General features: G+C 40.6%; 7 protein-coding genes across 7 annotated transcripts; 3 read left to right on the forward strand and 4 right to left on the reverse strand.

Moving 5' to 3' along the window:
- Positions 1–5,088: 5,088 nt before the first annotated feature.
- LOC306645769 (diphthamide biosynthesis protein 3-like) lies at positions 5,089–6,175 on the reverse strand. Its single transcript, XM_079113856.1, has one exon. The coding sequence runs from the start codon at positions 6,139–6,141 to the stop codon at positions 5,893–5,895; it is 249 nt and encodes an 82-aa protein (XP_078969982.1). The 5' UTR covers positions 6,142–6,175; the 3' UTR covers positions 5,089–5,892.
- A 5,085-nt stretch (positions 6,176–11,260) lies between these two features.
- Positions 11,261–12,181, forward strand: LOC306644906 (olfactory receptor 1J21-like; the record flags this gene model as incomplete). Its single annotated transcript, XM_079112160.1, has 1 exon — positions 11,261–12,181. The coding sequence occupies one exon, from the start codon at positions 11,261–11,263 to the stop codon at positions 12,179–12,181; it is 921 nt and encodes a 306-aa protein (XP_078968286.1).
- Positions 12,182–19,255: 7,074 nt separating this feature from the next.
- LOC306645750 (olfactory receptor 1J1-like) lies at positions 19,256–20,197 on the reverse strand (the record flags this gene model as incomplete). Its single annotated transcript, XM_079113838.1, has 1 exon — positions 19,256–20,197. The coding sequence occupies one exon, from the start codon at positions 20,195–20,197 to the stop codon at positions 19,256–19,258; it is 942 nt and encodes a 313-aa protein (XP_078969964.1).
- Positions 20,198–33,794: 13,597 nt separating this feature from the next.
- On the forward strand, positions 33,795–34,736 carry LOC306645752 (olfactory receptor 1J2; the record flags this gene model as incomplete). Its single annotated transcript, XM_079113839.1, has 1 exon — positions 33,795–34,736. One exon carries the CDS (start codon positions 33,795–33,797, stop codon positions 34,734–34,736), a length of 942 nt encoding a protein of 313 aa, XP_078969965.1.
- A 5,067-nt stretch (positions 34,737–39,803) lies between these two features.
- On the forward strand, positions 39,804–40,745 carry LOC306644907 (olfactory receptor 1J4-like; the record flags this gene model as incomplete). The annotated part of the gene is made up of 1 exon (XM_079112161.1): positions 39,804–40,745. One exon carries the CDS (start codon positions 39,804–39,806, stop codon positions 40,743–40,745), a length of 942 nt encoding a protein of 313 aa, XP_078968287.1.
- Positions 40,746–44,931: 4,186 nt separating this feature from the next.
- OR1N1 (olfactory receptor family 1 subfamily N member 1) lies at positions 44,932–45,870 on the reverse strand (the record flags this gene model as incomplete). Its single annotated transcript, XM_079112162.1, has 1 exon — positions 44,932–45,870. The coding sequence occupies one exon, from the start codon at positions 45,868–45,870 to the stop codon at positions 44,932–44,934; it is 939 nt and encodes a 312-aa protein (XP_078968288.1).
- Positions 45,871–60,943: 15,073 nt separating this feature from the next.
- Positions 60,944–61,897, reverse strand: LOC306645747 (olfactory receptor 1N2; the record flags this gene model as incomplete). The annotated part of the gene is made up of 1 exon (XM_079113833.1): positions 60,944–61,897. One exon carries the CDS (start codon positions 61,895–61,897, stop codon positions 60,944–60,946), a length of 954 nt encoding a protein of 317 aa, XP_078969959.1.
- Between the last annotated feature and the right edge of the window lie 10,192 nt (positions 61,898–72,089).

The following is a 72,089-nucleotide window of genomic DNA, read 5'->3' on the forward strand; positions in this document are numbered from 1 at the left end:
TCAATTTAAAACGTTTTTGAAGAGTGTTAGCGTTAACATGGAAATTTTTATGAAATTTTTCTGCTTCTAAGAACATGGAAAAAATATGTACATCTCTAGTAGCTAACTCTGCTAAAGCATTACCCATACTGAGAGGCCCTGGTAGCCCGGTATGAGCCCTAATATGTCCAACAAAAAATGGTTCCTTATGGTCCCAAATTAACTTTTGAATTGTAGATAATGAGGAATGAATGGTAGATGCTGAGGATGTTTTTGGTACAATTTCTATGATATTTAGAGCATTGACTATATATTTGCTGTCAGAGAACAGATTAAATGGCTGATTTGGGAACATTTGGAAAATTTGACAGACAGCTAGAAGCTCTATCTTTTGGGCAGATTGTGGAGGATAAAGAAAAGTAAATGTCTGTGTTGGTGTGACTATAACAGCTATGCCATTACTGGATCCATCAGAAAAGCAAGTTATAACATTTGGTATGGGATCTTTTCTGGTGACTTTAGGAAATATGAATGGGTGTCTGATGAACATTTGGATCATCAGGGCCCCGAGGTAGTGGTTATTAAAATTTGGATTATAATTACGTATAATGGTAGCCCATATTTCTGATTCTTGTGCGAGCTCAATTATAGTTTCTGATTTATAAGGAGTGATTTTTTTTGGAATAATGCCAAAAGTTCCTATAGCATTAGTTATTGCCTTTTCTATTAACTTTCCCACTAATTCTGGATAACTCGCTAGAGTTATCTTTTGGCTATAGTGAAGATGGACCCAGAAAATAGGTCCTTGTTGCCAGAACACTCCTGTAGGACTTCCTACGGTGGCTATGATTATCAGCAATATAGGCTTAGTTATATCTACCTGATCTAAATGTGCCTTAGTAATGGCATCTTCTACCTTACATAATGCTTTTCTAGCTTCTGTGGTAATTTCCCAGGGTGAGGCGGGATCATTACTTCCCTTAAGAATATCAAATAATATTCCAAAGTCTTCAGTTGTTAATTTTAAATATGGTCTTATCCAGTTTATATCTCCCAAAAGTTTCTGGAAATCATTTAATGTTTTTAATTTATCCATCCTAAAGGTAAGCTTTTGGGGTCCTATTAAGGTTTTGTCAATAATGGCACCAAGGTAAGTAATGGAGCAAGAACTCTGTAATTTGTCCTCTGCTATTTCTAATCCAAATCAAAGAAGATTTTTGACCAGCCCATCATATACTCTGAAAAGTTTGTCTTGATCAGGATGAGCTAATAAGACATCATCCATATAATGATAGATCTTTAGGTCTTTATCAGATTTTCTAATAGGCTGTAAAGCTTTGTCTACACAGACCTGACACATAGTGGGGCTGTTGGTCATGCCTCACGGCAATACTGTCCATTCATATCTTTGATCAGGTCCTTCGTGGTTAGTAGCTGGTACAGTAAAAGCAAATCTGCAGGTATCTTCCTTATGAAGTGGTATAGAAAAGAAACAATCTTTTATATCTAAAACTATAATTCTCCAATCCTTTGGAATAGCAGACAATTGAGGGAGTCCGGATTGAGCTGCTCCCATTATTACCATTTGATTATTAATTGCTCTAAGATCTTGGAGGAGTCACCACTTTCCTGATTTCTTTTTAATTATAAAAATAGGTGTGTTGAAAGGAGACGTAGAGAGTTGTAGATGGCCTAAGGCCAGTTGTTGTCTTACTAACTCTCTGGCTGCTTGCAACTTTGGAGTATTGAGGGGCCACTGAGGTACCCAAACAGCCTTTTGTGAATTCCATGTCATTTTTATTGGCTCAGTGGCCCCCTCTGAAAACTCAGTCCCTCTTTATTACTTCTCCTCATAGCTTGGATGGGTTCAGTTATTCCCTGTGAATGTGCTCCCAGTCCTTTTCCAGGTATGAATCCCTGGTTCACCATGATATTACAAGCTATCAGGTTAATATGTGTATGTTCATTAGTCAACTTGATCTGTAATTGTCTTAATATGTCTCTCCCCCATAAATTAACGGGTAAATCTCTTAAGACATAGGGTTGGAAAGTACCATGATTTCCTTCCATATCTGTCCATTTCAATAACTGTGCACTCTGGGGTGGGTTTGAGGCAACCCCCAAACCTCGAAAGGTCTGGTCAGCCTTTTGAAGAGGCCAGTCTTTTGGCCATTGGGTCAATGTTATGATACTAAGATAAGCTCCAGTGTCTAATAACCCATTAAATTCCTTGTCATTTATTCTTATAGTATACATGGGGCAAATGTTTAGATCTAAGGCAAGCATGGTCATAGGTTCCCCCATGGATCCAAACCCCGATTTATTTATTTTATTCTTTTTTGCTAAATATTTGTCATGTTCACTGGGTATCACCAGTATTTGTGCTATTTTATCCCCCTGATTTATAACAGAAATACCTTTTGGGGAACTGACCATTATTTTTATCTCTCCCTCATAATCTGGATCAATTACTCCTGGTGTTTTATGGAGTCCTCTTAGGGCAGCAGAACTGCGCCCTAATAGTAAACCTACCGTCCCCGATTTAAGAGATCCATAGAGACCCATAGGTATTAATTGAACCCCCGTTTCTGGAGTTAGTACTGCTCTGGTGGCAGCACAGAGGTCCAATCCTGTGCTTCCCGTTGTATGTCTGATGAGGGAATTAATGGAAAATGGGTTCGAGGAATCATCTGATGGGATCCGCTGCTGGCCGTCCTTCCTTCAGGGCTCCGAATATTTGTGGGGCCCAAGCCCAAGGGCCCCTCATCTCGTTTTTTGGGAGTGGTTTTCCTTCAATGTCAGTTACAGATTTACATTCCCTTGCCCAATGTTTTCCTTTTTTACATCTTGGACATACTCCAGGCATTTTTTTGTGTGTACTATGACCTGGGTTTGGAAAATCCCTTTTAAAATGTCCACATGAAAAACAGCTTTTGGGTTTGGCCCCCATAGCTTGAGCTACTCCTTGGGTGACAGGAGCTGCTAGTACTTGACCCTGTATAGCTGACTCATTAATATCTCTGCATATTTTTAAATAGGTATTGAGATTCTTATTTTTCCATGGCCTAATTGCTTCCCTGCACCATTTATTAGCTTGTTCATATGCTAACTGTTCCCCAAACACTCTGCCTGCTGTTTGTAACAGACGGTCTACAAATTCTGCATATGGTTCATTTGAGCCCTGTATAACTTTGGATAATTGCCCTTGCAAGTCCCCATGACCTTGTAATGTTTTCCAAGTTATCTGAAGATAGACCGCTGGATCATACGTAATTTGTTGCTGTTGTTCAGTGTATAGTCCTTGTCCCAGTAACATATCTAGGTTTCGTTGATGGAAACCTGCGGCTGCATTTCTACAAGCCGTCTCTGCACAGAGCTCTTGATTGGTTACTTTCCACATTAGATATTGTCCACCATGCAAAACTGCTCGACACATACTTGCCCGATCACTAGGAGTCAGATTAAGTGTTGCGATGGATTCCACCATACTCATGGTAAACGGAGCTTGGGGCCCTAAGTAGCAACTGCCTCTTTTTTTTTTTTTGAACTGAAATTATCAGATTTTATTTAGCATGCCAATACAATTTATCCAGGTAATAAATTAATATGTACAGTTAAAAAAATGTTTGGTGCTATCTAAGAAAAATGCTCTGAATGTATAAAATATATGCAGAATCCTTTAAACAGCCAACTTAATTTTCAAACTCAGAAGTGTGGTAACATCAAGTCACTGATGAAAACTGGAGTTCCCATTTCCTGTAATTCATGATTCAGACAGTTTCGAGTTTATAAAGGTTCTAATTACCCATTCCATTCCAGTAAGCTCCCACACCTGAAATGAAAACTGACAGTTGAAAACCTTCTGACCCCATCTCCTATACCTGTACAGGTGAGGGATCCACCGGCCTGGTTGGCCTCAGACTCCAGAGCTAACCATAGACTGGGTTAAATCAGTTCACAGAGGTGCTCCACAAATGTCTGTGGGGCTAAATAAGGCACAAGCATCACTCAGAACTCCAGTCACACCTGAAAAACCTTGGTTTTACTTTCTGCTTACTATAGGATTAATTCTTGGTATGTTCTTTCTCAAACTTAATACAGTTGCTTTAAAACAAAATCATTCTATTATTGCAGTATATCAACAGTCACTGAATGCCAAAGCTGTTTATATTTCTTTTCTCCTGGGATGTTTGAACTTGGGCAACTTTCTTCCTGTTCTATGCTCACAGTAGACCTACATCAAGGTTGTCTGTTCATCGGCAGGAGAGAAAGTTTATATGTTAGCACCACCTATGATGAGCAGGGGACAGTTCATTTCTCTTTGCAGGTTGCTGCCACCAGAATCAACCTGTACCCTGCTCTGTTCATCTGAGCAGTCACTTTGCTTTTCAAAGAGTGTGGATTATTTCTGGGCTGACAGTGTTCCAAAGAGTCAATGAGATTTCTCACTGTATCACAAATACACCATATAACGTACCAATTACGTCTAGCATACAATTTTGATTTGTTATGTCTCAACCTAATGCCTGCATATAGCCAGGCTGCTGCAAGATTAAAAAAAAAAAAAAAAGGTCCACTTGTTTTAATTTAAACTTCCAAGGAGTGTATGGTTCATTTATCAATCAGTGTAGAACACTGATACTCTAGTATGCTTTTCTAATTACAGGAGCCACCCAAAACAACTTGCCAGTTATCAGTGCATTTTCATATATGCAGCAAAGTTGTGTTTATAATGGAAATTTTCCAATTTTCTCATGATTCTAATTTCTTGCTACTCTCAGCACTCTAGCAAAGGAAGACCAGTAGTCTATCTTCATATATTTCTCTTCTCCATGGCAACACTTCTCTGTAGCAGTGCATGTTTGGTTTGGTTGCATGCTATAGAGGCTTATTAGATGTGTCCATATGGATGTATTTACTCAGAACAGGCCTCCCATTTTCAAGTTCATTCTCCATTGTAAATGCTTTATTTTTTAGTAGTGACACAATACTGTGATAGGCTAAAAGCACTGGCACCAGTCACAGAGACTTGGCCTTAACCCCTCTATGAACTACAATTTCATTAACTTTATCAGAAAAAAACAAAATTCCAAATACAAAAATATTTGCTTTGATCTAGTAAAATAATTAAAGCATTCATTTGCTAACTTGGCACGTTTAACTCCTCTCATTAACAACTTTGCTTCCTTTTTTTTTTTTTAAATCTTGTCATGATTTTTAATGAACATAAGGAATCGCCACTTCTTTGACTATTTCACTTTAGACTTTTCTTCCTTATTCACTAACTTGTGTGATGGAGAAACTGTAGCCCATCTTTTCTCTTACTAGAACTCTGTGCTTGAAGTGTAACACAAATGACATGCTAAACAGAACATGAACATTCTAATGATGGCAAGACTGGAGAGACTGGCTTGGTGAGGGAATCCAAAGTGCAGTACTGATGAAGCAACGAATTTTCTTTAAGTTAGAATAATAAAGCTGATTCAAATTTCAAAGAAAGGGCTAATTTTAACCATCTTAGAAACTAATTAAAAATATAATCTCATTTTAACTAAGAAATCCTAATGACTGAGGTAGATGATGCTGTTATCAGATACAGAATTAGGTTTAAGGTATAAACATGATAACTAAGGGAAAGAAAGCACTGATTTAAAATTATCTTCCTTTAAATTCAGGTGGATAATTAAGAATGCTTCCAATTCAATGTTCTAAACATGAAATCCGGGTATGACATGTCTGGGGCTCACTTCTCTATTTGAAGATGAATTCAGCAGTTGGTGAAAAGATCCACATGAAAACAGAATGGCAAACCACAAAACAGCTGTCCCCTTGAAAAAAATCAGTTTCTCTGCATTTGATATTCCATCTGGGCTCATTCTGAACTGTTCAGGATGTGGATTCCTGAAGGTTTCTTCAGCATTTTACTAGTTCTTTGTTGGCTGAAGGGGCTGGGACTGTTTCTCCACTCATAAATTGATCTTTGTCATAAATCACTTTTATAATGAGAGAGCAGCTAGGACAGGTTGCCAGGTCTTCCCCATTCTCCAAATCTTCCTTGGTGATGGAAAAGTTATCCCCACACGGGCAGGGGTAGAAACACGTTTCGGAGTCCTCGTCATATTGGAAGTCCTCGATCTCCACCTCGTCGTGAGACACCGCCATGGTCGTCGGGCCGCAAAACACTGCCGCCCCGGCCGTCCTACAGCTCCTCTAGTTGGTCTAACTTTCTCAAGGCCGCGCAACTGCCTCTTTAAGATTTTTTACTGTTTTAAATTCTAGGGCCTGATGAAATCGCTGCCCCTGACTGTCCGCCAAGGCCGGGCAGGACAGTCTTAATGGGCCTTCCACAGGGTCCCAGAATCCCGGTCTGTTTGTCACTTGGGACTCCACCACAACATGGCCAACAAGAGTGCTTACAAAATGTCGGGTCTTTCCACCTTTCATCATAAGGGGGAGCTGAGGGGTAATTATCTCATGGTCTTTCCTGCCCTTTAGCAATTCTGCAATGTTAACTCGCTTATTTTCTAGTTCCTCCCCAGTGTCTCCTTCCTATTCAGAACTTTCTTCCTGTTTTTGGCTACTCCAGCTAACTTCCTCTTTAATCTCTTCTAGAACTTCTTCTCCTTCTTATAATATATTTTTTATGCCTCCTTTAGTTGAAGTTAGGCATCCTCTTATTAAGGTCCACTAGGAATGGTACCAGAGGGGAGGTCTACGCCCTCTGCTTCTGCTTTTCTTAAGTCATTCCCATGTTGTTCCCATTGAGGAATGTTCATTAAGCCTTCTAAAAACCAAGACTCACCCTCTGTAGGGTCCGACCATAACATTTTACAGTTTTTTGTTTTACTGGTGTGCCATTATCCTTTAATAGTTTTTGAATTATCCTTTCAGACTGATTCCGTGATATTTCCAAACCCATCTTTTGCTGCTAAATAAGTTTGATACAGGACGAACAAAGACCACACTAACAGTAGTACAGACACACAAGGAACACAAAATACACGCACACTGGAGCTCATTTACTATCCTATTTATTTTTTTATTTCACTACCTGGCCAGCGATCCTGAGCACCTAACTGTCTTAGACACAGGGGCTGCAGCTTACCTCGCTACTTACCGTTTAGGTTCTTGGGAGGGGAGACGAATGCAGAGTTCCCTTATGGGCCATCACTTGACGCCGTCCAGCGGAGTCAATTTGGCGTGGGAGACAAACGGGCAGCAAGACTCTTGAATTTGAAGCAGTTTATTGATGATTCAGGAACCCGGAACACCGGTTCTCGAGGAGAGCTGGCTTATATTCCCTCCAGGAGGCGAAGGGTAGGGCCAACGCTAGTTATGCCAAGATCAGGCGAGGAGCTAGCTGTCCAATCACAGTAAAGGTCAAACAGGCACTGGGGAATACATGCGCATGCGTTGTGTGCGTGGACTAATTTGAATACAGCCAATGATAAAGCACATGGGTGTGTCTATGTTAACTGACTTCCTCACCACCGATGTGATCAAAACAACTCTGGCTGGTTGCCAGGCATCATCTTGGCGTAGTCCGCATGGCATAGCCCCTAACAGCAAGGATGTGGGGGGAAAGGCACACTCATACATTGCTGGTAGGAGTCCAAATTGGTGCAACCACTATGAAAAGCAGTAGGAGATTCCTCAGAACACTTTCAATGGAACCACCATGTGACCCAGTTATCCCACTCCTTGGTTTATACCTAAACGACTTAAAATCAGCATACTACAGCAATGCAGCCACATCAATGTTTATAGCATCTCAATTCACAATAGCTAAACTATGGAACCAACCTAGATGCCCTTCAACAGATGAAAGGATAAAGAAAATGTGGAACCTATACACAATGGAATATTACCCAGCCTTAAAGAAGAATGAAATTATGGCATTTGCAGGTAAATGGGTGCAGCTGGAGAATATCATTCTAAGCAAAATAAGCCAATCCCCAAAAAACAAAGGCAAAAAGTGTTCTCTGATAAATGGATGCTGATCCAAATGTGTTGGGGGGTGAGTGCAAGGGAAGGATGGAGGAACTTTGGATTGGATAGAGGAGACTGAGGAGAGGGGAGGGGGTGTGGGGGTGGGAAGCATGGCGGAGTGAGTCAGACATTATTACCCTATGTACATTTATGATTGCATGACTGCTGTGACTGCATCATGTACAGGGAGAGGAATGAGAAGTTGTGCTCCATTTGCGCACAGTGTACCAAATGCATAACTAATTAGAACAAGAAAGAAAAGCAATGGGGCTGGAGATGTATGGAATGGATTTGGGCTCAGCCTGATAAGATGTTGAGCAAGAGGTATATATTGAATAGCTATTCATGGTATTGTGAGAAACTTACACCAATAGAAGTTGACACCATGGATTTGGGGCAGGAGAATGAGATTTATAGGAAGTACATTTCACCTCCCAGGTCCTGAGGTGAAAATGAGGCATAAATCCCTTCACTCCTATGCTCTGAGAGCGTTAGGGTGTTTCTGGTGTTCCTGAAATAGCGTGGGGTCCAGCAACGAGGTACTGTGATAACACACTCATCCTCCAGCTTGGTGTATTATGGATTTAGAATCACATGTTGCCCAATGTGACTGCAGAAGTCAAAACACGTTGTGAGCCACCAAGGTTCTAACAGCAGCGTTTGGGTATCATCATGATTCCTCCAAGGGCAAACTCTCTTATGGCTGCTTCAACAAGTAGTTCTTCCCCTAAGGGAGCCAAAGGCAATGAAGTCATTATACCCCGTATGTGATTTGTAGTTGGCGTGGGAGCTTAGACTCCGGGCTCCTCTCGGGGTTTGGAAGATGGGAACTGACACCCATTTCTCAGGTGGCAAGCCAACATAGACTAATATATTTTTTCACCTCTGTTTCCGAACAGATAACTCTTCAGCTTGTTGCAATGCAACTGTGAGCTCCACCTGTCTTACTGTGCATCCAGAGAGAAATGGAAGAACCTTCCCCTGTTCCATAGCTGAAGGTATCTGTGCTTATTGTCTGAGGGTCCGTGTCACAGCAGGTATGAAATTTGCCTTTAGTATTGTGATCGTATGCCTGTGTGTGTGTGTCCAAGAGTGTGCTTCTGATCCCAGACTCCACCCCGCCCCACACTAGGGAGTGTCAGATAACTCCGTGTAATTTATCTTCAACTGAGTCTCCATCCAAATTTTGAGATGAGTGAGTGAAATCACATCTCCATGAAGAATAATTTATTCCAAACTGGTTCTTCATCTACTTTTTGAGAACATGCTGGAAAAATGGACCTTCTTTTGTTAATCCTCAACACATATTAAATCTGTTCTTTTTTCCAAAATATACACCCAACCTCTGTAACTTTCTTCATCTCTGCTGCCATATCCAAGTGTAAACAGGTAGGTATTTTAATATGGCTAGACCGCTGCAATCACCTCCTTTTCAGACTCCTGCTCACTCTCTTGTCTTCCTATAATCTGATCTCTACCCAGTAGACAACAAATGGTTTAAATTGTTAGTCACTTCCTTTGTTAATTGTTTTTTGTGTGAGTGTGGTAGTGTGTCAATGAGAATGGAACTGAAACTGTCTATTACTTCAGAAAAGGCCTGGTATTTCTACTACTTCAGGAAAAGCCTCTGTCTGTGAAGAGTTCTCCAGCTGCATGTCTCTCCCACGATGGCCATGATCTTGGCTGGTCCCGCCCCTCGGGTGCTCCAGCCATGCTCTCTCCACACACTTCCCTAGAGTGCCTGCCTCCGTAATCTTCATGTGACAGCCACTCTTATTCTGGGCTAATCGAAAGATCACATGACAGTAACAGTTCTCAGCACCCTGCCTCTTGAAATCAACCATCTATCAAAATCATGAATACACATTCCCTCCAATTCTAAGCTGGAAATTTGTCCTACATGCACATACATTGCAGTTTATAAGGGACATATGGAGATTGTTATTTATTGTAATCTTAACTGAAAATAACAAAACATTAGAGGCAACCTGCATGTCCCACAGAGAGCTATTTACCATTCTCACTGTTTTAAACCGGTATTAACATAGTCATCAATCAGATAACTGAATTTATTCATCTCAAGTAACAATATCACATGAACAAAATTTTTAGCCTCGTGGGCTAAAGAATATGGTACTTTAAAATATAGTTTCAATCAATCACTTTGGGAGAGTTGGTACATTAATGTGCACTTTAAGTAATCCCCCAACGGAGTTATGAGTCTGATAGTGAAGCAACTGCTCACTTCAATTCTCAAAGATGTTTAGACTGAATAAATGTTAATGCATTTCAGATTCCATAATTCAGTGGACCATTGTATGCTCTTTCCCTATTATTTGGTGATTGCTAACAAGAGTTAGTTTAAGAACAACAGACCTGAGGACAGAGAGAGGAATAATAGCCAAGCTCAAGAAATGGAAGGAATACAACCTGACATTAGCTAAGCATTCCTGGCATAAACCCAAGGTGAGGAACCACAAAAGAGAAAAGTTAATCTTGTTTATGAGAGAAAGAAACTGAGAACTTATTCTTTTATGTGCCTAGAAAAGGCAATCATTTCCTGGTGTTCCACACATTTGCAAAAGCAAGATTTGGTTTGAGTTGAGGGAATACACAAAAATGGAATTTGGAAGAGAAACAGAACTTTCCTCCACATTCTCTGAAAACACCATGAGAAAGGTTGGTGTAAGAGTGGAAAAGGGAAGTGGGAGTATTTCTAAAGAAAACAGTGATGAATGTGTTACAAAGCACATCGCCAGACATCTGATGTTGTTGATTGGATTCATGCCCTTAAGGCCCTTGCCTTGAGCTGCTGCATATGAATTTTCCACCAGTTCTCCAGACCCAGATACCTTGCTGATCCAGAGCTCACCATGAGGTTCTCTAATCTTGATCCAAACCAAGGAAATGAAGCTTTGGACAAAGTGTGTTTCAGAGCCTGTGAAAGGTTAAGCTGCCTCAACAGACCCTTAGAGATCTTCTCCTCAGTCCCACTGACTGGATACTTACCTTGCCTTGCACCTAATTCCCTATCCTCAGATTTCCATCATGAGTTCATGGACTCCTCATGTTTGAACCTGGTCTGATCTGATGATGATTCAGATGTTTCATAGTTTCTGCAGAATATGTTGTGTTGGTTCTCAGTGGGCAAGTACTATCCTTTATCCAGTCTATGACTAGCCATTAATGTGCCAAAAGCTTAAGATATTCATTCAGTTTAAAATGCACATATTGACTAGTTTTGCTTTTCATTCTTTCCCAATTCCATCCCTTCTTCCAGCAAAAGAAGAGCATGAGGGAGAACCAGAGCAGTGTGTCTGAGTTCCTCCTCCTGGGGCTCCCCATCCAGCCAGAGGAGCAAGGCATGTACTACGCCCTGTTCCTGGCCATGTACCTGACCACACTGCTGGGGAACCTGCTCATCATCCTGCTCATCAGGCTGGACTCTCGCCTCCACACCCCCATGTACTTCTTCCTCAGCCACTTGGCCCTCACTGACATCTGCTTCTCCTCAGTCACAGCTCCAAAGATGCTCACAAACATGCTGATGCAGGATCAGTCCATCTCATATGCTGGCTGCATTTGTCAGGCATATTTTTTCCTATTTTTTGCAGATCTTGACAGCTTCCTCCTCACCTCAATGGCCTATGACAGGTACGTGGCCATCTGTCACCCCCTGCACTATACCACTGTCATGAGTCAGAGCCTCTGTTTCTTGTTTATAATTGTGTCCTGGGTCTTGTCCTCTGCCAGTGCTCTTGTGCACACCCTTCTCCTAGCCCGGTTGTCTTTCTGTGGAGACAACACCATTCACCACTTCTTCTGTGACCTCTCTGCCTTACTCAAGCTGTCCAGTTCAGATACCACCATCAATCAGCTGGTCATCCTCACCGTAGGAGTTGTGGTCATTACCGTGCCCCTCATGTGCATTCTGGTCTCTTATGGCCTCATTGGGGCCACCATCCTGAGAAGACCCTCGGTCAAGGGGATCTGTAAAGCCTTTTCCACGTGTGGCTCCCACCTCTCTGTGGTTTTCCTGTACTATGGAGCAATTATTGGACTCTACTCTGTCCCCTCATCCAATAACAATAATGACCAGGATGTCATCGTGTCTGTGCTGTACACTGTGGTCACCCCCATGCTGAATCCCTTCATCTACAGTCTGAGGAATCGGGATATGAAAGGAGCTCTGGGAAACATACTCATGGGATGAGCATTTTCAATGTAATGTGCTTTATGTTCTCAGTAATTGCATGTTAGACCTTATCCATCCCATGTATGCATCCTTTTCTCTCTGAATCTCTTTTCTTAATGAATCTTTATATGGCATTTTCTTTTCTGCCTGTGTTTAAACCTTGAATTTAGTTATTCTCTCTGTTTACATTTTTGTCAATTTGTCAGTCCTGGGATTAGTTTTACAGACATACCTGTATATATTTTTCTTATTTAATAGCATCCTTTTCCTGTACATATTTCAATTTTCACATAGTCACTGATTTTAGCCCTTTTTCATTGAATAGTCTTCCTTTTTATCAACATTTTGTCCTTTCTCAAGATAACAATTGTATTTATTTGTTCAAGTAAATTCATGTTTTTATTTTTGCTTCTAATTTTCTCATATACTTGGAATTTGTTTTTGTGAATAATCTTAATCATAAATTTAATTTATTGTTTTTCTTTTCTTTTCTGTTTATTTATATTTATTTTTATCTTTTTTATCCAATGCAATAAAATGGTACATATTCACAGGGTACCGTGAGATGTTTCCATTCATGTACACTAAGCATACTGTTCAAATTCGTTAAAAAAAAGATGTCTGATTCCTCAAATACTTATCACTTATTTTTGGTAAACACTTTCAAAGTCTCTTCCAGTTTTCTTGATATGTATAGTATATAATTATCTGTGCTATCATATTGTTCAATAAAATACCAGAACTTACCAATCTAGCTATAGCTTAGTACCTGTTAACCAATCTTCCCCCAACCGTCTCACCTTGTTCACCCCAGTGACTGTAATTTCTTACGCATTGTCGATTCTTTTTTTTTTTTACTGTGGTTGTAGTGATGGAGACTAGGCATCCACCTTTTTATTTTTCCCTCAGAATGAGGATGCCTTTCTGTAAATGAACAGAACGTGATTCAGATAGAATCAGAACAGCTACCGATTATGAACCATGACTTGACTGGGTGATCAGTCCATTCTGGTAAGGGGATTCAGCCTTTCAGGGTGTGGACACAAAATGACCAGGCAGGATGTCAGGAGGTCCACGTAACCGGCAGTGAGTTCAAGCAGGTCTTTGGTGTAGTTTAATCCAACTATATCTTATTGTTAAATGAAACAAAGGTATCCCCCGCCCAGCTACACAAATGCCATCCCATGTTTCTGTCTGAAATGGCAGTTTTGTCTTTAGTTCTGGAGAAACTGCCTGTAAACCAAACAAATGTACTTAACTTCATTAAGTCAATTGCTGTGACAGATACTTCCATAGCCATTATTTCAATGAATTATAATAACTGGTATGAAGGAGGAAGTTCAAGTTAAGGGGAATTTTATAACTAGGCCTGTTAGTTGGTGGAACTGGAACTCAATCTACTGCGGGTGTGTGGTCAAATCATAAAACTATAAGCCAATATCTTTCAAATTTCTATAAGATTTTTGTCCATTTGCTTTCATCTTTATAATAATATTGACTTTGGATATGAGCAAAATTACATATACAAGATGTTATATGCAGTTTAACTATAGTACATATATATGATGTATTTTTCATATATATATGTATATGTGTTCATGTATATAATATATATATATATATAAGATATGATCATATTTTAAGTAATAATGTTACCAAAAGCTGAGTCCTTGTCCTGTATGCCAATCAATAATGAGGATATGGTCTTCAGGAAAAAGGTTTATTGCCTTGCTAGCAAAGAAGAAGCACAAGCATTCCTGTTCCAGAGGTGGTGATTAGCCCATCAGGGAGAACGGAGGGTTTTTAAAGAAAAGATTTATTTTGGTCCTCAGCTGCATCTTCCTTGCTCTTGAAGGAACCCAGTATCTTGAGTATTTTCACAGTTCCTTACTTTTCATTAGCATTTTAACCCTTCTGCATTGATCCTTCAATTTTGTCCTCTCCTTACTGCATGCAGATAAAATTAGACTACACTTATTCTGCTGAATTTTTCTTTTGCTGCCATCTACTATTACCCCTGTGAAATTCATCTTTATATTTTCATAGGCCACTGTGACACTCTTACCTTCTCTGTTTTCAGAGGCTGCTTGTTTTCCTTTTGCTTTCAGCATTGTTCTATTATGATCTCACTGCTGCAAACATTCTTGTATATGTATCCTCTGTGTAAATTTAAGAGATTCTGTAATGTGTATACCAAGGAGAAGGATTACTGGATTGTAGAGCATGTGTATCTAATTTAACTATCACTGTTAAATTGTCCTAAAAATAATTACACTATGAAGACAGTTTGAAAAGACTTCATACTATATGAACTCAACTGTAAGACATTTTGGAAAAGGCAAGACTACAGTAATAATAAAGATATCAGCGATTGCTAAGTCTTTGGTGCTGGGAAGAGGGAGGGATAAATATGTGGACCAAAGAGCATTTTCAGGGCAGAAATTTTTTTTCTGTATAATGCTATAATTGAGTACATGTCACTGCATAACTGTTAAAAAACAAGCAAAGGAAAACCCTGTAGTGAATCCTAATATAAACTGTTCATGCTAGTCAATAATAATGTATCCATGTTGGTCCAATTTTAAGAATTGTACTACATCAATCCAAGACGTTAACAAAAGAAAACTGTGGCCAGTGGCTGGCAAAAGTACATTCGAATCCTTTCTATTCAATTTTCTATGAACCTAAATCTGCTCTGAAAGTAGTCTATTAATTATAAACTATAGTAATTTAAATCTGAATCCACAGAGTTCCTATTACTTTGCCTCTGAAACTATACTCTGTATTGACAGAAAATTTAATGTTTTCCAAGAGTAGTGAATAGCAGATTGTATCCCATTGGGCTTTTACTTTCTATTGTGCTTATTATTCATTAAGTAAAGGTTTTTAGCACATTTTTTATTGGCCGTTTGTATCCAATATGGCTATTGCTCACCCAGATTTCTGTCACTCAAAATGAGCAGTTGTATTTTCTTACTAATCTGGGCCTAGGTGACACAATGTTCCCATTGGAAAAGAACGCTTGCTGTTTCCTGGCGAGGTGTGCAGAGAAGCAGGTCTTCTTGTCTATTGGATGGAAGCAGATCACCAGCTGCCTGGGAGATCCCAGAGCCTGGTTCCTGAATTACCACATAGTGAGAAGCCTTCTGTCCACTGGAGATTCACAATGGACCATTACAACAGCTCTCAGCACCCTTCTTGCAACAGAATTCCTTTATGTAAAACCGTGGTCATGTTTTCTTCTAGCTTTTGTCTTTTATTTTTTGCCTTGTTGACAGTCTTCATATAACCTGGAAATTTATTCTTTGTCCATTTTTTATAATGCAAATGTCTTCCATTATCTAAAGATTGTTACTATTTTAAATATTATCTACGATCTACCGCTGCCTTAATTTTAATGTGCTTGAAGTTATTCATGCATCAGTTTATTATCATTTTCTTGACTTTAAAGTTGAGTTTTCAGGTAAGTCACCCTGAAAATGGCAACCTTTCTGATTTCTAAATAAGGGAGGGATGTGCCATTGGTAAATGTGCAGAGGTGGAGGGAGTTCCAGTATTTTTTTTTAATGTTTTTTTTTTAGTTGTAGATGGAAACAATACCTTTATTTTATTTATTCATATGTGCTGAGGATCTAACCCAATGCCTCACATGTGCTAGGCAAGTGCTCTACCACTAAGTCACAACCCCAGCCCTACAATATTTTTTGACATGGGACCATCTTATATTTGATGAATTCCCTGGAGGAATTCCCTCTAGCCCAATTTGCTACAGGTAATTCAGCGCTAGGGGCTCAACCCCATAATCTTGCTTTAGCATAGAGTTGTTGCAGAATAATAGCCTATAACATGGTCAATGTGTACTATTGTGTCATTCGCAGAGTAAATGCCTTTCAAACTCAGAAATATTAATACCAATTCAACACGCACACACACACACACACACACACACACACCCACACACACAAACAATACAAGTATCTGTATCTAATAGCTGATTGTGCAACACATTGTTCAGTCAGAGAAGTTTGTAACTTTGGAAAATAGAAGGCAGTTGAGAGCCCAGAGTAAGATCCATGTCCCTGGCCTAATCAATATGATGAGAAATTGAGCTACATGTCATCCGAAGTCAGAAGAGTCAAATATCAGTAGTATCTGAAAACAATTCAGCAGGATGCAGTTATTATAGCACTTGGAGATTTCCACTGCCTGGTAGGATTTTAAACTGGCACTGGCTAGGAAATCATGTTATTCAGCGTTTGGTTCTATATATGTATATCTGAATTTTTTAGTGTTTTCATTAGAGCATTATAGTTATGATAGTTCACTTTCACCCATTCAAACATGTACGGAATGTAAATTTACACCAAAGAAATCAAATAACCCAATTAAAAATTGGACATATGAATTAAACAGGCACCACTCAAAAAGAAGAAATACAAATGGCCTGCAAATGTAAGGGAAAAAAGACATTCAACATTCTTAGCATGTAAGATATAAAGCCACCTTTCTCTCCCGTGACAGGAATTTCCCACTTCCCAACGACCTGTCAATCTGCGTTTGCCCGCCTCTCACATTACAGGAATTTCCGGGTTACGTTGCTGGAATCTTCCTGCCTCCAGCATTACGTCCTAATATGTCATTGGTCCATCAGTCAATCTGTAAGAATTCTCCTCCGCGATTGGTTCCTCTCAGCCCACAAAATTCCTATGTCTGAGAGAAACCTTGTGCCATTTTCCTCCTTTTCTCTTTCCCCTTCCCCCTTGCAGACGTGAATTCATCTGCGCAAAATAAAGGGTTCCTTGTGTGAGACCTGCATCTGTGGAGCGTTTTGGGGAGCTAGCGACGAACCATAACTGCGCCCTTTTTCACCTAACATAGCAGTTAGGGAAATGCAAATCAAAACTACTCGGAGATTTTATCTCACACCAGTCAGAATGTCAGTCGTCAAAAATATAAATAATTACAAATGTTGGAGAGGATGTGGAGAAAAAGGAACACTTTTACACTGTTGGTGGGATTGTAAACTAGTCCGACTGCTGTGAGAATCAGTATGTTGCTTCCTCAAAAGACTAGGCCTGGAACCATCATATGACCCAGCTATACCACTCCTCAGTGTTTACCACTCCTCAGATGAACGTCAAAGGGGAAGCAGTAGAGGAAAGGGACCAGAGGGTGGGAGGGAGGAAGTGCTGGTGAGTTATATTGGCCAAATTATATTCTTACACCGTAGGCATATATGAATATGTAACAACAAATCCAATCAGTATGCACAACTGTAATGCACCAATAAAAAAAGGGGGTAAAAAATAATTGGAGGTCGAGGAGGGAGTCATAATGATGTTTTACCTGCTAGTCACGTTTTTCTGATGTCGGATGCAGCGACTGAGCCTATCCTCCTGAAATGGAGTGGCGATCAGAACAAGGGGTTGTAGAATGTGTTTCCTTGACAGCCACTGTATTGAAGAGGTTTCACCTTCTCTTGGGTGAAAGAGACTAGTTCTCCTGTCCCTTCCAGGGACAGGGTTTAGAGACCTCCAGTCTGCCTTCTCATGCATCCACTGTGATGTGGCTATAGAACTTTTTCACCCTGTGGACACTCCCCCACAGAGCCCCTCATTTTATAATGCTGTACTTTATGCAGTTATCTGTCTCCGAGTCTCTTTGGCTTTCTGAAAGCTCTTCTTGGGAAGAATCGAATGGCTTATACCATGTCTGTCTTTATCATACAACCTACCTGTGGTGTATAGGAAATCTTTGTTTAGTTTTGGTTTATTGCCTACTATGGAAAGAAGTGAAAATAGTTTCTGAACATGATTCTATTGTTTTCTCACCCACCTTCTCCTCTCATTTCTTCTTCACAATCCCTCTTCCTTTCATAAAAGCCAGGGCTATACATACCAAACTCTTCAAAAGGCTCTAGTGGAACCTGTCCTGTTAAGCATGAAATAAGGAGGAAAGTACCTTCCTCCCTATTGGGAGGATGTGGAGTTCACTACACAGCTTTATCCCAAAGAACCCTATTAAAAAGACCCTTTCTTATTTCCAACTTATAAATATTTTTAGATCCACATTAGATTGAGAAGCTTAAGAGTTATAATATTGAGTGCTTGGAATATTCTATGAATATCTTCATTTTTAATCATATGAGAAAATTCTATCTATTATATTTTGTGTCTATCAAATCTTGGTGTCTCCATGGAAACCCCGACACAGGATGCCCCCCTTTCCTGATCACTGGGACAAGATGGAATTTTGTGTGTTTGTTAAGACTCAGGTGAAGCAACACATGCTCTGGGAAGTCTTAGTATCCTCTTCCACCAGGCTGTGCTACTTTTTCTTCCTTAGATTTATACATCTTCCATATAAACTATTACAGTCCTCACTGCACTGAATCACTTTGGAGTCAGACAACCAAGACTCAAATCTTCCTTTCACTAACTGTATGACCTTGGGATGTTCTTCATCTCTTTGCATCTGAGCTTTCCCAAACTATGTCTTAGGGTTGTTGTCAGCATAAAATTAGATGATTTTGTGGCATATGATGCCTTTAGATCAGTACCTGAGAGATCCAAGGTGACTTTTACTTTGTCACTGAATATCTGTATGTGTTTGGGATAAAGGAAGCATGCACTGTATTCCTGAAGGACAAGAAAGCAGTATGTTAAGTATAGGTAAGTGGTGTGAAACCTTCTTTGAAGGTTCCAGAAGGTTTCAGAGTTCCTGGATGTCTGAGTACCTTGGTGAAGGGGTAGCCATATCTTTATTAAAAAATGGAAGATTTCTTAGAAATGAAAGTGTGAAAAGTCAGACACATTTTGTAATAAGTTTAAAATCTGCAGAAGGACCAGCCCTGATGCCTTCTGCTTAGTGATACCAGCCAAAATATTTTCCAATCCCAATATCACCAAAAAAGATCAAATAAAGTCCTACAAAACTTATTCTGCTCTAGTTTTCTCCCTAACAGGTACAGGAATATTATCAGCAAAGCATTTTGAAAGAGAAATGTAGAAAGAAGACAAATGAGTTTATTTTCAATAATTTGTATTTATGTCATAGAGGATACAAGGTCATACAAATGTAAAAAGAAAAGTATCAATTGGAGGAATATGTCTTCTTGCTCAGGAGTTTGAGGAAAGCCCCTTTCATGTCTTTATTTCTAAGGCTATAAATGAAGGGGTTCAACATGGGAGTGACCACCGTGTACATCACTGAAGCAATTATGTTATTATCACTGGTGTTGCTGGATGAGGGAAGAAAATAAAGACCAATAATTGCCCCATAATAGAGAATCACCACTGAGAGATGGGAACCACAAGTGGACAGGGCTTTGTAGAGGCCCGTGGTAGAGGGTGCCTGGAGGATAGTGAACCCAATACGGCCATACGAAGTCAGGATGCACAGGAATGGAAGCATAATGGCTGTTAACCCTGCAGTAAAGATTACCAACTGGTTGAGGGAGGTGTCTGAGCAGGACAGCTTGAGCAGGGCATCAAGGTCACAGAAGAAGTGGGGGACAATATGGTCAGCACAGAAGGAAAGCCGGGCCAGGAGGAGGGTATGCAAAAGAGCACAAGCACCAGCAATGACCCAAGACACAGCTACCAACGTGACACAGAGGCTCTGACTCATGATGCTGGTATAACGGAGAGGGTGACAGATAGCCACGTACCTGTCGTAGGCCATTGAAGTGATAAGGAAACTGTCCAGGTCAGCAAAAAATATGAAAAAATATGTCTGTGAAATGCACCCCTCATAGGTGATGGATAGGTGCTGGGTCTGCAAGTTCATCAGCATCTTTGGGACAGTGACAGAGGAGAAAGAGGTGTCAGTGAGGGCCAAGTGGCTGAGGAAGAAGTACATGGGGGTGTGGAGGCGAGAGTCCAGCCTGATGAGCAGGATGATGAGCAGGTTCCCCAGCAGCGTGGTCAGGTACATAGCCAGGAATAGGGTGTAGTACATGCCTTGCTCCTCTGGCTGGATGGGGAGCCCCAGGAGGAGGAACTCAGACACACTGCTCTGGTTCTCAGACCTCATACTTATGAATCGATGTGGGGGTGGGGTGCTGGTGAAGAAAGTGGAAGAGAGAAAGTGTAATGTCTTGGAGTGAGAAATGATGTTTGTGGCATAGAATGATAGAGATGTTCTTTGGACTCAGGGACGTCTTCCATATTTTCTTACATTTGTCACACTTTTCACTGCAAACGTGATAGAAAATACTTAGGTTTAGGATGTATAGCCACTTTCTTTCTCCGTTTGGTCCCAATCTCTGAAAATGATAATAGTAACAGTTAATATTTACTTAACAATTTTCTTTTTCCACTATTCTAACAACTTAAGCTTAGGGCTGATGCAGTAGTCTTAAATATATGAGCTAGGTAGGTACTGTCAGTATTTATACAATCAAATTGCCAAAATTAATTTTTAATAGGAAGTATAATCTTCCAGTGTCTCTAAAGTACCCTGTAAGAGATTTATTTCCCAACCCAAATCAATATGAAAATCTTTCTATTATTTAAAAAAAAAGGCAGGGAATTCACTATAATATATCAAAGCTTATTTTAAAACTACTACAATTATAGTAAATAATGTATTTTTACAGAGAAAAACCAATAAAGCAGTGGAGGGAAATATAGGGCCTAGAAATGGATAGGTTTATAATGAAGATTGACAGTTGACAGACTTGGCATTATAAGTCAGAGAAAAAAACAGAAAAGAATGAATTCTTCAATTCAGCAGCAGTTCGTTGTCCAGGACAAAATAACATTATACCCCTATCTCACACCATACACACACACAAAAAAAATCCCAGATGGATTAAAAGATTAAACATGAGAAACAAAATTGCAGAACCAATAGAACACACCATACCTTATATTTATGATCTTAGGATAGAAATACATTTCTTTTCTTTGAGGGGGTAGGGTACTAGGATTTGAACCCAGTGGCACTTAATCACTGAGCCACATCCACAAACCATTTTATTTATTTATTTATTTTTATTTTGAGACAGGATCTTACTAAGTTGCTTAGGGCCTCACTAAGTTCCTGAGGCTGTCCTCAAACTTGTGATCCTTCTGCCTCAGTCTACCAAATTGCCACCCAGAAATACAGTTCTTGATAATCAAGACCCCAAAGCAGACTAAATAAATCCAAATAAGACATTAAGATAAAATTTCTGAACTATAATGACCATGACCACAAGTTCATAAAGTTAAGAGACAATCTACACATTGGAGAATGTGTAAGGCCCCAAATCAGCAAAAGGTTAGTATTCAGAATGCACACAAAATTCCTAAGAATCAATAAAGGAAAGACAAAAATCACAATAAAATATAGCAAAAAGACCAGTGCAATGGTGAACACCTGTAATTCCAGAAACTCTGGAGACTGAGGCAGGAGGATTCAGAATTCAAAACCAGCCTTAGGAACAACAAGGCGTTAAGTAACTCAGTGAGATCCAGTCTCTAAATAAAATACAAAACGAGGCTGGGTTGTGACTCAGTGGTTGAGGCCCCTGAGTTCAATCCCTGGTATTAAAATAAAAGCAAACATATGAGCTAGAAATTTATATAAAATGAAGTTCAAATGACCAATAAACATTTTAAAGGGTTTAAATGTAAGTGATAAAGGAAGTGCAATTTAAAACAATGAAATGACATTAATAAAAATTGTAACTATTGACAAGCATGTGAAGACAAGAAACTCATATGTTACTACTAAATATTTAAATTTGTTCCTCCACCACTTCAAATATAGTTTTAAAAAAAGTTTAAGATTTATTTTCTCTTCGATGTAGTAATTTTTCCACACAAGCCCTAGAAAACAATACTCATTCTTCTTCATAAGGAAGTAGACTACAATGTCCTTTGCAGCTTTGTAAGAGTGAAGTATGGAAACAACTAATTAACTGGCCCTCAAGAAGTGAGTAAGCAGATGTCAGCTTATCATATAATGCTATTCATTAGTAAAATTAGTGAACTCCGTGCCCCATGTGTTCACATGGGTAGATCTTTAAAATTAAATTTGAGATAAAACAGATGCAAAATTCTTGCTCACAGGGAAAGGAAGGGAGTAATTATGAACCATCTCAATCCAATAGGTGAAAATTCATGTCCAATGGTAACTTTCAGGAATTATAGCAAAGCAGCCAATAGCTCCATATGCTGCTGTTTGGAAACAGAACCAGAATATTTATGAACACTTTATTATTAGGTCTCCCAGAGTCAGGTGGAAAATAATCTGCTACTTAGCCATAGTGAGCAAAGGTTTGGGACACAGACCAAAACCTGACTCTAGAATTTTCACTAATTTAAGAAAATGAGTGATGGAAATCTGTCTCTACATTTCTTGAGATTCCTCAAATTATCTGAGTCAATTTTTTTCTCAGCTTTACTGGAAAACTACATTTGCATAGTGTGGGATTCCTGTACAACATTATCTCTAGTTGGAATTTTTTTAATTCATTTTTATTGTAAACGAATGGGATACATCTTGTTTCTCTGTTTCTAGTTGGAATTTTAAATTTTCATCCTCTTGATGAAAAGATTTCAGATACCTGGGAGAGAGAGACAGCCCTATGACCAACACCGTCATTGAAATGATATGGCTGAGAGCAATTCGTGGGGGGACCAGGGTTGAATGGCAGAATATGGTTACCAGCTTCCTCAAAGTGAGCAGAGAGAGGGTTAATATCACAGGCAGAAAGAAAGCAGAGGCTGCAGACACTGAGTGCAAATATACTCTCTTCCCCACTGGAGAGACTGCAATAGACTAGGCTCTGGAAACAGTTGCGTTGCTAATAAAATCTGATACAGCAGTTTACACAAGGTACCGCTCAAAGGCTTTTCACTTGTCCCAGAACCTTTCAACTTAGGTGTTATGATCCTCATTTTAGAGAGGAGAACACTGGGATTCAGTGATGAAACTCACCCAGTGTTATAGCACTAGTCTGTGGTAAGCCTGGGATTGAGCCCACATCTATCCAACCTCAAAGACTATATTCTTCCAACTATATTAAATGTTTTTATTAAAAATATGCTCAAGTAAGACAGCACTCGAGAATTTCAAGAAGTAAATCAGAGTTTAAGAATGAATCAAAATCTATGATTTCAACTTTGTGCCTAGATGGTAATATCAATCAATAATATTGATAATAAAATTAGTATTATGAGTAATATTGGTGATAATATTATTAGTACTATAAAAATTAGGATACCAATCACTCATTAATCACATATTTATTGTGTGAACAATTTAGGTCTTCTGCTGTGACATCTTAACTATATCTTATTAACCTAATGGGGCCACTAAAAAGGCATCATTCTCATTTGACCAATTGGAAATTTGGGCTTAGAGTGTGTAAGTAATACGCCTAAAATCATACACCGTGAAAATGATGGGAAGGATATTCAGTCCCAGATTTGTCTGATTTCAAACCCATGCTCCTAATCGCTGTGCTCTATTATTGCCTCCAGCAGAGTACTCTTTTTTTTTTTATATCCCCAGACCTTTTTCTTTTTTCTTTTTTAATTTTATTTGTTCTAATTAGTTGCACATAACAGTAGAATAGATCACACATAAATAGAGTTGTAAGCTCCCATTTTTCTGATTATACTTATTGCTGGATCACATCAGTCATGCGGTCATACACAAACACAAGGTGATCGTGTCTGTTTCACTCTACTCTCCTCCCTTCATAGAAAGGAGACACCTGTGTATACAGTTCCTCACTAAGGATACGGTGGGATCTGCAATTTCCCTAAAGTCTTTGTATAGAAGGCTTGATCGGATGATTAGGGGTAAATAGAGAAACTAGGATATCAGCTACTCCATGTAAAGACAGGTGAACATAAAGTGGGATTTTCAGGGCTCCAAGACAAAAACAGAAGAGTCTGGCCAATGCTTGTGCTGGGCTCCTGGTTTCCGTCAAGAGGGAGAAGTTACAGCGATGGTGAGATCCTTCCACTGGAAGTAATATTTTGTTTCAAAATAACATGAATTCATGAAAAATTTATGAAGTTTTGGAAAGTTAGATTGTAGAAAATTATACATGGGCATATTTATAACTATTTGTAAAAATGCAGATTATTATTATTGTTGTTATTTTTTAACTTGAAAGGATAAGCTCACAGCTGAAATACAGGTCAAATATTCAGCAATATGTGACATGAAAAAAGATGACCTCCTGGAAAGTGCAAACCCCAAAGAATTATGAGTATTATGTCCCCTAAGTTATTTGAGATGGTACAAAGAAATTATCTTAAGTATACCTGCCACAAGCATACTCATCTGTAAGAGTTTGTAGCAGACCATTCACACACACACACACACACACACACACACACACACACACACACATTGCTGAGTGGAGTCTATAAGCATTGCCCTTACCTACCTCAGTGAGAGATGAATTCAAATACTGTCAGTGCCAGGGTATGAACTAATTTTTCACTTTCTCTCCAAGAGACTTAGATCTGGGATAGGGAGATAAGTCTCAAGCTCAGCCTGGACATGGGGAAGAGGTACAGTCTTTCTTTTTTGCCATCTGTAAGGCAATGAGAAGGGGACCCCTCTTTAGGAGGATCAGGAACTCAGGGGACCAATACCACAAGTTTCTGGTGAAAGACAATTAGGGAGTGATTGCTGTATTTCCCTAACTATTCCCAGTGGACATGTGCATTTGCCAGATAATAAAAACAGTCAACTCCTTTGAGAATATAAATGTAAATAATTTTTATTATTTACAGATTACTTTATTTATAAAGAATTTTCCCGGCATCCTCACCAACATCTATTAGTTTGTGTTCTTGATAATAGCCATTCCAATTGGAGTAAGATGCATGGATTTGGGGAAAAGGCACACTCATACATTGCTGATGTAGTTGAAAATTGGTGCAGTCACTCTGGAAAGCAGTGTGGAGACTCCTTAGAAAACTTGAAATGAACCCACCTTTTGACCCAGCTATCCCACTGCTCGGTTTTTACCCAAAGGACTTAAAATCAGCATTCTACAGTAACACAGTCACATCAATGTTTATAGCAGCTCAGTTCACAATAGCTAGATTGTGGAACCAACCTAGATGCCCATCAACAGATGAATGGATAAAGAAACTGTGGTATATATACACAGTGGAATATTATTCAGCCATAAAGAAGAATAATATGGCATTTGCAGATGAATGGATGGAATTGGAGAATATCAGGCTAAGTGAAATAAGCCAATCCCAAAAAACAAAGGCAGATTCTTTTCCCTGATAAGTAAATGATGATATATAATAGGGGAGTGGGGGAGTGGGGTGAGACAATGGAGGAACTTTAGATTATGTAGAGGGAAATGAGAGGGAGGGAGTTATGAAAAATGGTGAAATGAGACAGACATCATTACCCTATGTACGTGTATGATTACATGAATGGCATGAATCTACATCGTGCGCAGCCATAGAAACATAAAGTTGTTCCCCATTTGTGTACAATGAATCAAAATGCAGCCTGTAAAACAAATAAACAAAAGAATTTTCATGTCTATGAATTACTTAACAATAACAAATATTCTTGATGTAGATACTATTTTTCCTGTTTTATTGACTTTGAGAATGGCTCTAAAGAAAATGACCATATGAGTTTTCACACCCAAATGCACTAATTTAAGCCTAAAGCCTAGTTCTTTGGTGCCATGATACCTCTTACAACAGTGGACTCTCTAGCATATGGATTCTTCCTTCCCACATTCAATTTGGAACCATGAAAAAAGTTGCTTCTAGGCCCTGGGGAATAAGAGCACCTATCAAGGAGCAGAGAATTTTTCTTTCTACAGAAGCACTTGAATACATGCAAGAATTTTTTCTGATTAGTTAGACACTTGTAATGGCTGGTACATAAACCAGGTCATGAAATACTCTTTGACCATATAAGAAAACTTCAGAAACCTAATCCATTCAGATTGGTAAAAGTAGAAAAGAAACAGGAAAGGTGGTATTTTATTCATTATTTCTTTCACTCATCATTCATTCATTGTTTAATATTATTTATAATATCATGTAATGGCTCTGTGGCAAGATTTGTGAAATCTAGTGAGAAAAGATTTGAAAGACACGGTACTTCCTTTTTCTCTCAAGCAGCTCCCAATCCGTTCTGCTGGATGGTCCACATGGTCTGTGGCCAATGCTGTAATAAAGACGATATCTGAATGCTGTGTGAGGACAGAGAAGGGGCATCAAACTCAAATTAAAGGAGTAAGCAAGGACCCCAGGTAGAAAGTTCGATGAAAACTAATGGAAGGCTCAGTGGAGAGGGAGGACACATAGAAGGCAGAAAACAGGAGTACAATAAGACCAGGAAAAGAAAGAGCACGACACATTTGAAAAATGTTGTCAAGGAAGTTAAGATGGCAAAAATGAACAGTTCAACCAGGGAAAAGTCTCACAATGAACCAGGAGATGTTAGACAGGATGAATCACGCAGAGCCTTGTTAAAGAATATGCACTTCAACCAAAGGGAAAGGGAGAGCCCTGGAAGGATTTGATTAAAGACAGAGGGGGTCATATTAAAAACTAGTCATGTAGGTAGTGAATGGATAATGAGCCTGCAAGCGCAGTCCAGGCACGACCATGGAGCATGTCTGTTTACAGGGTGGCCACCATCGTTCAGGTAAGAGATGCTGAGAGGCTGTCTCAGAGGGACAGTGCCGTTAGAATTAGATGAAGTCCTCCCAAGTCAGGATCTGATATGGTCATTTTTTATTGTTCTTTCATTTTTACAGACTGCATTTTGATTCACCGTACACAAATGGGGTACAACTTTTCGTTTCTATAGCTGTGCGTGATGTAGATTCATACCATTCGTGTAATCATACATGTACATAAGGTGATTTTTATGTGCACTGATTTTGATAAGGTTGTAGAAAATAATGTGAATGAAGAAGTTAAAAACCTCTAAACGCTCATGACTCGGCCATCTGGTGGGATTGTGCTACTCACATAGCTGCGGGACTTAGAAGGAGAAAGAAATCCGAGAAGTTTTAATACACCGAGAATGAGGTGCCTATGGGTTCTCCAGGAGAAGAAATTCAGCAGTTGGGTAGATTCATTTTGACTAGAGGCAGAAATTCATGGTCCATAAAAGAGGATTAGATGGCTGAACGTGTTAGTCAACTTTTTGTCCCTGTGCCTAAAATACCTGACAAGACCACCTTGGAGGAGGAGTTTATTTTAGGCTCACAGTTTCTGAGCTTCAGTCCATGGTTGGCTGACTCCATTGCTCTGGTCCTGAGATGAGACAGAACATCCTGGTGGAAGGGCTCACAGCAGCCAGGAAGAAGAGTGAGAGAGAGCACGAGGAACCAGGGACAGATATGACCCCCCCAGGGCACGCCCCCAGTGACCTACATTCTCCAGCCACACCCCACCTGCCTACGGTTACCACCCAGTAGTTCCTTCAGATTGTTAAGACACTAAGTTGATCAATTCACTGGCTACAGCTCTTATAATCTAATCATTTCCCCTTCGAACCTAACACATGAGCTTTTCAGGGGACACCTCATATCCAAGCCATAACACCTAAAAAGAAAAGAAACGAGTAAGAAAAACTAAGTGAAAAGGAGAAAAGAGGGGAGGAGAGGGAGAGGACGAGGAGGTGCGAGGAGACGGAAAGCTAAGAGAACAGTTGCTGAGGACAGACTATAAAGAACCTTAACAACCGAGGAAATGGCAGAGAAAGAATGTCCCAAAGAAGGCATCAAAAACAACCAGAGGTGTACGAGGAGAATAGAGAAATACGGGGTCACGGTAAACAAGGGGAAAAAGATGAAGTGCTAAAACCATCCATCAAATGTCATGGTAAGGGGGATCTTGATGACTTGACCAGGCACAACCACCATGAGCAATGGGACAAGAATCAGATTACAGTGTGCTGAGGAATAAATAGAAAACAAGGAAGTACAGAAGCTGGCCAGGTGGGTTGAGCCAACACGAAGCTCTGCTGTGTGAGTGGGATAGAAGACCACCATGCCTAAGACTTGGACAGATTGTCGGGAGCGATGAACCGCAAGACCCAGCCCGGAGAGGTGAGAGAGTGAAGGCAAAACAAGTCTGGGGACAAAATAGGATCAGAGACGAGATAGGTTTATATCTAGTGCCTACATAATGGGTAGAGTGGAAAGAGGAGGAATGAAATGTCTAAATTTAGTATTTTATAGGTAAAGCAGTTCCAGGTTTTTTTTGTGATTTTATTAAAATATATTTCAGATCATACAAAATTCCTCTGTTCAAAACTGCAGTTATTTTCCACGTTATTACTCTACAGAATAGAATACTGAGTTCTTTCAGAAGTCTGTGGAGTAGCACACAAAGAAAGCGATCAAAAACTTTTCTGTTGGATTAGGCAGGGGCAAAGCAACAGGAGAAAATAATTAAAAATATAGAATTATGCATTCAGATTGCTTAGCAGATATTACAGAAGTTCCAGGTTTTATGGTATAACCATGAGAAGAGATGAGTTTAAAGCAATGGAAGTCATTGAAGATAAGATAAAAGAGCAAAACTGACACATTCTTGGATGGTTTACTTGTGCAAATGCTAAAAGCATCCACGTTGATGGCTAATTTGAGGAGAGAAGACAACCGTGAGTGATGTGCCACAATCTACAGCAAAATAGGAGTCACTGGAGTTGGGTAGCTGGTGAGGAAGGCTTTGACAAAGTTTCTACTTTGCTCTGTACTGAAACAGCTTTATGGAGAAAGATGTCTAGTTACCGCATAATTTTAAGAGATAAAAATTACAGCCTAGTTTCCATCAATAAGGAAAGGTTTGTCGACTGGGATAGACATCCATTGACACTCTTATGACCCAACCATTAAAATGAGGTTTATGAAAAGCTTGTGAGTCTGCTACATGCTGTTAACTTTCTTTCCTGGCTTTTGCCTGGAAACCTGCTGGGTTTCAACCATTCTGAGTTGAAAGGGTCTCCAAATCCCTTTGTTTCAAAGCTCATGAAGCTGAGGCCATAATACAGCATCATCACACCTAAAGAGGCTGCCAGATACAAGCTTTGCTGTATCTACCACCTCTTAAACCCAGGCATCTAAAAGACCAACAAACCCTCAAGGATTATGATATAAAGCTAAAATACTCCTATATTTCATCTGTATATTTCACCCCTAAGAGTTAAAAAATAGTACAATAAATAAATCACTTTCTTCAAAGAGACAACTTCAAAAAACCTGAAGCTTTTCAAATGTGAGTCAATTTTTCTGAATTTTATGTATCAATTTTTTTTTCCTGTTTGCAAGTTCATTTTCTTGTATTTTTGTTTATTTCTGACCCCTCTCTTCCTTCTTTCTATCCCTGGAAAACTATTTGTATTTGCTTTAACCATACCTAAGTTTGTCCCCAAAGCCATAAAACTTCAAAAGAAAAGTTATTTTCCCTGTCTCTTTCCACTTTGTATTTCTAGGATCATCAGAGGAAAGAAACACAAAGTCACATCCTCTGGGCTACCTGGTGGGAAGGGCCCAATAAAATCCCTTTAGAAAGGACATTGTTCTACCTAAATTCCCAGAGGCCAGCTGATCTTTTAGCTTTCCGTTTGGACCTGGTTTGAAACGGTTTATTTTTACTCCTCCCTGAGATCTCTCCCATACCAAGTGTGATTAAGGCTGGGAAGGCAAAGGGGAGAGCAGAAGACAAGCCAAGAGCTCCTTGAGATCCTTTCTCAGGTTCCCAGGACAAACATAGCTCCCACTGGGCTGCTGTCCTCAAGGAATCAAGCAGGGAAAGGGGCAATTAACTGAGGTCTGATGGGTGCCTTTACCTGGAAATTGCAAGGTCTGCTCCCTACACCCCAGGGTTCTTTAGTCTTAGTTATACTCAGATTCATAGATCTAGGACTGGCAAACAGCAACGAGAATTTGAGCTTTTAGCATTTCTTCTTGATGCCTCAGAAATGTCTAGGATCCTGGAAACTGGTTTTTAGGTCCCATAGAGAACCTCAGGACACACTCACCTACCAAATACCTGATCATAAAAGCAGTCAAGGTCAGTGATGGGGAGGAAATGGGTATATTTTTTCCCCTCAGCAATCGAAGTGCTTATATATGGATATAGAAGAGGAAAATTCAGAAGGCAGATTCGGGCATGAGTGAGAAAAGACAATCGAAAAAAACAGAATAAGAAAGAGAAAAGAAAGAGAGATGGGGTGACGGAGTGAAGATTGAAAAAGATAAAAGTGAGAAAAAAAGTGAAGGAGAGACAAGAAGACAGGATGAGAAAAAGGAGAGAGAAAAGTAGAGGAAGAGGAGAAACAGGCATGCAAGAGGAATTCCCTCTGCCTTGGATCCTGCCTAGAAAACCATGTCTGCACAGCACAGAATTTAAGCATTCCAAAGTTGTTTAAGTATTTCAACCAGTGAGCGGAAAGCCTTCTACACTCCCAAAATGTCTCTCTCCCTGGTTACAAGAATGCTGTAACTACCGACATTAGGATAATTTTTTCCTTAATGACAAAAATTTCTCTCTCTTTAGGCAGAACAATCTTTAGTGCCTTAACTAACCATTGCAGGTTTTGAAGGTCCAGATGTTGAATGAGTGTGTGTGTTTTCTAAGGAAAAATGTCTCTGCAAAGGCTCACTTCTGTGGTTCCTCATGGCTGCCTGCATAGGAATTGTTCAGATAAGTCATGGGCTCTGAAGTAACAAGAGGGGACTTGAGTTGAAGAGACAGTGTGTTGAAGAAGGGTCATGGTCATCGAAGAGGGCAGGGTGCAGGAGGCCGGGCTCAGGGCAAGCCCAGTCACTCCTCCTCATCTTGTGTGACTCTCCGCCTGGGGTATGATAGGCTGCTTGTGGATTGGCATTTTGCTGCCTGCAAAATTATCCAGCTCATCTTCAAATGCAGTCTGGGGCACAGACACTGTGTCCAGCAGTTGGGTGTCAGGATATCGGCCACTTCTGGAAGGACAAGCCTGAAATTCCTTTCCTGGGAAATAGCTCCTTCTCATCCACCTGAATGATAACTGCAGTAGTTAGAACGATCATTTTCACCCTGTGTTCCCATGTGTCCTATATGGCTGCTCCTGACTTGCCACGTTGGTTTTTGCCAATAATTTCTACTTAATTCCATGTGTTTGTCCAAAGTATCAACCCAGGAAAGGAACTGCTATCAATCATCTCCTCCTAGGTATAAAAAAGCATGAATTCTTTGGTTCCTCTTTGGGTAGATTTGAAATTTGCCATTGATTGTAGTGTATGTGTGTGTGTGTGTGTGTGTGTGTGTGTGTGTGTGTGTGTGTGTGTGTTGGGGGGTCAAAATCTATTCAACACTACAGAAGCAAAGGCACTAGGGACAGTGCTTGTGTCATCTCCTTCCATCTTTGCAGCACCTCACAGAGTACAACTATACACTGTTCAAAGATCCTGAGATTCCAGAGGTTTTCTATGGTTAAGAAATCTGTGGGACAAAAACACCTTGATCAAAGTATGAACAAGAGCCACGTCTATCTTATTCCAAAACCTAAGCCCACTTTCCAGTCTCACTGCCTCCAGTGAGCGGGTAGAGGAGGAGGAAGAGAAAGAAAAGAGAAGGAAAAATATTCACTCTTGGGATCCTAGACAAAGAAGGAGGTTGGAGCCTAATTCTTCTAACATTGTAGGAAAGCTAGGGTGAGGATGCCTTCCAGGAATAGGGGGAGGTCCATGGAGTTAACAGACTCACCTGTTCTGAAACCTGTCACTGGTTTATTTGCTCTTGGTTAGAAAGTCACTGGATGAATAAGAGGCCCCTATTAACTCTCTTCTTATTATTTAAAAAATGAGGATCTTGAGATTGTTTTGGGAGATGGGGTGGTTTATATCTCCTGTATGACGAGAAAAAAATGCCTGTGCTGAGACTAACTTCCTCTCCCTGTGTCTTAGGTAGGGACTTGCTCTGCTGAGCCAGTGCATTCTTGTGCTGTGGAGTTGTGGAAGAACACTTGGACTTTGTTGCACACTGGTGCCCAGATTCCCAGAACAGCTGGATGAACCTGAAGTCATTCCAGCACTGAAGTGTAAGCCTGTTAGCACACTAACAAATCACCACAAATGCAATGGCTAAAAATTGCACCATGTATTTACCATCTTGCTGTTCTAGAGATCAGAAATCTGAGATGGTTCTCAGTGGATCAAGATCGAAATGTTGGGATTCCTTCTAGAGAAGAATCTGTTTCTCTGCCTGTTCCAACTGCTAGCTTGCTTTCCCTGGCTCATAGCCCTTCCTTTGTCTTCTAAACCGGTGGCTTAACATCTTCAACTCTGTCTCTGGCTATGACCCTTTGGCATGCGCTTCCACATTTAAGGACTTGTAATGACATTGACTAGTGCAGATAATTCAGGACCGTCTCCTTGTTTTAAAGTCATCTGATTAGCAACCCTAATTCCATCTGCAGCCTTGATTCCCCTTCATTGTGTACCATTACATAGTCACAGATTTGGAAACAAAGATGTAGACATCTCCAGGATGACTATTCAGTGTATCACAACTGACTAGATGCTGTGTTTTAAAATGACAGGAGCACCTAGGAGGGAGGTGAAAACTTGGGATACAACGAAAATCTCACTTCCTTTGCCATCTTTTGATAGTAGCCTTCACAATTCATGCAGGATGAGTTTTGTGAAATCAGCAAGGGAGGAAAGGAGTACCAGATTGGGAAGAAAAATACATACTGTGAAACTTTGTCATTTAACATGATGTTGAACATTGTTTAATTGTGACCTAACCTACCCTGTGTTGACCATTAGATATGGCACAAACAAATATTTGCCTAAAATATCTTCTAGCAGCCAGTCTTGTCTTTGCTTTCTCAACAGGACGTGAGATCACAAAAACCCCATCACCACCAAGGGAAAGGAATTTAAATGACATTAAATGGAAATGTCTCTTCAGGAAAGTTGGAACAGAGAACTCAACAACAGGGAAAGCAATGAGGATAGAGAAAATCAATCAGAAATGTAGAAGAGACAGGCTTAATAGGATTGTTAAACCATATTAAGGTTGACAAACTCATAGATAGATCAGAGGGAATATTTTGGAATTTTGAACCAGGGGAAGTCATACTGAAATAAAGACTTTAAAAAAATAGGTATCTTTAGTTGTAACAAAGAGAATAAATTGACACAGTCAAGAATTTTTAGGGGCCCTCTACTTAATTGAAACACATAAAATTGTATGTATGTTGATGACAGTTCTTTGAGAAGAACGGTCTTATACTCTGCATCTCTTCATTTGGAAAGGCCACCTTGTGCCTAAAATTTAGCAATGGATGTAGAAGTCAAGTCTAGTTGTTGCTGCACCATGATTAATGATTTGGAATACTCCTTGGGGCAGCAACTTGGCTGCATCATCTTTTCCATAATTTAATTCTCACTGGCACTGGTGCAAGAATTCTGTTTGGTCAGTGAACAAAAAATGCTGTCCCTCCTTAACATTTGTGATTAATGATCTTTCTAGTTCCCATTACCAACTGATAAGGAAAAATAGGTTGTTTCCCACTCTCTTGAAATAGTACATAAATCCTTTTTACATGACTGCTAAAAATGATTATTTCAGAGTTCCGTCCCTAATATTCCCAACCATTCTTCATCTACGTCAGAAGGAAGAGCGGCATGAGGAGGGAGAACCAGAGCAGCGTGTCTGAGTTCCTCCTCCTGGGGCTCCCCATCCAGCCAGAGCAGCAAGACGTCATCTTCGCCCTGTTCCTGGCCATGTACCTGACCACGCTGCTGGGGAACCTGCTCATCATCCTGCTCATCAGGCTGGACTCTCACCTCCACACCCCCATGTACTTCTTCCTCAGCCACTTGGCCCTCACCGACATCTCCTTTTCGTCTGTTACTGTCCCAAAGATGCTGGTGAACATGAAAACTAGTCACAAGTCCATTGCTTTTGCAGGGTGCATTTCCCAGATGTATTTTTTCATATTTTTTACTGACCTGGACAGCTTCCTCATCACATCGATGGCATACGACCGGTACGTCGCCGTATGTCATCCTCTCCACTATACTGCCATCATGAGGGAAGAGCTATGTACCTCGCTAGTGGCTCTGTCCTGGGTCCTGTCCTGGGCCAGCTCCCTCTCTCATACCCTGCTCCTGACCCGGCTGTCTTTCTGTGCTGCTAACACCATCCCCCACTTCTTCTGTGACCTGGCCGCCCTGCTCAAGCTGGCCTGCTCAGACATCTTCCTCAATGAGCTGGTCATGTTCACAGTCGGGGTGGTAGTCATTACTCTGCCATTTGTCTGTATCCTGGTATCATATGGCTACATTGGAACCACCATCCTGAGGGCGCCTTCAACCAAGGGACTCTGCAAAGCCTTGTCCACTTGTGGCTCTCATCTCTCTGTCGTTTCTCTGTATTATGGAGCCATATTTGGACAGTACCTCTTTCCAACGTTCAGCAATTCCGTTAACAAGGACATCATTGTGGCAATCATGTACACAGTGGTCACACCCATGTTGAACCCCTTTATCTACAGCCTGAGGAACAGGGACATGAAAGCTGCCCTTGGAAAACTCTTCAGTAGAGCAACATTTTTCTCACAGTAACACTGGACTTGATCTATTATCTATCTATCTGTCTATCTATCTATCTATTTAGTCAGAGCTCCATTTTGGTTGATGTGCTATATTTGATTGCCATTTGAATGTGTTTCAAAACCTCTTATGTCTCCCAACCCTAAGACAAAGGGCAGCATGTTGAATGTATCTCATAAATATTTGTTGACCAGAATTTTATTTTTTATACAATGTTCTCCTTTACAACTAGGTTTAAATTTTTTTTTAAGTTTTTATTAACACAAAATCATTGCACATATTTATGGGGTACATGTACACAATTGTGCACTAATCAAATCAGATTAATTAGCATTTCCATCTCCTTATTGTTACTTTTTGTTTGAACCTTTCAAGCACCTGTCTTCTAGTTCTTCAGAAATCCTAGAAGAGGTTACTGGGAACTGTAGTCACACAACTGCACTGTAAAACACTAGAATCTATCTAACTAGAATTCCTCCTGCCTGGCTCTTTGATAGCTGTTTTCCAACCTTCCTCCACCTCTTCTCACATTTACATCTCCTAGCCTCTAATAATCTATTGTACTTTCAACTTGAGTTTCTTATAAATAGCTTTTGATCAGCTATATGAAATTCATTTTATTACTTATAATAAACTTGGGGGTCATAAGTAATACAGTAATTCAGAGTTTGGTTGTCCCTTATTTGAGATTTTTGGAAACCCCTATATTGTTGACCCACAGTCCCAGGCTTTAAAACAACCCAGAATCTAAGAATTTGCTGTATTATTTCACTCTTCTATCCTGTGCAGAATAAGTGGGTTTTATTTTCATCTTTATTGGTCTACTGAAATCAAAGAACATAAACAACTTGGCACTTAAATAAAAGTAAATGTATTACTCTCTACTCATGATGTACAAGGTCACAGTTCTGAAGACCAAAGTGCCTGGTAGGTGGTCAAGACATCCCAGGAGTCCCCCTTTGCCAACACTGTGCCATTGATTTTGTTTAGCTCTCAAACTCAATCATTGATGAAGATGCTTATGTTGACCTCTTTAGAAATATAACCAAATAAGAGTGCAAACTCTCTGAAGGTACCTGAAGGTACCATCATTTTCCTACAAATGCCACTGCAGGTTCTGCCCTGACTACCCTTCATGGACATACTGCCTTCCCAAACTTTAGGGTACATAAGAATTCTTGGAGATCTTGCTAAGTATGGATTCCTAGGATCTACATCCACAAATTCTGACTCAGTAGTTTTGAGGTGAGGCCCAAGAATTTGCATTCCTAACAAGCTCCCAGGCAGCACTGATGGTGCAGAACTGTGAAGTAGAATTTGAAGAGAACTGGTCTAAGGACTCAGCCTTGGAAGTTGTCAGATGCATATTTATAACACCTCCATGAATTCTGTTAGCAGGTAGAGTGAAAAAGACAGCTTAAATTATGTTAGTTATAAAGGAAACAGTGATTCATGCTGGTATTTTCTAATTAATTCTGGATGCAGTAAATTTTTAAGCTCTATTATAATAGATAATATTCTAATAAGAAATTAAAAATCTAATATTCATTCCTGAGCCATAAAAATGGAAATATAAATGTGAGCACAACAATTATAGAAAAGAGAACCACAAAATATTATTAAATGAATCCCATTTGCATAAATATATATGATTACTAATAAAAAAAAACATTTTAGAAGGCTTAGAAATGAATAATGAACAGGCAAGGTATTTTAACTTTTGCCCTTGTTTTCATGTCCATAGTATTTGGATTCACATCATGGAGATGAATTAATTTTACAAACAGATAAACAAAAGGGAATTTCCATTTGAAAGAAAAATCCCTCTGCACATCCCAAACTATGACCTCACCAGGGGCAATCTAATTCTGGCAGGACAGGCCATCTCTTGAGCTCAGGGAATGCACCCTGATGCTCTTCCTCAAAGTCTGCCCTTAGAAAATATGTGGCCCCAGATCTCATGAATGAGCATCTCTGGAGGTGGAGCTGAGATCTGCATCTTTAACAAGGTCCCCAGTTGATTCTGCTGAATATCAAAGTTTAGAGACCACTGCCCTAGGGCATCTGTCCTGGAGGGAGTAAGAGGAATTCTGAGAAATTAACACATGCTTAGTTCATGTCTCTAGTCACAAGCTTGGTGTCCTGTCCCATTGGGTCCTAACCCTAGTGGAGAGAGTGAAGTCTTCACATCTCTATTTCTGAAGCTGGTGAAGTAAGAGAAGCAAGCTCCAGGCTCATGACTTTTCTCTGTGATATCAGTGCCACAGAAGTTATATGCAAAATCTGGGTCTCCTGGAGAGGAGCTGAGAAGGCAGTGCAAATTTCTGGGAGTAGGATAACCTGAGCATGAAGTTCAGAGCAGGACCGGGCATTCTTCACCAGTAGCAGGTGTGTGTACGTGCACAGGTACTCAGAAACTCTCTGTGCTCTCTATGTTGAAATCATTTTTTATTCCTAGTTTCTAAAGACAAGAATATAGCAACCACCACTAGCCAATGACATGCACACCTCTCTCTCAAGTCTTAGGGAGGTGAGGAATAGAGCCAGATGACTACATAAATTAGTAAGCACATCCCCAAATCCAGGCTGGAGGTACTGGGTCGTCATTCATGTTTGGGATATCAGGATGTGTGTAGTGTAAACCAGTCCTCTCTAATGTTCCTCTCTGATGTCCCTTCCATTTGAAGCACTGTTGTTTTTGTCTATACCTATGTTTGAAGTCATTTCTGGCCAGAGAGCTTTGATTCTTTTTTTAGTGTAGCACTCATATTCCAACACCCTGTTAGAATGAACCTGAAGACTTCTTACCTCTGATTCCTGGTGTAGTCTCAGACCTTCCTCACAGACATCAAACCCTGGTCCTAGGAAAGATCTACTGCAATGTATTGTGTAGTTCTAAATAGCTAAAAGAGGATTTTGAATGTTTCAACACAGTTACTTTTCCCCCCTGGTTTTCATTAAAGAGAAGACACTGAGTTTTTTCCCTAGAGATCTTCATACTCTATATTTAATAAAAACTATGTCACCTCATCTAGGACACCTCCTCTGAGAGAGTTTGACAGACATTATTTTACTTAATTCTTATGGTAAAATGCAGGGACTGTTATTCCAATCTTACAGAGGAAAAGCTGAAGTTCCTAGAGGTGCAACATCTTCCCCAGAGACCTATAGCTGGCAAATGGTGGAGAGGGGGTTTGAATCCCTTCTGTCTGGCTGAAAAGCTTGGGCTTTGCCTTCTGCAGCACACGACCTCACTATCAAGAAAATATCCATTATCAACATGCAGTTGTTGAGGTATTATTGAGAAGGTCGGGTGTGGTGGAATGAGAGTCATTACGTGGTCTTTACTTAGAGCTCATACAGACAAAAAAAAAAAAAAAAAAGACATGGCTTAATTAAATCCAGGAGGTTTTATTAAAATCCTAAATCTCATGAACCAGATAAAATTACAACTTTGGGAAGGAGTCATCATTTCATCATTTTATAGCATGAGAGAAACCAGAAGAGAATGGAGAAAGAGAGGGGGGAGTCCAGAATATTGGGACATCTGAGTCATCAGTCTCTGTTAATATTCAGGATATTCTCAGAACCTAAGCTCAGCATCTTACTTCTAGTTTAGAGACGAGGAAGCTAGGGTTTTACTGCTTGCCAAGAACTCACAAATACGGAGTGATGCTGACAGAATGAGTCTATTCCTGACTGTAATGCTTTTCTCAACACGCCACGCAGGCTCAGACAGGAAGCTCATACCTTAAGGTGACAGTTCTAAGGAGAGCCGGAATGTTGGAATGATCAGGGACAGACTTAGAACTGGGCCAGGTACTCCTGTGTTCAGAAATCTCACATCCAATATGTTGGTTGTTGTCAGTAAGTTTCAAAGGGAGATGGTACACCCATATGCATGGGCACATGTTCAAATCACCAGCTTAGAAAAGCAAAGAATTTTTAGCCATATAAAACTTCTAAGTTTTTCCTCCAATTAAGAACTACTATAATAAGATCATAACATCTTGTATTGACTTACTGTCTATAGGTATCTCTAGTAGGTATTTAACTGATCTGGGGCTTAAATGGGGACTTTATTTAAGACATAGATCTTTTTCCCACTTGTCTTATAGTATCTGATAACTTAGTTTTTAGAGTATTTTCATGGGTAGATAGTGGTTGATGGGGAGGGCCACAAATACATTTTGTAATACCTTTGATACTGATGAGCTGGAGGACCTCGATATAACTGGATCTTGGACTGGACAGATTAGCAAATGCTATAGGTCAAGCTTCTGGGAGCCCAATAAAGAAGTGAAACACTGGGACAGGATACATCAGTGGTCCTTTTCTTTACCCTCTGTTGATAAAAACTCTATTGTGGATTGTGTTTTCATGGTGCCATGAGAACTCATTCTATCAGAAGGTTATTAGAAAATGATCTAAAAGACCCTGACAAATATATTATTTATAATAAATATGGAACTGCCAATAATGTTTTCTGTTTTTATAGCAGTGACATTTTAACCAATGGATATATTTCTTTTCTCATCAATTTTTCATATAGTGGGAGCTTTGGGGCTTAATTTTTGATCCAGTTGTCTTTAGGCTTATGTGATTGAAACTTCTGCCCCATACTTCACTGATTAATGGATTTTGAAGTCATATTTCAAAAGTTCAGTAGATCACAACTTGAAGGCATGAGACGGCCTAATGATTATACTTTTTAAAGCACAGAAACAGAATAGATTTGGGGGACATTTTAATCTAATATTCCTCTTCTAAGCCCATGGAGGTTTTCTCTTCACTGGCTTAGACCCGGTTGCAAGTCGCACTTTGGTCTGGGTTGCCTCTTCCCTAGATGGTGAAAAGTGCCAATGGAGCCAGCTTTTCTTCTATATCAGACTCTCTTCTCTGCTGGCAAATTCTATTTTAGAAGGTTTTTTTAGGCAGGGACATGGAAATGCAGATGGATACTGGCATACAGTATTTTTCATTAGAACAGATCTCATTTTTGTCTGCCTGCTGTAAGTCACGCTTGTTTGTTTTTACTTTCTTCAGTGGCCCTCCAGTCTCAGTAGAGAGAAGAGCAGCATGAGGAGGGAGAACCAGACCAGTGTGTCCGAGTTCCTCCTCCTGGGGCTCCCCATCCAGCCAGAGCAGCAAGGCATGTTCTACGCCCTGTTCCTGGCCACGTACCTGACCACACTGCTGGGGAACCTGCTCATCATCCTGCTCATCAGGCTGGACTCTCACCTCCACACCCCCATGTACTTCTTCCTCAGCCACTTGGCCCTCACTGACATCTCCTTTACATCTGTCACTGTCCCAAAGATGCTGATGAGCATGCAAACTCAGGATCGGTCCATCCCTTATGCAGGATGTATAGCACAGATGTATTTTTTCATATTTTTCACTGATCTGGACAATTTCCTTCTGACCTCAATGGCCTATGACAGGTATGTGGCCATCTGTCACCCCCTGCATTACAGCATCATCATGAGAAAGGAGCTATGTACCTTGCTGGTAGCGGTGTCTTGGCTCCTGTCCTGGACCAGTGCCCTGTCTCACACCCTCCTCCTGGCTAGGCTGCGCTTCTGTGATGGCAACACCATCCCCCATTTCTTCTGTGACCTTGCTGCCTTACTCGCGCTCTCATGCTCAGACACCTCCCTCAACAAACTGGTCATTTTCACCCTGGGAGTGGCAGTCATGACTCTACCGCTGCTGTGCATCCTGATCTCTTATGTCCGCATCGGGGCCACCATCCTGAAAGTTCCATCTAGCCAAGGGATCTGCAAAGCCTTGTCCACCTGTGGCTCCCACCTCTCTGTGGTGTCCCTATATTATGGCACAATTATTGGACTTTATTTCTTCCCCTCATCTGGCACCTCCAGTAACAAGGACATAGTTGCTTCTATTTTGTACACAGTGGTCACCCCACTGCTGAACCCCTTCATTTATAGCCTTAGGAACAGAGACATGAAGAGGGCTCTGAAGAAACTCTTCAATAGGGCAACAATCGTGTCTCGATAACATTTGCTCTTCTCTCTACAACAGACACACATATTCACATATTTCTAAATGCTAGACTCCTAATCTTGGACCCAGCACAGAACAAGTGCTCAGTAAATATTTAGTTACTTTAATTGCATTCTGTTGTCACTACTTCCTTTTCCTTGCAACCATTTAGTGTAAACTGTGAGTTCTGAGTTGATCTTATTGGTGATTTCTCTTGCCTATTAGAAACGCATAGTTAGTGGTACTTAAATTTCTCCTCTTATTTCCTGGGAACATTCTGATGAATTTTTGGATGATGTTGACTGAAGAGATCCCTCAGCATAGAATTTATAAATGTATGTCTTTTCCTTCCTTCTCATTCCATTCAGTGTTCTTATATTTTATGGTGGTGGTGGTGATGATTGTTGAGGATCAGGAGAAGAAACCATATAGTACCCTTTATAATACCAAGAAACCATCTGCCATTATGGATTCAGCTGCTCCACTTAAGGATGCGAAACTTGACTTGCTTTTAAGAACACTGATCACCCTTTTAGACTATAGTAACCTTCATTCAATAATTTACCTTCAGAGCAGCTGTCTGTGAATCTTCCTGACTGCATGTGGGAATTTTAATCAAGACATTGGCTCAATTCAGGTAGGTGATTGTCAGGGTCTTAAGCCCCCTTGCCCTTCTCGACCAGCAACAAGGGAAGGGGACACTCCCCAACAGGGTCAGACCGGGATAGGTAGGGCCGACTGACGGCTGGCTCCCAGCCCTCCCGGCAGAGGACAATCAGACGCGTCAGGGAGACCAGTCACAGCAGGAACTCGTTTATTGAGGAAATCGCACAGCTTTTATGTAGGGTGGGGGCTAGGCGGGAACCAATTAGCTTAAAGGTCTGCAAGGCAGGGGGGTTCACGCAGGCGAGAGTCCCATTGGACTATATGGCAAGCACGAGCTGATCATGTTGGCGGAACTGTTGTTAACCAATCCCTGACGGTGGTCCGGTTTATCATCATGAACCTTTGAAACCGCCTTTGAGCCTTCATTTTGCTCTCTCGCCAGGGAGTAAAGAGTCAGCCTGAGTTAGTTAACCTGTCATTAGTCCCAACAGGTGATGAGAAAGACAGAGCATCCAGTCTGGAGCCTCGGTTGCCCCACTGAACTTGGCCCCTTTCTCATTCATTCTCTTCATTATCTATCTCCCTAAAACTCATTTCTACTCAGGTTAGTGACTCTAGGTTTGTACTGTAAGGCTGAGTAATCTTCTATCTTTGTCTTCTATATCACATCTTCTGCATCCAGTGAAGGGCCCCATAGGTCTCTTTCTTGAGGTCTGTAATTGAGGATAAACAGAATTGCAAGTGCTTCTGAGACTCAGCTCCAGGTAGCTGCAAGCAAGGAAAAACAGATCTCAATTTTAAGCTATACCAGAGTGGTGGCTGTGTGGCCTCAGGCCATTCACCGAACCCATCTGACCTTTAACTCCTTCTCTAGTATAGATGGAAAATTTATAAAACACCTAACATTCTCATTTTAAATGAACTCCATAATATATTTGGCTTAACACTACAACTAAGGAAAATGAAAGTTAGTTTTCCCTACCTAACAGAGATGAGTTTTGGAGCAGAATTTGTACAGATACTGCTGAATTGTGACTCTAGGCAGCATGACACATTTGCTATATTTCCAATTCCAAAGCAATCAATCATCCTGGGACACAGCAACACATCTGCTCTGGCTTGAGCTAGAGCTGAATGACTAACAGAGGGAGTTGCTGGGTGTGTAGATGGGGAAAGACAGATCAGAAGCATATCATACTGTCCATTTGTCCAGAGCCAAAACCTGAGCAGGGTTGGGACCTTTCCTGCAGGTCCACAGGAAGCATGCCTTCACTAGCCTGGACACAATCTTGGACCTGCTGCACCTGCCTCCCCACATTGGTGATGCCATCAGTAGATCGGAGTCCTCTCAGTTCCCCATCTTAAACTCCAGTTCTGTCCTTCAGATCCATGAAGTTCTGCCTAGTTCTGTCAGGACCACTCTCCAAAGAAGTCAACAGCTGTCTTCCATACTCATAGGCTGGTGACACTGTTGAGTGACTTCCTCTAAAGAAATAGCCAGCTGACTTGCCCATTGGAAGGGTTTATCACCACCTGCTCTGCTAATCCACCCATCCCCTAGACTGGTTCTTCTTGTTTGTAGACAGACCAAAGCACACTGGTCTTTCTGATTTGGATAGACTTTCTGGAAATCACATTGGAAGTATGCAATTGACTTGGCACTTTCTCTTCAGCCATGCCAGGGCCAAGTTTCATGACCTTCCCTAATGAAGCATCTCACTGGGTTTAGAACAAAGTCTGCAGCACTTTTTTAAAATATTTTTTAGTTGTCAATGGAACTCTTATTTTGTTTGTTTGTTTATTTATTTATTTATATGTGGTGCTGAGGATTAAACCCAGGGCCTCACACATGCCAGGCACATACTCCACCACTGAGCCACAACCCCAGCCCCAGTCTGCTGCACTTTTGAAAACCATGAATGTATAACGTGTTCACAGGTTTGCAAATATTACTGGAAGTTGTTCATTACTGATATTTCAAAGGACTAGTTTATATGTTTCTCAAGAGTTAACATTTATTCTTACAAAATGTGATGAAGAAGAATCATAACATCCTAGAAGCAAAAGTACTTGCATTTCAGCTTTGCTGTGGTGTGTGTGTGTGTGTGTGATTTCAACTCTGACATGAAAATTTAAGAGTAAGCAAAAAGTATCCTACTTTGCCATACATGAAAAGTAGAAGCAGCTCTAATAAATAATTAAATTCACTTAGCTTTTTGATAAAAATATACAAAACTATGAATTTTGAATTGATTATTATCTATGAATCTAAAATGATTTTTAGTGTTTTTATTAGTACATTATGGTTATACATAATAGTGGGGTTCATTTTAATATACTCATACTCCTCCCTCTGTGGTTGTCTGAGGATGGTCTCCTCACTCCATCCACCGATCCCTGTGATGAACGGAATCTTCAGGTGCTCAGATGCGGCTCACTGCTCTCAGTGATTCACGTCTGTACTCAACTGCTGCTGAAGCCTGGGGTGGCTTGATTTCAGCAATTCTTCATTGACAAAGCACAGGGATCCTGAAACATTCTAAGGAGGTCGGGTCTGAGAAGCCAGCTTCAGTGGGGAGGGATGACTAGGTTGGTAGTAGACACTTGGTCACACCAGAAGTACTGGATCGAGATTATATGGGACTCATTTTTTAAATGTTTTTAATATTTCATAGGTTTTTAGCGACAGAAGAAACCTTACATGCCTGTGAACATCATTTTTTTTTTTCTATCTCTGCAACTAATTTAAGCCCCCTTTAGAACTGAAGGCAAATCCGCCATCAAATAAGGAAAGAAAGTTTCAGCATTCTCACCCATTGGTCCTGTCCTACCCAAGAAGGATGCTGGCCTTGGCCCTTTTTGACCAGCAGGGAGAAGAAGCAATGCAAGGAGCTCTAATACCATTCCTGGTGAAGTCTTGCGGAACCAGGAGAAATTGGGTGACCCACAGGAACATCCAAACATTGCCTTTTTTTTTTTTTTTTTTTTTTTTTTTTTTTTTGCAGGGCAGTGCTGGGGATTGAACCCAGGACCTTGTGCTTGATAGGCGAGCACTCTACCAACTGAGCTACATCCCCAGCCCCACAACATTGACTTTCTCTTGGTAGGCAATTCTCTACTTATTCTGTGGCACCCGGAATGTAAACTCCACACTTTATTTCTTTCCACTTAACCTCCACTTAGTCCTATAACAAGACAGGCATTCTTAAAATTTAAATGATTGCTGGATCTTGGATGAAAGAGTCATGAAAACAGAGGTTTTGTCTTGTTCAATGTTAAAGTCATAGCACTTAATGGGGTTTTTGTTCGTTTTGTTTTTCATTTTTCATTTCTGGGTTGGGGGAAGGATGAAGAGTGATAATAATAATAATAGCTCTCATTTGTTGAAGCCTACCATTTGCCACTAACCCACATGCATTTCATAGTTCATCTCAGTTAATCCTCTATGTTACCTTATTAGGTAGAAACTATTATAGAAGAGAAAATCAAAACTCAGCGAGATTAAGTAACTGGAAGATGATCTAATGGCTAGTGTGTGGCAGACCCCCAAACTGAAGTCCCCTTGTGGGATCCCAAGTCCATATCCTTGCTATCACTATATCCAGGAAGAAAGTCTTCTGTGGCTGAAGAGCCTCTCCAGGGCTGCCTTCAGGTCCTTGTTCCTGAGGCTGTAGATGAAAGGGTTCAGCATGGGAGTCACTACCGTGTACATTGCAGCCGCTGCCATGTTCTTCTCTTCAGAGGCAACAGAGGGAGGGCACAGGTAGGTGCTGAAAAGGGTCCCGTAGAACACACAGACAACACAGAGATGGGAGCTGCAGGTGGAAAAGGCCTTGCCCCCTCCTCCAGGGGTCCGGACCCTCAGGATAGCCCATATGATGTGGACATAGGAGACGAGGATGCATACAAAGGGGACAACTAGCACGGTGCCTCCTAAGACAAAAACCATCAGCTCATTGATACGGGTGCTGGAGCATGAGAGCTTCAAGATGGGAGCTATGTCACAGAAAAAGTGAGCAATTTCCCCCACAACACAGAAGGACAGCCGGGCTGTGAGCAGGGTGTGGGTCAGGGCAACTATGTTAGTGAGGACCCAGCACAAGGCAAGCAGCAGGACACAGACCCGGGGGCTCATTATCGTGGAGTAGTGGAGAGGACAGCAGATGGCCACATATCGGTCATATGCCATGACAGCCAGGAAGAAGCTGTCCAGGTCACCAAACATCAGAAAGAAATACATTTGGGTGAGGCAACCAGAATAGGAGATGGTACGGTGACGAGTCTGTGCATTCACCAGCGCCTTGGTGACGGTGGAGGAGGTTAAACCCACGTCAACAAAGGACAGGTTGGCCAGGAAGAAGTACATGGGGGTGTGGAGGTGTGCATCGGAGCCAATGGCCAGGATGATGAGCAGGTTCCCAGTCAAGGTGACAAGATACATACACAGGAAAATTCCAAAGAGTAACTGCTCTTGCTCTGGCAACTCAGATATTCCTCGGAGGAAAAATTCAGAGATGCTGGATTGGTTCGCCATGACTGTGGTAACTGGAGGCTAGAGAAGACAGAGGCTGGATTTATTATAAAACTGCTTGTGCTGACTCCCAAATCTTCCAGCTCCCCAGTGGAGATACAGACCATGATAGGGACAGAGGGCAAATGCACTCCTGGGCCTTAACTCTAGCCTGACCATCGTGAAAAGGCAGCACAACCTGTTTGACACTAAAAGCTTGGTATGTGCCCTACCCAGCACCCTCAGCAACCTTGCCAGCTTCAGAAACCAGCTCATCGTGAAGGCCAGGGTGCTCTCGCCACGCCTCTGGGGATCCGCAACTCCTTACTCACCACGATTGGTGCTCTCTTCCATTTCCCGCTTACCTGTTCTCTTAATGGCTACAGCCACTCATCCCTATCACGAGGGAGGCAGAGATGTCACACAGGACGCTGCGTCGATAAAAAAAAAAGCTAACACCTGACTCCAGGGTGCTGGACTGACCACACCTCCTAGAGTTAAAGTGCCTTCGTTAGGAAAGAAAACACACCTTTAAAGTAAGCCAATCCCAGAAAACCAAAGGCCGAATGTTCTCCCTGATAAGTGGATGATGATATATGAAGGGGGGGGGGGTGAGAGAAGATTGGAGGAACTTCAGATTACATGGAGGAAAATGGGGGTATGAAAGATAATGGAAAGAGGCAGACATCGTTACCCTATGTGCATGTATGATATCACGAACGGTATGAATCCACACCATGCACAACCATAGAAACGAAATGATGTACCCCATTTGTGTACAATGACTCAAAATGCAGTCTGTAAAGATTTTTTAAAAATAATAAAAAAAAGAAAGAAAGAAAATGTACTGACAGCCAGGCAACATTCCTGAACCTTAACCCACCTCTGGAACAGCCCTTTCACATGAATAAAACCAACCCTCTCCCTCCAAAGGGGAGCCCTCTGGTCTGGGTGGTGACTCCCTTTTCTTTAGAGAAGCCCTAACAAAAAGCCTCCTGTTCTCAGACCTGACTTGATTTTGTTTCTACTGTCACTTAGTCAAAGTCCCCATGTCCAGCACCAAATCTTCCTTTAAATTCATTGTTACCCCAGTCCTCACATTATCTGCCATCTGACCCTCCTTCTTTTCTTTCATGTTTCCAGGAATCACATTGCTTCCTTTCCTCTCTCTTTTCCTCACTTCAACCTTTTGTAGAGAGAGCGCTCTTCCCACCAGGCCTGCGGCATGCTGGTGCCTGGTGTTGCCCGGTCTTGGAGTCGTTCTACGGCTCCATGTCAGTCCCCATGCTGCGAAGGCCTGCTGACATGAATGGACCGAGGGGAAACCAGATCTTAAATTATCTGGGGAGATGGTCCCAAAACACGCACAATATTCTTCTTTTTAAAAACCCTCATAAGGGAGGAGGATAGGACTTGAAGAAGTACGGGGGAATGAAATCTACCAAATTACGCTATCTCCATGTATGACTATGCCATAATGAATCAGATATATATCATAATATATATAACATACATATAATTATAATGCACTAGTATGTTAGTTATCTTTTTGTTGCAGTAACCAAAATATCTGATGAGAACAATTTAGAGGAGTAAAGGTTTATTTTGGGCTCAAAGTTTCAGAGGTTTAGTCCATAGCCAGCCAACCCCATTGCCCTGGGCCCAAGCTGAGGTAGAAAATGATGATGGAAGGGTATGGTGGAGGAAAGATACCAGCTCATGTCCGCCAGGAAGCAGAGAGAGAGAGAGAGAAAGAGCGCACGTGCACGAGAGAGAGAGAAACACAAGGAGCTAGGAACAAAGTATCACCCCCAAGAGCACACACCATGACTTCCTCCAGTCGTGCCCCACCTGCCTGTAGCTGTGCATTCAAATTATTAACCCAACAAATTGATTAATCACTGATGAGGTTATGGTTTTCACAATCTAATCATTTTACCTCTGAACATTCCTGCATTAACACATGATCTTTGCAGAGGACATCTCATATCCAAACCATAGCAAACCTGTCCCTGGCCCTCCAAAGCTCCTGTCCCTCTGACAATTCAAAATGAGTTTAGTTCATCCCCTAGAGTTCCCATAGTCAACAGTTTCAGAATTGTTCAAAATTCCAAGTCCAAAGTCTCCTCTGAGACTCAAGGTAAACTCTTAGTTATGAGCTCCTACAAAGATCAAAACCAGGTTATATGCATCCAATAAACAATGACAGAATAAACATTCCCATTCCAAAGGGAGGAATAGGGGTATAGAAAGGAGGAATGAGACCAAAGCAATAGTGGAACCTAACTGGATGAAGAAGTCCCATAATCCATGATGTCTGGCATCCAGAACACATAGCAGCAAGATATAATGTTCAGAGGACTCAGGCTGATCCACCCCTGTGGACTTGCCAGCTGCAACCCAGCCCACATGGCCTCTCTCATTCACAGCTCTGCCCACAGCCAGCAACTTCCCTTGGCAGACGTTCCACATTTCTGGTCTCTCTCAGTTCTAAGGATCATTGCAGTTTAAGCTTCATCGCCAGAGCTTCATGCATCACCCTTTCAGTGACTTCCTGCAAGGGTTTGAACCCTGCAACATGTTGGCTGTGCTCCCAAGCCTTCCTTTGAGATCTCAGTGGAGGATTCCATGACCCCCTAACTCCAGCATCCTGCATTACTGCAGGACCAGTGCATTACTGCAGCACCACATGAATAACAGCAAGATCTGCTGACAGCTCAAGCAGTAGTTGTGCCCCCTTAGACTGTGACTGCAGTGACCTCTGGGTGCCTGGGCAGCTCAGCATAGTGAAACAAATCCTGGGGAAATAACTTCCTAGGCATATCCCGTGCAAGCAGGGTGCCCCCTTGGTCTCTTAAGGCAGTTCTCCCTTTTAAACCCTTGAGTCTGCCATGGGTAGGGTCTTGCTAAGCCCTGAGCTGCTGTCAAAGCATCGTTGTGCTTGTCTTTGTGCAAAGTACTTAACTTCTCTCTAATGGCTTGATCCTAAGTTTTTAGGTACTTCTTTTCTGGGCAAATTGCAAATTTTAAACTCTTTATTCTCTTCTTTCTGCTCCCAATTCTCTAAGTAAACCTGGTTAAAAGCAGTCAGCAATACCCATGCCACCACTTGAGTGCTGTGCTGCCTTGAAATTTCCTCCACTTTATTTAGTTCATCACCTTTGAATTCAGTCTCATGTAAAGTCTCAAGACATGGAAAAAAAATGTAGATAAGATTTTGCCAGAATGTAACATGTGCGACCTCTAGTCCAACTCCCAATTGAGCCCCCATTCCCTTCTTGAATCTCATGAGCACAGTCTTTACTGTCTGCATTCTTATTGGCAATCTGGTTTTCTGAGCTCCCACTTAATTACCCATTAAGTTCAGTCGATGATGTTCCAAGTCTTCTCCCACCTGTATCTTCTGAACTTTTCCAAACTCCTCCCACAAATCAGTTCCAAAGGCTTCTGAACCACATGGTCAGGTTAGTCACAGCAAAAGCCCCACTCCTAGTACCAATTTCTGTGTTAGTTATCTTTTCATTTTTGTGACCAAAATACCTGACAGAACAACTTGGAGGAGAAAAGGTTTGTTTAAGGCTATAGTAACAGAAGTTCAGTCCATGTTTAGTCAACTTCATTGCTCTGGGCCCAAGGTGAGGTGGAATATCATGGCATACGGTGAGGCAGAGGAAAGCTGCTCAGTTCACGGCAGCTAGAAGCACAGAGAGAGCAAGTGAGCAAGGATCCAGGGATGAAGTTCAATCCCCAAAGGCATCCCCTTTCACCCACTTCCTCCAGCCATGTCCCACTTGCTTCAGTTACCACTCAGTAGTTCAAGTGATTAATCATATGAGGCTACAGCTCTCATAATCTAATCATTTCATCTCTGAACATTCCTTCATTTCCTAACACTCGAGATTTTAGGGGGACACCTCAGACCCAAGCCAAAACAACTAATTAAAGTAATCATGATGATGATGACGAAATGGAGATCCATAGAGAAGAGCAAGTGGATCAGGGGAGGGAGGAGAGAAGAGAAAGGGAAGGTACTGGGAATGAGCAATCAAATTCTGTTATGTGCACATGTGAATATGGCATAATGAATCCCACTAATAGGCATAATTATAATGCACAATAAAACATTTTAAATCTCAAAATACCTCTTTTTAGAATAAAGGACACATGAAAGATTCACGCCTATTTATTTCCTCATCATTTCTTCTGAAAGAAAACATGAAGCCCACACTTGAGTTTTTGTCATTGGTGTCATCGCCCACGGCCCTCTAACACTTGTTGGCAGCTCATTATTTGCCAGGCAGTCTCTTAAGCACTTACCTGGGTCGTCTCCTCTAATAATTCAATGAAGTAGGACGCAGAAAGTATTCTTCTTATCTATAATAAAACTGAGGGTAGGGGTGTCTGATAAATTTTCACAACAACCCAGTATGTGTGTGTATATATATATATATATTTGAGACAAATATCAAATTCATAGCATTGTACTCCAGAGACAACATCATTAATCAATAAGTGGTAAGTAATTTTCTATCTTTGCATTTATATTTTCTCTCTCAGGATTCCTAAATGAACATCTTTAGTATCAATTTCCCATACTATCTCATATACTTACCTTTCATAGAAGAAAACTAAAGCTCAAGAACTGGATAAAGCTATAAAAGATCATTTGGTCCAGAGATTCTTAAGTATTGTTATATAGATCAGTTTATCAAAATCAAATTAGATGTTCGTTAAAATTGTAGAATCCTATCCCCCACCTCAAACATACAGTCTGGGTACCTGTACGTAAAACCACAATTAAATCCTTCACAGGTCTTTTGATGCTCAGTTGAGATTATGAAACATTTATTTAGCCCAACTCTTCACTTTAATTGACAGATAAATAAACGAAGTGACTGAAAAAAGTTTCACTATGCTTTAGAGGAAGATAGAGTCTAAAAACTGAGGTGCCAGGCTTTCTCACTAGTGCCCTGTCCATAAGTCAGCTATCTTTCCATTGAATATTAAGAAGAGTTCATCTTTAAAGAACATCTTCCCTCCAAATAAATAGACTTGCTGAAGCATTGTGCATATTTTGAAGTTAGGGGTATTATCTACCCCTAAATCCTACACTTGAGTTAAATAACACATCTCAGAATTATACAAGTTTTTTTGACTATAAGATCAAAAAAAGCCACAAGCTAAGCTATTTCCTTCCCTACTCCATCTCATGCTGAGGAATATGATGCCTCCCCAAGATTAGACTCTGGTGACTGGATCTATTCCAATAATGTTCTGGGTGGCCAGAGGATCTCTTAAAACCCAGTAGATTGTGCATCTCATCAACAGGCGGGTGATAAAGACTGGCCAACAACTCTGTATTTCCCCGACTTTCATACCCTGTCTTTAGTGTTTCCATTTAGGCTTTAAGGAACCATAAATTACTTTAGGAAAGAGCAACATCTCTTTCATTTCTAGGTCAGCTTGATCATCCTATTAATTCCTTGATCAGGCTATTCCCATTGGCGATTCCTCAGTCTATGTTACTAACCAGTGAACATCAGAAATTCCCCACATCCCCCCAAAATAAATTAATAAATAAATCTTCAAATCTCACCATTGTAAGTCCAGCTTCTTACCTTCTGTCCTTTGTTCCCCTAGTCAAGTACCTTTTGCTAGCATGTCTTGCTCTAGCCTTTAGGTCTTCCCTTCCCTGAAACAGTTTCTCATCTTACAATCTTACCTGTGGCTTCAGAAAACTCTACAGATCTTTGAGACACCAATGAGGTGCTTCCAGAAACTTAGGATAACCTCTTCCTCTGTCATCCAAGATGATAAAGTCTCTTTACTTACCTCCATTGCCTCTTCCTCTATTGTGTTGGCCAAGAGTAAAAGCTGACTTGAACATGATAGAAAATCCAAAGGTAGGATCTACCAGACCACAACTGTTTACCTCAAGTTTATCTATTTTCTTCTACACTTGTTACTGAGAAGAAAGTGATGCAGATGTCTTTAATTTGAGCTGAAGAGCTTAGATTCTTCCTGAGAATCTGTGATGGGGTTAACTAGAATTAAGAGTATAGGATCAAGAATAATAAATACAACTGTCAAAGAGTCAGAAGCAAAATGCAGATTGCTAACTTGGGGTGGGGAAGGAAAAATTAAAAAAAAAAAAAAGATTTTGAATTCTAAATGAGGATCCCAAGAGATTCTCAATAACAAGGAATTCAATAACAAGTCAAGGTCACATCCGAGGGGGAGGCCAGAGCAGGCATGGTCATGTTCATCAGCTGGAACAAAGACCAGAAAAAGGTTCTGTACTGAATGTTTGGGGTAACCTGGGACACATGGTACTCTGATCCCACCTAATACAGGTCTTCAGGAATTTTGAAGCATTTTATATTTATATTTGAAACCTGAATTGATGAAACACAGAGCTGATAGTTCATCAAAATAATTCTAGGAGGAAGCTGAACAGGCTCCACTTTGGGCATCCACAGACACAGGGAGTCTGGGGATAGAATGCCCTAGAGCCTTGTTAATGCAAACACTCAATAATTATCCAATTTCCTCTCTGTCTCCCTTAGACTTAAAAACAGAGAAGTTTTACTTCTTTATGCTAAGTGTTAGCATTAAAAAGTTTAGCTATTCGTACCGATTTGTAACCACAGTCTTGTGGTCAAAACTGGCTTTCTGTGTAAATAAATCTATCTCCTACAAAATTTTGCCTCTAAGGTCCTTCTCTAAAGAAACCCAGAAGCCAGCAATGTCAACCCCTATGAACAGTTTAATGGCAGAGGATGCATCTTTCTTTTTTATTTTTTTAATAATTTATTTATTTTGATTCATCGTAAACAAATGGGGTACAACTTGTTTCTCTGGTTGTCCATGAAGTCGAATCACGCCATTTGTGTAATCATATGTGTACACAGGGTAATGGTGTTTGTCTCATTCTGTTATTTTTCCTTCCCCCCACTCCTCCCACCCCTCCCACCCCTTTTTTTCCTCTATACAATCCATCCTTCCTCCATTCTTGTCTCCCTCCCACCCTCCATTATGTATCATCATCCACTTATCAGAGAGCATCTTTCATTTTTTAAAACTATAAATAAATAGGAAAAAAAGATCACTTGACTCCAGGGAAGAAAATGTGGTACATATACACAATGGGATATTACTCAGCCATAAAGAAGAATGAAATTATGGCATTTGCAGGTAAATGGATGGAACTGGAGACTATCATGCTAAGTGAAATAAGCCAATCTCCCAAAACCAAATGCCTAGAATGTTCTCTCCAATATGTGGGTGCTGACATAAAATAAGGGAAGCAGTAGGGAAGAATAGAAGTTCAGTGGATTAGACAAAGGGGAATGAAGGGAAGAGAAGAGGGATGGGAATATGAAAGACAGTAGAATGAATCGGATATTCCTTTCCCATGTTTGTATGTGAATATACGATCTGTGTAACTCCACCTTATGTACAACCACAAGAATGGATAGTTATACTCCATGTAGTTATTATATGTCAAAATACAGTTTACTTTCATGTATAACTATAAACAACAAATAAAAACATTTTAAAAGTGTGGGCAGTAGGACCATCTGGTTGCTTCATGTATGAGCAGGAGAGTGGGCACCTGCCTACGTTCTTCCCTGGGCCTCAGGTATGTGGGGGTCTCAAAATGGCACTGGGAAGCAGGAGCTTGGGGGGCAGGGAGGGACGATATGGGCTGGACTCTTTCCCTGGGGTGATGCTGCATTAGATTCTCTGGCATCTCTCCATACTGTGCTCAGGGCCTTATGAGGACTGTAGAAAATACTTCAAAGTATCCCTGGCATCACTGGGTGTTACTGGGGATGCCCTGTTATCTGTTCCTCACTCTGTGCAGTCCCTCTTGGTTCAGGATTGATCTTCTCTGGGAGATGGAAGCATAGATGCTGTGTGTTCCACTCCCTTCTTTACGAGGCCATCCTGAGTCTCTGCTCTGGGCATCTTGGTCACATCCCTACCACACTCCGGCACTCTCTCTCAGACACTTAAGGGGAATTGCCATTTTTTTATATATTTGTTAACCAATCATATTTCTTCTATGAAGTGCCTGTTCAGTTCCTTTGCCCATTTATTGATTGGGTTATTTGTTTTTTGGTGTTGAGTGTTTTGGGTTCTTTATATATCCTGGAGATTAATGCTCTCTCTGAGGTACAAATGGCAAAGGCTCTCTCTTCACATTCTTGATTGTTTCCTTTGCTGTGAAAAAGCTTTTCAATGTGAGATCAACCCATTTATTGGCTCTTGATTTTACTTCTTGAGCTTTAGGAGCCTTGTTGGGAAATTTAATTCCTAAGTCAACATGATGTAGATTTGGGCCTACTTTTTCTTCTAGTAGGCACAGGGTCTCTGGTCTAATACCGAGGTCCTTGATCCACCTTGAGTTGAGTTTTGTGCAGGTGAGAGATAGGGGTCTAATTTCGTTTTTTCTACCTATGACTTCCCTGTTTTCCCAGCATCATTTGTTGAAGATTCTCTTTTCTCCAATGGATGTTTACAGCACCTTTGTCTAGTATGAGGTAACTGTATTTGTATGGGTTTGTCTCTGTCTTCTTTTCTGTATCATTGTCTACATGTCCATTACAGCATACTCATGATAAATTATTTTATTGACACATAAAACGTGTACATATTGTAGAGTCCCACACTCTGATGCATGTATACATTCTATAATGCTCAAGTCAGGGTAAACATACACAATTCTTTCAAGGTTTATCATTTCTTTGTGGTGAAAACACTCTAAATCCTTTCTCCTGGATTTTTTTTGAAGTCGTTGCCTTGGTATGCAGTAGGACACTGGACTTCTTGACCCTGACTTAACTCTGTGTCCACGATGAGCTTCCCCAGTCCTCTCTTTCCCTACTTTTCCCAGTCTCTGGTCACCACCATTCTGCTCCCAGCTTCTTTGAGATCAAGGTTTTTAGATTCCCCACATGAGGGAGGTCATCTGTCTTTCTGTGCCTGACACATTTCACTTAATATAATACCCAGTTCTACTTATGCTGCCTCACGTGACACACTGAGTGGCTTTCTACTGTGTACGTGAACCACATTTCTCTCTTCATTCATCAGTGAGTGGACACTTGAGTTGTTTTCATTTCTTGACTCTTGTGAAGAGTGCCACAGTAAACATGGGGTGAAGATGCACCTTTGACTTGCTGATTTCATTTTCTTTGGATATTTCCCCAGAAGTGTGATTGCTGGATCCTGTGGTGGTTCTAGTTTTAATTTGCTAAGGATCCTCTGTACCGTTTTCCATAATGGCTGTACTAACTCACATACCCACCAACAGTGAGTAAGGGTTGCTTGTTCTCCACATCCTTGCCAACTCCTGCTTTTGACTTTTTGATAATAGCCATTCAAATCTGAATGAGGTTGTATCTCACCATGTTTTTTTTTTTTTGTATATCTTATTTTAAGAGATGTCTACTTAGATCCTTTTCCCATTTTAAAAATTAATGAAATTTATTTTAAGCTGATGTATGAAGAAAACAAAAATTGTGCATACCAATGGGGTACCATGTGATGCTTCAATGATTATACATATTGTGTAATGTTTAAATCAGGATAAACATATTTATCTTTTTAATTTAATACTTCTTTGTGGTTAAAACTTTCAAAATTCTTTCTTATAGTTTTTGAAATATACAGTACCCAACTATTACTGATAGTAACCCTATGTGCAATAGCACATCAGAACTACTCACTCCTGTCTAACTGCAACTTGGTACCCATCCATCAACCCTCCCATCTGTTCTTCCCAGATTTGTTCTCCATGCTGAATCCTTTTATCTAAATCCTGAAAATAACCTGAAACAGGGTCTGAGGAAGCCAGGAGCAGGAGGAGATCCTTGGTACCATACTCTTGACAAACTCACAAGTGGAATTGACGGAGGATTCAGTTACTAACCTAACTGACTCCATTTTCCTTTTCTCTGATCTGTCCTTTGTGAAGGTGTTCTTTCCTTCAGTTTATCTTAAATCCCAGGATCACAGAACTGATAGATAAACATGCTGTGAGGCTAAAGGGGATTGTGGGCATCAAAGGGAGAACTGTGGGCATCAAAGGGAGATTGCTCGCCCCTCCCCCGCAGCAGCAACCTCTGTGTGCCCTGCAGGTCCCTCAGCTCTCTTTGCCTTTGTTCTTTCCCCCTTATAAACACGAGGCTGCCACCAACACCCCACTCTGAAGACAGCTCTTAGATCTGTCTAGATGGTCCTTAGGCCTGTCTTCCTGGTGTGGCCTGTTGAAATTAACAGTCCCTCTCTGGTTTCACCATTCACTGTTTTTCTTTCGGGAAGAGCGACTGACTCTAGTCAGTGGAGATCCCCAGAGTCAGGTTTCTGCTCTGGGACTCTGGTAACAGACCCTGTTCCACTTGGATCTGGTCTACTTGTTCTTGGTGAGCAATCAAGCTGTTGGAGGTTAGCACTTTTAATCCAGGAGCAAGGCCACTGTGGGCTCTGGAACCCATCCATGACGGCCTCTCAGTCTGCTTAGATCATGACACTCTTATTCTCCTTCCTTCACATTCTCTGATTTATCTTCTAAATACTGATTTAAACTAACCCTTTCCTCATAAATATTGTTTGGCCAAATTTCTCTGTTTATTAAGACTGGTTCTTTCAAAATCCTTCACATTTCAATATATTGCTGAAAAAAAAATGACACAACTTGCGGCTGTTGAATATTTATGCAGACATTTGAAAAGAGAAAAAATGAAGAGTGATCAGATGAGAAGGGAGGAAGAAAGGACTAGGCGAAGAGGAGTCATGTTTACCTAAAATTATATTTTAGTTAATTTTCTCATTTTGAAGAGTTGTATAATTCCTTAATTTTCTTTTACTAAAATGTTTTCTTGTTTAAATCTTTTAAGTTTTTATATTTATGCTTTCCTTTTCTTTCCTCACAGTATTGTGGTATTGTGTTTTTATTTTCTTTTATTTCCTCTTATAATTTATCATACAAAGTAAATAAATTTTAATAGAACAGAAACAAGAATGATAACATGGAAATTATCCATTCTACACAAAAATATTGAAAACTTCCTTCTCTCACAAAGCTTCCTTTGCTCCTAAACTACACCTTCAAAATGTTATTTACACTCTAGTCTAGAAACACCCATGCCTAGGATTTTAGCCTATGGGTAAGTGTATATTGCATAATATCATCACTAATGCACACTAAATATTGAAATATATGTGAATACATTGAAATATGTTCCATGAATTCCAGTTTATAACGGATGAAAAATGGTAACCTCCTAAAATATTATCAATCAAGAAATGAAGAAAGATGTTATGATTCATTCCATTGAGTGTAATTATATACAATTAGGTTCAAAAGTCACATATATATCTATTTCTACCTTGAACATCAATTAAGTAGGAAGATCATGATGTGGAACAAAAGGTAAAAGTATGACTACATTGAAAAAAAGCATATGAACTTATATGTGTGTAACCAGCTGGGGTGAGAACAATGCCGGGGAGCAGAGAAAGAATTCCCACTTCCCAACGCTCAGACTCATTAAAATAAACATTTATTGCTTGTGAAATTTAAAACTATTAATAAATATTTATTGATTGGATTTTATAAATTCTTACAAACAACTCAGATTTTCTTTTTCTCTTTTTTAACAGTTGAAATAACAATGAGATTTGACTACATACCTACCAGAGTGGCTAAAATAAAAAAATAAGGACAACACCAAATGCTTATATTATGCAAAGAAACTAAAACAGTCATACTTCTCCTGGTGGCACTACAAAATAATACAGCCACTAGAAAACAGTTTGGAGGTATCTTTAAAAGCTAAACATGTGACTATCTCACAATCCAGAAACTGCATTTATTTCAAAGACATAGAAACATGCTCACACAAAAACATGTACAAATTTCTCCATTTCTTGCAACAGTACTTGAAATAGCCAAAAACTAAAAACAGCAAAACAACATAGCAAACTCACATGCCTTCAACAAGTGAATGGTTTAACAAATAGTGGTAACTCATACCAAGGAATATTATTCAGCAATCATAAAATAATGTATCATTCATACTATGAAAACCTGGGAAAATCTTGTGACAACCTGGGAAAATTTCTAGAGAAATGGGCTGAGTGAAAAAGGAGGTTCCCACAAGTTACATACCATATGATTCCATTTATATAACATTTTTGAAATTACAATATTACAGAAATGGAGAACATAATAGTGGTTGCCAGTGTTTAAGGAGAGCATAGATCCAAAGAAATAGATATGCTATACATGGGCAGTATTAGAGAGTCTAGTGATTATGCAAATGTTCTGTGTCTTGACTCTAAAAATGTCAATTCCCTAGTTGTGATTTTGGTGCTATAATTTTGCAAAAATTTGTCTTAGGGGAAAACTGGGTAAAGAGTATATGAGATTTCTATGTATTTTTTTCATAACTGCTCATAAGTACAAAATACTCCAAATAAAGTTGAATTAAAGGTTTATTTCCAATTACACAATGTAAAATATTAGGGTCAATGATTCAAAGGTGCAAGATAAAATGTAAAACCTCCAAATCATCTGAGGAAGAATGTAACAAATAAAAGAGAGCAAAATTAAAAGAAAAACAAAAATCATGATATATAGAAAAAAGAAAGTAAATTTTAAAATCAATTTCAAATATCCTGATGAATACATAAATCTTAGTAGTTAATTTTTTATAAAAATAGACCCTTACAGGTCTAAAGTTTATATGGAGAGGCAAAAGACCTAGAACAGCTAACAATTGGGAAGATGAAGAAGTTCAGAGTACTGATACTCCCAGACTTCAAGATTTACTATTAAGCTACAGTAAAAAAAATACAGAGTAAGATGGATAAAAAGAAAAAAAGACAAATAAATTAAATGAAGTAGAATAGAAAATCCAGAAATACAGGCACATAAATATTGTCAACCGACTTTTGACCAAGAAGCAAAAGCAATATAATAAACATCAGTTGTTTTTATTAAGCAAATGGTACTTAAACAACTGGGCATCTATATAAAAAAATGAAAATAGACAGATCTTACAGCTTTCATTAAATACTCTGTTCTATGGAGTATTACTCAACCCTAAAGAGGAAAGAGTTGCAAGTCATGATAAGATACAGAGAAATCTTCAATGTGTATTACAAGTTAATTAAGTCAATCCCAAAAGCCAATCGACTGTACATTTCCAACTATATGGCATTTAGGAAAAAGCCAAACCATGGAGACAATAAGATTAGTGGGTGCCAGCGAATAGGTAGAAAACAGAGGATTTTTAGGACAGTGAAACTGTATGATACTGTAACGGTAGATACATGTCATTATAGGCTTGTCAAAACCCATAGGATGTACAACACCAAGAGCAATCCAGTGGAAACTATAGACTTTGGGTGATCATGATGTGTCAATGGAGATTAATTGATTGTAACATATGTACTACTCTAGCATATGACGTTGATAGTGGGGAGGTTGTATGTGTGCAGTAGTAAGGGATATACGGGACCTTTCTGATAAATTTTGTTGTAAACCTAAACTTGTTCTAAAAACTTAAGTCTATTGAAAAAAAATACAATATCTATTCCTTCCTATGTGTCCAGGTTGTTGGCACCTAAAAATTTCAGACTTGTTATTCCCCATGATTGCATAAGCTGATCCCTGGAAATAAATAGCTTCATTAATAAATAGACTATTAATGGAATGGTGTGCCTGGGTGACTACACAGCAGAGAAAGGATATTAGAAGTAGGAAATTAGTTCCAAATAAAAACAGAGGTAATACTTACAAACACAAAATTTTCTTTTTCTGAACTTTACTTTGATACTAGAAATTGCACTAGTAGATTGCTATGGTCACAAATAATTTAAGTTTAAGGCCAGGATGATCTGGTCTAGTTTCCCTAATAGCCTCATTATTTCTATCTCTTCCATCGAAGGAGAAGGGAAAGAAGAGCCAAGAAAGATTGGTCAAAGATTAATGTCTGCAATGCCTGATCTTTCTTTAAAAACAAGACCTACTGTACAGCACCAAAAATCCATGTCATCCTTCTAAAAAACTCTTGGTCCAGCATGAACTTAATCTTGAGACTTAGAGATGTGGCTGGATGTTTCTTTTTCTCTTTTGGGTGCCTTTTTAATTATTGAAACTTTTTTTTTGGTGCCAATCCCCAAATTTCCTTTACTGAAATAATGATATCTATGTTTTAAAACATGTAGCTATAAAGAAGAAAACCATTATCTAATTCTGTTGCATAAAGATAACCATGGTTAAGTTTTGTGTCTTGTAACACCCATTTCCTTAAGACATGTTTTCATGAAATTGCTGCTCTGAAAATTTCCAGCACACATGATTAAGATGTTTTTATGTTAAGAAATATTTTATGAAAGAACCCAGAAAATGAGTCATGTACTGAGTACAAAATTGGCACACAGAAGGCACTTAAAAATATTGATTTATTTTTACACATTTGTTATAAAGACATGAAATAGTAAGGAAAAACCATGAGATATATATATATATATATATATATATATATATATATATCTCATTTTAATTATCATTTCTATTTTCATCATTCAATACAGCCTCATATGTGCTCTCAACCTTCCTGGTCATGATGGCCACAGTGTGAGATAATAAAAAGAGAACAGGTATTGGACTCAAACTCACCTGGTGTGGGCAAATTGTTTGCACCCTAAGTCACAGTGTTTACAGTTCTGCCTCGAAGAGCTGAAGTGAGGAAGAGTGACAAGCTCTGGGAATGGCCCATAAACGTCCACATTCTCGTCCTTCCATCGCATGGCAGGCTGCCTCACTGGGCAAGAATCCCCTGGCTCCAGATCCCAACGTCATACGCCCAGTGCATAATATGCTGGTTTTAGAGGTGAAGAGTGGGGAATGGTTTCTGTTCTTAGTAGTGGTTGTTTTGCTGAGATGAGGAGGGAGGTTGAGGCAGAAGATCTCATTCCACAGTCCACAGGAGGAAAATGCCCTTCTGGTGACATCTCTAACTGAAAATCACCAAAGTGGTAGAGGGCAAGGGTTGATCTGGGCATGAGGCGTAGGCATCAGTCATGGTGAGAAAAATGTTTTCCCGCTGCCAAAGAGTTTACCCAAAGCCTCCTTCATGTCTCTATTCCTCAAACTGTAGATGAATGGGTTTAGCATGGGAATGATCACCATGTACAGGACAGCGGCCCTGCTTCCCCTCTCTGTAGAGTGAGTTGATGGGGGAAGTAGGTACACACCCATGAGAGACCCGTAGAAGAGCAGAACCACCGTGAGATGAGAGGCACAGGTGGAGAAGGCCTTCCAACGTCCTCCGGGAGAGGAGATGCCAAACACGGCCCAGGAAATCCGGGCATAGGAGAAGACGATCAGCAGCAAGGGAACCATGAGGAACATCAGACCCAGGAAGATGATCATCAGCTCGTTGAGGCGGGTGTCGGAGCAGGCGAGCTTCAGCAGAGCACTGGGATCGCAGTAGAAGTGGGGGATGGCCGTCTGGGCACAGAAAGCCACATGGGTCAGCAGCAGTGTGTGCATCAGAGCAGGACAGTTGGTTAGCACCCAGCACACACCCAGCATTAGTGCACAGAGTCGAGGACTCATAGCTGCGCTGTAATGGAGTGGCTGGCAGATGGCCACGTATCGGTCATATGCCATCACGGCCAGGAGGCAGTTATCAAGGCCACCAAACATAAGGAGGAAATACAGCTGCGCAAGGCACCCAGAGTAGGAGATGGTCTGACTCTGCATATGAATGTTGGCCAGCATTTTGGGGATCGAGGCAGAAGTGAAACAGGCATCAGTTAATGACAGATTGGCCAGAAAGAAGTACATGGGAGTATGGAGGTGTGGGTCAGCGCTGATCGCCAGGATGATGAGCAGGTTCCCCACCATGGTGACTAGGTACATGCCCAGGAAGAGCCCAAACAGAAGAGGTTGTTCTTCTATCCGCTCAGAGAGTCCTAAAAGGAGGAAGTCTGAAACAGCAGTTTGGTTCACTAGGCTTGGTTTTCCCATCCCTTGTAGTCCTTGTTATCTGTGCAGATAAAACCTTTCCATATGACAATATTTAATTATTAGGATATTTAACAATTAAAAGCTGAAAATATACTAATAATTAAATATATTTTTAATTAAATATATATGTGTATTTAATTAAATATGTGTATAATTATATATTTTATTAAATGTGTGTGTGTGTGTGTTTGGTATGGCCAGAACTATACTAGTGGAATAAAGGAGAATAAATAGTCCTTGCCAATGAGACTCTCTGGAGATGTAAGAAAATACCCACAAGACATTGAGAGAATGTTTAAGATAATATCCATTCCAATAAAATTGTGCTTTCTGTGCTACAACAGGATCCAGAGGAAAAAAATCCGTTTGATCAGAAAAGTCACTCAGGTGTTTGGAGCAGGTGAGGATTGAGCATGGCCTTGTGGGAAAGACTACAAAAGAAATTTATGATTTCTTTAAATTCTAGAAATGTATGATTTTCTTTTCTCGTTAAAAAGGAGATAGATGATCTTCATCACTCCTGTTCCCCCTCCCAACACACAGGCAGGCACACGCATGCACACACGTGTACTTGAGAGTCTTCTGTGTGGGGACTGAAGTACTCTCTACTTGCCTCCCGCTCCCTAGAAGATGACCTCGTCCATTCAGACCGGGCCTGAACTATTCCCCATCTGGGAGCCAGGACATGTGGCGGAGGGCAGTGGGTGTCTTTGCATTACTGCTGGGACGATCCTTTCACAAGCAGGACAGGGGCTCTTACCCCTGCACCATCTTCCTTTATCTGTGCCTTCTTCCCTTCTGGCATCCGTTCTGGGAACAGATGTCGTAGAATCCCCGTGCCTTCACCCCTACACTTGGACTGCATCTCTCAGATATTTAATTTTTATCAGATAGAGGCAAGGTGAAAGATATTAGACCTTGGCTTTCTTGGACTAAAAATAGCTTCTCTGTTCTGCCCTCCTAGGATTCGGAGCCAGCTGGCATAAAAGGCCCTCTGGTGTTGGCCTCACAGAAGCTGAGACCTTAGAGGATTTGTGAATATTGCAGTTCTCTGTTCAGCGGTTCATAGAGAGGTTTCCGATCTTAGGCAGAGATTCAGATTATGTAACCCAGAAACTTTTGCCTGATCATTTGACTGGGAAAGAGGCGCGCGCGTGCGCGCGCGCGCGCGCGCGTGTGTGTGTGTGTGTGTGTGTGTGTGTGTGTCTTAACCTTCCAGATCCTCACCTGTTAAAGCATGAATCAATTTTAGGCATCTTTAAATTCTCCAATTCTCTCCTTTAGATGGGAAATTCTCAGTGAGGAACTTTCTGAGACCTCTCTGACTCAGAGCCAGGAAAGCAGGGGTTCTGCTGAGTCCAGTGTTCATTAGGAACACCTGGATGGTGGTTCATTATCAGCTTCCCAGTTTTCCCAGAATTTAGAAGGCAGGAGTATTTCTTAGGGTTATAAGGCCTCCGGCACACCATCTCCCAAAGTGCTCATTAGAGCCAGCACCACTGTCACAGTGAAGGTTGTGCTCCAGCCAGCTCTGGCTGGGTCCTGGGGGGATCTGGGGCATCTCTTTCCCAGGGGTTAAGCTCTCCCATATGGGCCTGGGGAGTGAGATTCTCTTGCTGGAATGCAGTGCACTTCAGCCTAACCAGCGAGACTCCCAGGAACTCCCACCTGTGCACTGGACAACTCACTTCCTGTCCTGTGTCCTAGGTAAAACTGGGTTGAAGAAGAGATGGAGGGTATAAGCTTTGATACGACCATTTCTGATTTCCTTACACAGAGAAATCCTATGATAAAATATCCTCCAGAAAAAGCCCACAAATCCCAAATGAAGCAGCCTATATAAAGCACATCAGCCATAAGGCCACTTAGAAAATGCAAATCTCCTCCTAGCTCCATGTACTTACTAATACTGACTAGGTCTTCTTGAACACTGTCAGTACATGATCAAGCAGCTCTGAATGGTGGAACTATTATTATCATCCCTATTTTACAAAAACTGATGCCCAGTGAGGATAATGACCTGACCAAAGCCATAAGACTGTGATATGGAAGGAGTGAACTTCCTACCTGCATCTGCATGATGCTAGGGACCATCCTTTAACCCCTACGCTTCATTCCAGTATCATTGTTGGTTTATTAGGATCATGCTTGAATCATTAACAATTTCATCAAACTTTGTTTTGTTTTGTTTTTGGTACTGGGAATGAACCCAGGGGCCCACTGAGCTACATCTCCAGTTCTTTTAATTTTTTTTTAAATTTAGAGACAGGTTCTCACTAAGTTGTTAAGGACCTCACTAAATTGCTGAGGCAAGTCTCAAACTTGCAATCCTCCTACTTCAGCCTCCTGAGTCCCTGGGATTACAGGTGTGTGCAGTGCACCTGCAAATAACCAACATTTTAAAACTTGCATTTCTTTCCTTATTAGTACCTGTTTGTTTGGTTGGTTGGTTGGTTGGTTTTCGTGATGGTGGGATCGGACCCTACGTCTCACACTTACTAGGCAAGTGCTCTACCACTGAGCTATACTCAGCATGTTTCATCTGATTTGAATGAAGTAATTATTCCTGAAAATATTCTGTTAATCTATTTGCCCTTTTCCCTAGTGAAGAGTTCATGTCTTTTTTAATGGATATTAAAGACAATAAAACAAAATAAGGTTTTTTATTCTGATTTTTTTCTGTCCTAGTCATTCCATTATGTCTAGAGTGTTTTTAAAATTATTTTGTAGTCAAAGTTGACAGATATTTGCTTTGTAATTTTTCCCCATTATCTTCATATTCAAAATCCTTTCCATCCATAATCATGGCAATTCCTCTACCACCGAGCTATAACTACAGTCCCCACTTAGCTATTTCCTATACATTTTAACTATGACATTCAAATCTTTAATTTACTTGTAAATTATATTATACTAGGGGGATAAAAAGGTCTACCTGTACTTATTTTTTAAATAACCACCTGTGTAGTTACCATTTTTAGTAACTTATGCATTTTCCACTTGTTAGCTAGATCTGAGCACCTGTAAGTAGTTTCTCCACAACCCTGGGGCAGCTCACAGCATGGCAGCAAGGTTCTGAAAGTCAACACCTCAAGGAAATTCTATTTGGTCATGGTAGAAGCTGTATGGTCCACCAAACTTTGAACCTGGTTTATGGGGATTCCCGACCCTAACTTTCACTGCCTCTTATAGTCAAGAAAGTTCCTAAGTCCAGACCAGTTGCTGAGGGAAGGAAATTAAGCACTATGGTTCCATGGGAAGGCTAGCAAATTAGTTTTGACCATCTTCAGTGGACCACAGCTTATACTCTTGACACAAATTATTTCCATAAGTTCCAAGATTCACTTCTTCCCAAGAGTCTCAGAATCTCATCCCATGGCAATGTCAAGTCAATATTCAAGATCCTGGCAGACAACTAAATGAGGTTCAGGAGAATATAAGTTTCCCTCCAACACAGTTCTTTGTATCCTCTTCCGCTTAATTGGAATTTGTAAGAACATAAGAATCCTGTAGACCCTGTGCAAATACCCAACTGAGCTACAGTTCAGGGCTCTCTAGAGGAACAGAATCAACAGGAAGTATGATTATAAATTATAAAAAGGGAAATTGTTAGATGGGCTTACACGAGCAGAACCTGGATAGTCCACAAGACATCTGCAGCTGGAAAGCTGGAAGAAACAGCAACTGTGCAGTCCAAGATGCAGAAACCCCAGGACAAGAAAGATCAGCAGTGCTACCCTCGTCCAAGACCAAGGTTTCTGGAAACTACCTGTAAAATCACTGGCAGAGTCCTCTTTGGAAGAGTGAAGAAGCAAGAGTCCAATAATCAAGAATCCATTCAAGAAGAGCCGGGTTTGCATCTGCATCTGCTTCCTTGTTCTCCCAACTTTTATTAGTCCTATTAGGTGGTGCTGCCCGTGCTTAGGGAGGGGTCTCACTTCCATTCACAATCCCACATTGCAAGCCTGCCTAGATACGCCTTCATTGACACCCAGAAGCCTCTTAATCATCAGCATCTCTTATTCCAATCAAGTCGACAATTCAAATAACCATTATACCAACATAAAGGAGATAGAGATGTGTGGTGACTGCCAGAGATATTCCTGGTTCTTGGGGTGAGGCGGGTGGGTAGGACAGGAAGCCTTTAGCTACGATTCCTTCTATTCTCATTGCGCTAACATTCCACTGATGTGTATACAGTCGTCTCCCTCTTTATGGTTTGCTTTCCAGTTTCCATTACCTGTGGTCAACTACAGTCCCAGAATATGAAATGGACAATTACAGAAATAATTTACAAAATTTGAATTGTGCATGTGAGTAGTATGATGAAATCTCTAGCCACCCACTCATTCCTGCTGGGATATAAATTGTCCCCATGTCCAGTCTAGCCATACCACATCATGCGGCCTAGTTTGTCACTTAGTAACCATCTCAGTCATCAACTGTCACAGTGACAGAGTGCTTGCATTTAAGCAACCCTTATTTTATTTAATAATGTCTCCAAAACACAAGAGCAATGATTCTGGCTATTCAGATATGCCCAAGAGAAGTTGTAAAATGCTTCCTTTAAGTGCAAAAGTAGAAACTCTTGACTTAAGGAAATTTTAAAAAATCCATATGTTGACTTTTTTTAAAATCCACAGTAAGTTATTGCTTCTAAAAGTTTTTATTGGTATTGCTGGTACATAGATGGAGTTGAAGAATACCATGCTAAGTGAAATAAGTCAAGCCCAAAAAACCAAAGGCCGAATGTTTTCTCTGATAAATGGATGATGATACATAAGGGGGGTGGAGGGTGGAGGGGGGACAAGAGAGGAATGGAGAAACTTTGGATTGTGTAGAGGGAAATGGGGCAGGAGCAGGGGGAGGAGGGATAGTGGACTGAGAAAGACATTATTACATGCATGATTACATGAAAGGTGTGAAGCTACATCGTGTACAACCATAGAAACGAAAAGTTGTACCCCATTGGTGTATATGAATCAAAGTGCAGTCTGTAAAATTGAAAATAAAAAAGGGAAAAATTAAAAAAAAAAACCTTGAAAAAGTAAAACAGAAAAAGGTAAGCTGGAGCTGTAGGTGTGAGGCACTAAGCAACTCAGTGAGACCCTGTCTCTAAATAAAAAAATACAAAATGGGGTTGGGGATGTGGCTCAGTGGATGGGTGCCCCTGAGTTCAATCCCCGGTGCCAAAAACAAAAGAAAAAGAAAAAAAGAAATTCAGCTTGATTTTGTCTATTGTTGAAGCTTTGAACTCTGTTTTTGTTTCATTTATTGTGTTCTTCAGCTCCAGAATACATTCTTGTCTCTTTTTCACTATCTTTATCCCTTTGCTGAGTTTCTCATCCATGCAATGAGATGTGTCATTCATATAATTAGTTGTGTCCCTAATTTCATTGACTTGTCTGTTGGCATTTTTTAATCATGCTGAATTTCCTTAAAAATTGTTATTCGAGTACTTTTCCATTCAACTTATTTATTTCCTTTTCTTTGGGTTGTGGTGCTTGAAAGTCATAGAGTTATTGACACTGTATTGTGTTACCCTGTTTTTCATGCTTCTTTAACCCTACGTTGATATTTGTGCTTCTAGTGGACAACAATAGGTTGTCTTTCATAGTTAAAGATTCTCTCCTGGCAATGCATCCTAAGATGTCAATTGGGTAGGCTCTATTGCCTTTGGTTCCAGATGTGAAGAATAGTATAGTACAGTCCTCATGTAGCTTTTTCAGCTGTGATCAACAGTAGTAATGCCTGGAGTTGTCTTCAGCCATAGGAGTTTGTAGGATTACCTCACCAACTGGGGTGCACTATCTTAGATGAGTAGCTATCTCTGGGTATAGCACATGTAGCTGTGAGTGTGGGGCATCCATCAGTTTCTAAGGACTACATCAGGGCAGGGCCACTGCGGTGGGCTTAGGAAGGTGAGGCCTGGCTAGCAGAACAACAGAGAAAGGGTACCCATGAGTTCCTGAGAGCCACTTGAGGAAGGCCCATTCTCCCGGAAGGCCGGGGCAGGCATGTGCTGTGCTTCCAGAAGTGCGCACACAGCACTTGTCAGTGTCTGAGGATCATGAGGGGCCAGGGATTGCTAAGACAAAAATAGGTCCAAATCTTCACCATGTCAGCTTAGGAACCAAATTCCTCAACAAGAGCCCTAAACTTCAAGAAGTAAAATCAAGAATCAATAAATGGGATGGTAGCAAACTAAAAGGCTTCTTCACAGCAAAAGAAACAATCAAGAATGTGAAAAGAGCCTACAGAATGGGAGGAAATTTTTGCCACTTGCACCTTGGATAAAGCACTAATCTCCCGGATATATAAAGAACCCAAAACACTTACCACCAAAAAACAGATAACCCAATCAATAAATGGATAAAGGAACTGAACAGGCACTGCACAGAAGAAATGCAATCAGTCAACAAATACATGAGAAAATGTTGAACATCTCTAGCAATTAGAGAAATGCAAATTAAAACTGCATTGAGATTCAATCTCACTCCAGTCAGAATGGCAATGATCAAAAATCCAAGTAACAGTAAACGTTGGTGAGGATGTGCGGGGAAAGATATGCTCATACCTTGCTGTTGGGATGGCAAATTGGTGCAACTATTATAAAAGACAGAATGGAAATTGCTCAGAAGACTTAAAATGGAAATGCTATTCAACACGGTTATCCCACTCCTTGGCATATGCCCAAAGGACTTAAAATCAGTATTCTATAGTGACACATCCACAGCTATGTTAATAGCAGCTTAATTCACAATTGCTAAGTTATGGAACCAGCCTAGGTGGCCTTAAACAGATGAATGGATAAAGAAAACGTGGTACATATACACAATGGAACATTACTTAGTCATAAAGAAGAATGAAATTATGGCGTTTGCAGTAAATGGATGGAACTGGAGACTACCATGCGAAGTGAAATAAGCCAATCCCCAAAAACCAAATACCTAGAATATTCTCTCTGATATGCTAACACACAATAAGGGGGGACGGGATGGAAGAATAGAAGTTCAGTGGATTAGACAAAGGAAAGTGAAGGGAAAGAAGGGAGGTGAGAATGGGAAAGACAGTAGAATGAATCAGACATAACTTTCTTATGTTCACGCATGAATACATGACCTGTGTAACTCCATGTTGTATACAACCACGAGGATGGGAAGTTATAATTCATGTATGTATAATACATCAAAATACTGTCTACTGCCATGTATAACTAAAAAGAACAAGTTTTAAAAAGAAGAGAAAGAACTTTATAAATCTACACACAAAAAAAATTTACTGGGGCTGGGGATATAGCTCACCTGGCAGAGTGCTTGCCTCGCAAGCACAAGGCCCTGGGTTCAAATCCCCAGCACCTCAAAAAAAAAAAAAAATTACTGCCTGTGACAAGTACAGTCTTAAACCTCATAGAGTTTACATTTAAAGAGACATAGAAGCTCTGGAGTATCCAATCCCTTGCCAGAAGTGTCTTCTCCAACACCTGTGACCCACCCTCCCCACACACTTCAGGGAGGGGTCTGAAGACCAGGAAAAGGATTCCTCTGCCCAAAGCGACCAGCTCAAAGTGAATCAAGTCTACGACGGCTCAAGGGGAGAATCTCTGTCTACACTAGGTCAAGAGAGAGGCCAGTGGTTCAGGCCTTGGGGAAGATGGCTGCTGGACTCCAGCTGATTCCCTGAGGCCTCCCTCTTTAAAACAAAAACAAAACCAGAACACCTCTTTTTAAACTCTTTGAAACATCAATTTAATTATACAGTTTGTGGAGAAAAATAAATTAAGAATAAATTTCTCCCAAAGTATGGCAGAAACAAGATAAACAAGAGTCCAGGGAGCTGGTGTCCACTAGATGTGCCCTGTGCGAGGGAAGTCCTTTGGATTGCACTGAAGGCCGTTAGACAGGAGCCCAGAGCTGATGAAGACAGATCCCCGGTAAGGCAAGTTCATCTTGTTCTCTACAAGATGTGAGAGACAGAGCGACCCAGTTCCGTTCTATGGTACTGAATGAATACCTTATACAACACTGGAGCATCAGCACCTGAGGGGAAGCTTTGGAGAGGTACAGCGGCCGCCTCCGTAGCCACTGAAGTCATGTTGCTGTAGATTCCCAACAGTGGCATCTCTTTCTCACATTAAATGGAACCCCCATGGGAACCACAGAGAAATACTGGTAGAGCAAACCCAAAATGAGAGGTAAGGGAAATGAATGTGAGGGAAGAGCATCGACAGTGAAGCAGGTCACACTGAATCGAAGCTTGCCTTGTCTCCTTATGAGGACACAAGCCAAGCCGAACCAAGGGCCCTGACAAACAGCGAAGTCCCGCACATGCGGAGACTTCCCTGCCGTGAGCACTTCTCCTGGCCTGCGAACTGTCTTAAGTGAGAACGGGGACTGGACCGTATTTGATCTTTCTTACTTTTTCTTGATTCATTGCACACGGATGGTGGTGCACCTTCTCATTTCTCTGGCTGTTCACGTTGTGGACTCACACGGTCTGTGTCACCACACATGCACATAGCGTGACGGCGTCTGGCTCATCCCACCATCCTTCCTTCCCCGCCCCGTCTCCCTACTCTTTAATTTTGAATACCCAGCGCCTACTACAAAACTTAACCCCGAGGAGTTTTTCACTTAGTGTTGGCTAAGAGTTTTGTTGGCTGATTGGGTGGGCAGGTAGATGGATGGACAAATAATGAGTAGGTGGGGGTATGGATGGATGGCAGGAAGGAAGGATGCATAGGAAGGTGTGTGGTGGCCTGGCTGGATGGATGGATGGATGGGAGGATGTAAAGTGTCTAAAGCAGTGCCTGATACATATAATAAATTTTCACTGTGAAAAAAAAGAAAATAATAAGTACACTGCAATTGCAACAGTGTGGTATTGTATTAGCCAATGAAACAAAACAGATTCAACTTACAGGAGTGTCTGCTACGTGGCAAACACGATATCACAAGCAGTAAGAAAGGATGCTTTTTCAATAATGGAACTGGGATAATGCACATCAATATAGAAAAAAATAACTAGAATTTACACCATGAATAAAAATTGTTTCCAGAGGTATCATAGATATAAACACAAAAGGTAAAAAATGACCTTTTAGAAAATAACAGGAAAATATCTCTACATATTTGTCCAAACAAAACACAGCAGTTACTAACCATCAAGGAAGCAAATAGACAGATTATACTTAAATTAAAAAACAATAAAAAATGCCATGACTCTAGTGGCACTGAAGTCACATAGAAACAAAAACACAAAATAATTATTGTTCTCCAAAATAGATCTGAAGTCCTGTCCTGTGTGGGGAAACGGATGGAACTGGTGGGAATCCTGGTAAGTGAAATAAGCCAGGGACAGAAAGACCATCGTGGTGGGCTTTATCTCATATGTAGAAACTAAAGAGGAAAAAAAACCCCTGAAATTTAAAAAATGACCATTAGGGACTAGGAAGGGGACCAGGGCAAGGGGAAAGAGAGGGTAGGGGTGGACGGACATGATCAACACAGCATACCTGGGTATGGAACATCACAGTGAATCCCATTACTTTACATATGTATAATGTATAACAATTAAAATGTTAATAATTATAATAAAAATGTACATCATTTAGATGGTGAAAGGCAACTCTCTCTTCCTATCTATCTTCAGCAAAGAAGTCAAATCCAGAATATACAAGTACACTTCAAATCAATGCAAAAAAAAGGGGGGGGGGGGAGGAGGCAACAGACAAGCTAAAGATCTGAGTAGCTGCTTCACACAAGAAGATCTCCGAATGACCACGTTCAAAAGATGCCCAAATTCAGTGGATGGCCAAGAAATACACGTTAAAGCCAGGTAACACTTACCTCTAACCTCAGAGACTTGGGAGGCTAAAGCAGGAAGACCACAGGCTTGAGGCCAGCCTCAGCAACCTTACTGTTACCCTCAGGATTTAGTGAGATCCTGTCTCAAAATTAGAAAGGAAAAAAAAAAAAGACTGAGAGAGTGGTTCAGTGGGAAAGCACTTCTGAGTTCGATTGCCAGCACCCTTCCCTCCACCTCCAAAAAAAGAGAGAAATCTAAATTAAAATGATCCTGAGAGACTATAACACACCTCCCAGCATAGCTAGAATTTAAAAGCTAGGGGTTGGCCATGGTGGGTGGGTCAGTGGTAGAGGGCTTGCCTAGCATGCACAAGGCCCCTGCACCA

Source organism: Sciurus vulgaris, assembly GCF_902686455.1.
Source record: "Sciurus vulgaris genome assembly, chromosome: 15".
Taxonomy (NCBI): Eukaryota; Metazoa; Chordata; class Mammalia; order Rodentia; family Sciuridae; genus Sciurus; species Sciurus vulgaris.

What these genes read in the sequence shown, in the direction of transcription:
- LOC306645769 (XM_079113856.1), bottom strand. Translation starts at nt 6,141, where the DNA reads ATGGCGGTGTCTCACGACGAGGTGGAGATCGAGGACTTCCAATATGAC.